The sequence below is a fragment of the Oncorhynchus nerka genome, linkage group LG22 (genome assembly GCF_034236695.1).
Source record: "Oncorhynchus nerka isolate Pitt River linkage group LG22, Oner_Uvic_2.0, whole genome shotgun sequence".
NCBI lineage: Eukaryota > Metazoa > Chordata > Actinopteri > Salmoniformes > Salmonidae > Oncorhynchus > Oncorhynchus nerka.
This window is the reverse complement of record NC_088417.1, coordinates 25,385,582-25,457,670: the sequence shown is the minus strand read 5'-3', so window position 1 is coordinate 25,457,670 and position 72,089 is coordinate 25,385,582. Positions and strand designations below refer to the sequence as shown.

Below are 72,089 nucleotides of genomic sequence, written 5' to 3'. Positions count from 1 at the left end.
ATAATTTTGTTTGGACTGTCTGGGAGTGGTTTGAGTGGGGAGGGGAAAGCTAAAATGAGCTGTTATTGGCAGAGAGATTTGGAACTCGTTTTCTTACAGTGGCATGTATTCATGGATGCCAAACATATAAAATAATTTAGCTTTCATCTCTGTGTTTTATCATTTTCCTTCAATTTGCAAAACTGCAACCCTCTTTTTCTGTATGTGTAGAAACTGTCTGGTCAAAAAGAGTATGACATTGTTGCCGCCCGTAGCATTGAATATAAGGGAAGCCAGCGATCATTTGGCCTCCCTTGATTAAAAAAAGTATAAAATACTAGCCAATAAGAATTGAGCTAAACTGAGTGAGCTCAACTGTGAATGGTCCTGGAAGCCAGTTTGGATCTGGCTTCATTCCAATCACACCCCGAGCATAACGTAATTGACAGAAACAACTTGAAATGTTGCGTCTCGTTGTGTTGTTGCCCTCCAGTGACTAGTTAGCTAGCTAAAATTGTCCGTTTCCTAAATTAGCCATGGATGGAGATAGGGATTTGAACTTGGGGTTTTACTTAATTATCTGTACTGGCCAATGATTATAACGGGGATTCTGATCCAATCATAAATTAAGTAATTGTGCCCCTGGCCTGAGAGGATGGAAGTTCAATATGTAGCTAGATGTAGTAGGCTAATGCTAACTAGCTGGCTTGGCGCATTGTTGCCCATGAAAGGAAGTTAGGCTAGCGAGCAAGCCTTTTAGCCAGGTACTGTAGCCTAGGACAACAAAAAAGTGTGTACTGTATGACAGAGTGATAGACCGTTTCATCAACATGAAAGAGAGGAAGATGGCATTGGTGTTTCTCTACAAGTAGGGTGAGTCAACACGTTTTTTCTACTTGCATGAACGCAGCAGACACGCACACACACACACAAATTAGAACAATGGACAGCCATATCATATTTAGCTTACATTGATTGGACTAAATGGTTTTAGTTGTCACTATTAGACATTTACATTACATTTAAGTCATTTAGCAGACGCTCTTATCCAGAGCGACATACAAATTGGTGCGTTCACCTTATGACATCCAGTGGAACTGCCACTTTACAATAGTGCATCTAAATCTTTTAAGGGGGGAAGGATTACTTTATCCGACTAAGCATTGGTGATTTGATGATATTGAAGTTGAAATGGTGCTGGAATAGCGGAGGAAGCTCTTGTTTTATTTGCGACTTGAGGTAACACTCTGTGGTTTTAAATCAACGATTGTTTAGTAGTATATTTCCGGAAACATGAACTTGCTTGACCATGCTGTAGGTCATGTAACTGTTTGTTACATGCAACATGTTTTGTGGACTTCAATGGACAGAAGTTTCTCTCCAGTTTGTGATGAAACAAAGGTGTGGTTTAATTTATTCTGCCTCTGTGTCTTCTTATTGTCTCGGCCTTAGGCCTATATATCACGGCTGCAAGGCATATGAACTAATAGGTCATAGAGCAGACAACGCAATTATCACCACACTTTTTTGCGTGGGAGCCTGGCTTCCGCTACTGCTTTCTTATTGATCTATTAACTAATTTACCGCATGGTGATGTCACCATGGAAGTCCAAAAACTCCCTGCCACCAAAACAGGCTGAAATTGTAGGCGTTTCTTTTCAAACAACTCTTACACTAAAAGGGCATTATCATAATTTTCACAATTTCACAGTATTATTCCAACCGCATTGTGTGGAAATATATGAAACACAGGAAATGATTTTTTGACTGCACAGGGCCTTTAAAGGTACAGGCCACTTCCCCATTGTTGTGTCAGAGTCATAGCCTGGATCTAAACTCAATTGTCTTGTTTCACTTCACAATTTCAGACTGGCCTTCCCGCCATTTAAATTGTAAAGTGATACAATAGTGAAACAGAGCAATTCAGTTTGGATGCAGGCTATCTGATCCATGCTCCAGCAATAGTACATAGCTGTGACAGTCAGAATAAGGGGAGGTGGGGTGAAGTATTGGTGCTATGGCATTCCTCACGTAAGAGTGAAATGGCAAAGGCTCAAAGGCACAATGTCATGGATATCCAGTTCCTGTTTCCTCCTGCTGTCACAATGAACACTGGGAAGCATCTGTCTCTCTCTCTCTCTCTCTCTCTCTCTCTGTCTCTCTCTCTCTCTCTGTCTCTCTGTCTCTCTCTCTCTCTGTCTCTCTGTCTCTCTGTCTCTCTCTCTGTCTCTCTCTCTGTCTCTCTCTCTGTCTCTCAATTTCAATTTCAATTTAAGGGGCTTCGTTGGCATAGGAAACATATGCTTACATTGCCAAAGCAAGTGAAATAGATAATAAACAAAAGTGAAATAAACAACAACAATGAACAATAAACATCACACTCACAAGTTCCAAAATAATTGTAATGATGTACAAATAGTTAAAATAAATAAACATGAATATAGGTTGTATTTACAATGGTGTTTGTTCTTCACTGGTTGCCCTTTTCTTGTGGAAACAGGTCACCAATCTTGCTGCTGTGATTGCACAAGTGGTATTTCACCCTATAGATATGTGAGTTTATCAAAATTGGATTTGTTTTCAAATTCCTTGTGCATCTATGTAATCTGAGGGAAATATGTGTCTCCAATATGGTCATACATTTGGCAGGAGGTTAGGAAGTGCAGCTCAGTTTCCACCTCATTTTGTGGGTAGTGTGCACATGGTCTGTCTTCTCTTGAGAGCCAGGTCTGCCTTCGGCGGCCTTTCTCAAATAGAATTTTAGTTTGCTCTGTTTTTTAAAATAATTCTTTCCAATGTGTCAAGTAATTATCTTTTTATTTTCTCATGATATGGTTGGGTCTAATTGTGTTTCTGTCGTGCGGCACTGTGGGGTGTGTTTGTGTTTCTGAACAGAACCCCAGGACCAGCTTGCTTAGGGGGCTCTTCTCCAGGTTAATTTCTCTGTAGGTGATGGCTTTGTTTTTTAATTTGTTGTAGAATTTAACAACTCTTTTCTGGATTTCGATAATTAGCGGGTATCGGCCTAATTCTGCTCTGCATGCATTATTTGGTGTTTTACGCTGTACACTGAGGATATTTTTGCAGAGTTCTGCATGCAGAGTGTCAATTTGATGTTTGTTACATTTTGTGAATTCTTGGTTGGTGAGCGGAGCCCAGACCTCACAACGATAAAGGGCAATGGGTTCTATAACTGTGAGGACCCTCCCACTCTGTCTGCCGTATTCTCTCTTTGTTCTTGTTTCCTTATTAGGATGACGGTGGGCGGAGTTGGGAGGGTCGTCAGCTACATGGGAAACACCTGGGCCAGGTGTGTCCCAGGATAAATACACCACTTCCCCATTCATGGAAGAGACACTCTCCATGCAGACACCTTTATAGATTTTGTTGTGTTTCTTGGTGGTTTTTTGCTTTAGCATCTTTCAACACCCTGCATTATCACATTCATGCATGCAAAACACTCACTTACACTACTGATTACTGATTACACACACCATTGTATATTGTACTTAGTTTACTTTATTTAATAAATATATTATCTCCACGTTGTCTCCCTTTTGTTACGGGCTTTGTGCCGGTTTGTGACAACTGATTTAAGTATTTTTAGCCAGATCCTAGTTGGTATGATGAATTTTATGTTCCTTTTGATGGCATAGAATGCCCTTCTTGCCAAGTCTCTCAGATTGTTCACAGCTTTGGGGAAGTTACCTGTGGCGCTGATGTTAAGGCTGAGGTATGTATACTGTTTTTGTGTGCTCTAGGGCAACTGTGTCTCGATGGAATTTGTATTCGTGGTCCTGGCAACTGGAACTTTTTTGAACAACATTATTTTTGCCCTACTGAGATTTAATCTCAGGGTCCAGGTCTGACAGAATCTGTGCAGAAGATCTGGGTGCTGCTGTAGGCCCTCCTTCGTTGGGGACATAAGCACTAGATCATCAGCATACTGTAGACATTTGACTACAGATTCTAGAAGGGTGAGGCTGTTTGCTGCAGACTGTTCTAGTGCCCTCGCCAATTCGTTGATATATATGTTGAAGAGGGTGGGCTTAACTGACATGTCTGCCCCCCTGCCTCCGGCCCTGTGGAAAGAAAGGTGTGTGTTCTTTGCCAATTTTAACCGCACACTTGTTGTTTGTGTACATGGATTTTATAATGTTGTATGTTTTTCCCCCAACACCACTTTCTATCAATTTGTGTAGCAGAACCTCATGCCAAATTGAGTCAAAAAACACAAAGCATGAGAAGACTTTGCCTTTGTTTTGGTTTGTTTGTTTGTTTGTCAATTAGGGTGTGCAGGGTGAATACGTGGTCTGTCATATGATGATTGGGTAAAAATCAAATTTGACATTTGCTCAGTACATTGTTTTCTCTGAGGAAATGTACGAGTTCGCTGTTAATGATAATGCAGAGGATTTTCCCAAGGTTACTGTTGACCCATATACCCTGGTAGGTATTGGGGTGACATTTGTGATCAGTACTTGGTTCCAAATATTGGGGAAGATGCCAGAGCTGAAGAGTATTTTTAAATAGTTTAAGTATAGCCAATTGGAATTTGTAGTCTGTATATTTTATCATTTCTTTTAGGATACCATCAACCCCACAGTTGGAGGGTTTGTATTTTGTCCTGTAGTTCATTCAATGTAATTGGAGAATCCAGTGGGTTCTGGTAGTCTTTAATAGTTGATTCTAAGATTTGTATTTGATCATGTATATGTTTTTGCTGTTTGTGCTTTGTTATAGAGCCAAAAAGATTGGAATAGTGCTTTATCCATACATCTCCGTTCTGGATAGATAACTCTTTGTTTCGAGTTTTCCAATTTTTCCATGAGATTCTATGGATTCTTCAATTACATTGAGCTGATTTCTGACATGATGTTCCTTCTTTTTCAGTAGTGTATTTATGTATTCTTTTTGTGATTCACCATAGTGAAGGCGTAAGCTCAGGTTTTCTGGGTCTCTATGTTTTTGGTTGGATAGGTTTCTCAATTTCTTTCTTAGGTTTTTGCATTCTTCATCAAACCATTTGTTATTGTTGTTAATTTTCTTAGGTTGTCTGCTTGACATTTTTAGATATGGTAAAGTCGCTCTGGATAAGAGCGTCTGCTAAATGACTTAAATGTAAATGTAAATGTATGAAACTGAGAGGTCAAATATACTGTTTAGGTTTTTTTACTGTCACGTTCATCGTATGGAGGAGACTAAGGCGCAGCGTAAGATGAATACATACTTTTAATAAAGACGAAGAACACTTTAACAAACTATACAAAACAACAAACGTGAAGCTATAATAATACTAGTATAGACATAGACAATAACCCACAAAATACCCAAAGAAGATGGCTGCCTAAATATGGTTCCCAATCAGAGACCACGATAAACACCTGCTTCAAATTGAGAACCAATCTAGGGAACCATAGAACTACATAAACACCTAGAATGTAAACAACCCTATAAACCTACAAAACATTAGACTGTACCAAAACTCTAGATACGACAACAACACACATACCACCCTCGTCACAACCTGACCTAACCAAAATATATAAAGAAAACAAAGAATACTCAGGTCAGGGCGTGACATTCACTATTACAGTGAAACCTTTTGTCCAAGAAATTGTCTAGAAGGGATTAAATTTGTTGCTTAATTGGTTTTTGGTAGATTTCCACACTTGTCCTTCCATCTATAACATTTCTTATTATTCAGTTCCTATGGCTTTGATGCCTCATTTATTTATTTATTATTATTATTATTTTTTTCACCTTTATTTAACCAGGTAGGCAAGTTGAGAACAAGTTCTCATTTACAATTGCGACCTGGCCAAGATAAAGCAAAGCAGTTCGACAGATACAACGACACAGAGTTACACATGGAGTAAAACAAACATACAGTATAAACAAGTCTATATACAATGTGAGCAAATGAGGTGAGAAGGGAGGTAAAGGCAAAAAAGGCCATGGTGTCAAAGTAAATACAATATAGCAAGTAAAACACTGGAATGGTAGTTTTGCAATGGAAGAATGTGCAAAGTAGAAATAAAAATAATGGGGTGCAAAGGAGCAAAATAAATTAATTAAATACAGTTGGGAAAGAGGTAGTTGTTTGGGCTAAATTATAGGTGGGCTATGTACAGGTGCAGTAATCTGTGAGCTGCTCTGACAGTTGGTGCTTAAAGCTAGTGAGGGAGATAAGTGTTTCCAGTTTCAGAGATTTTTGTAGTTCGTTTCAGTCATTGGCAGCAGAGAACTGGAAGGAGAGGCGGCCAAAGAAAGAATTGGTTTTGGGGGTGACTAGAGAGATATACCTGCTGGAGCGTGTGCTACAGGTGGGAGATGCTATGGTGACCATCGAGCTGAGATAAGGGGGGACTTTACCTAGCAGGGTCTTGTAGATGACATGGAGCCAGTGGGTTTGGCGACGAGTATGAAGCGAGGGCCAGCCAACGAGAGCGTACAGGTCGCAATGGTGGGTAGTATATGGGGCTTTGGTGACAAAACGGATTGCACTGTGATAGACTGCATCCAATTTGTTGAGTAGGGTATTGGAGGCTATTTTGTAAATGACATCGCCAAAGTCGAGGATTGGTAGGATGGTCAGTTTTACAAGGGTATGTTTGGCAGCATGAGTGAAGGATGCTTTGTTGCGAAATAGGAAGCCAATTCTAGATTTAACTTTGGATTGGATATGTTTGATATGGGTCTGGAAGGAGAGTTTACAGTCTAACCAGACACCTAAGTATTTGTAGTTGTCCACGTATTCTAAGTCAGAGCCGTCCAGAGTAGTGATGTTGGACAGGCGGGTAGGTGCAGGTAGCGATCGGTTGAAGAGCATGCATTTAGTTTTACTTGTATTTAAGAGCAATTGGAGGCCACGGAAGGAGAGTTGTATGGCATTGAAGCTTGCCTGGAGGGTTGCTAACACAGTGTCCAAAGAAGGGCCGGAAGTATACAGAATGGTGTCGTCTGCGTAGAGGTGGATCAGAGACTCACCAGCAGCAAGAGCGACCTCATTCATGTATACAGAGAAGAGAGTCAGTCCAAGAATTGAACCCTGTGGCACCCCCATAGAGACTGCCAGAGGTCCGGACAGCAGACCCTCCGATTTGACACACTGAACTCTATCAGAGAAGTAGTTGGTGAACCAGGCGAGGCAATCATTTGAGAAACCAAGGCTGTCGAGTCTGCCGATGAGGATGTGGTGATTGACAGAGTCGAAAGCCTTGGCCAGATCAATGAATACGGCTGCACAGTAATGTTTCTTATCGATGGCGGTTAAGATATCGTTTAGGACCTTGAGCGTGGCTGAGGTGCACCCATGACCAGCTCTGAAACCAGATTGCATAGCAGAGAAGGTATGGTGAGATTCGAAATGGTCGGTAATCTGTTTGTTGACTTGGCTTTCAAGACCTTAGAAAGGCATGGTAGGATAGATATAGGTCTGTAGCAGTTTGGGTCAAGAGTGTCCCCCCTTTGAAGAGGGATGACCGCAGCTGCTTTCAATCTTTGGGAATCTCAGACGACACGAAAGAGAGGTTGAACAGGCTAGTAATAGGGGTGGCAACAATTTCGGCAGATAATTTTAGAAAGAAAGGGTCCAGATTGTCTAGCCCGGCTGATTTGTAGGGGTCCAGATTTTGCAGCTCTTTCAGAACATCAGCTGAATGGATTTGGGAGAAGGAGAAATGGGGAAGGCTTGGGCGAGTTGCTGTTGGGGGTGCAGTGCTGTTGACCGGGGTAGGAGTAGCCAGGTGGAAAGCATGGCCAGCCGTAGAAAAATGCTTATTGAAATTCTCAATTATGGTGGATTTATCAGTGGTGACAGTGTTTCCTATCTTCAGTGCAGTGGGCAGCTGGGAGGAGGTGTTCTTATTCTCCATGGACTTTACAGTGTCCCAGAACTTTTTTGAGTTAGTGTTGCAGGAAGCAAATTTCTGCTTGAAAAAGCTAGCCTTGGCTTTTCTAACTGCCTGTGTATAATGGTTTCTAGCTTCCCTGAACAGCTGCATATCACGGGGGCTGTTCGATGCTAATGCAGAACGCCATAGGATGTTTTTGTGTTGGTTAAGGGCAGTCAGGTCTGGGGAGAACCAAGGGCTATATCTGTTCCTGGTTCTAAATTTCTTGAATGGGGCATGTTTATTTAAGATGGTTAGGAAGGCATTTAAAAAAATATTCAGGCATCCTCTACTGACGGGATAAGATCAATATCCTTCCAGGATACCCCGGCCAGGTCGATTAGAAAGGCCTGCTCGCTGAAGTGTTTCAGGGAGCGTTTTACAGTGATGAGTGGAGGTCGTTTGACCGCTGACCCATTACGGATGCAGGCAATGAGGCAGTGATCGCTGAGATCTTGGTTGAAGACAGCGGAGGTGTATTTAGAGGGGAAGTTGGTTAGGATGATATCTATGAGGGTGCCCGTGTTTAAGGCTTTGGGGAGGTACCTGGTAGGTTTATTGATAATTTGTGTGAGATTGAGGGCATCAAGTTTAGATTGTAGGATGGCTGGGGTGTTAAGCATGTTCCAGTTTAGGTCGCCTAGCAGCACGAGCTCTGAAGATAGATGGGGGGATTTGTTGTAGATTGCAACACCACCCCCTTTGGCAGTTCTATCTTGTCTGAAAATGTTGTAGTTTGGAATTAAAATTTCTGAATTTTTGGTGGTCTTCCTAAGCCAGGATTCAGACACAGCTAGAACATCCGGGTTTGCAGAGTGTGCTAAAGCAGTGAATAGAACAAACTTAGGGAGGAGGCTTCTAATGTTAACATGCATGAAACCAAGGCTATTACGGTTACAGAAGTCGTCAAAAGAGAGCGCCTGGGGAATAGGAGTGGAGCTAGGCACTGCAGGGCCTGGATTCACCTCTACATCGCCAGAGGAACATAGGAGGAGTAGAATAAGGGTGCGGCTAAAAGCAATAAGAATTGGTCGTCTAGAACGTCTGGAACAGAGAGTAAAAGGAGGTTTCTGGGGGCGATAAAATAGCATCAAGGTATAATGTACAGACAAAGGTATGGTAGGATGTGAATACAGTGGAGGTAAACCTAGGTATTGAGTGATGAAGAGAGAGATATTGTCTCTAGAAACATCATTGAAACCAGGAGATGTCATTGCATGTGTGGGTGGTGGAACTAATAGGTTGGATAAGGTATAGTGAGCAGGACTAGAGGCTCTACAGTGAAATAAGCCAATAAACACTAACCAGAACAGCAATGGACAAGACATATTGACATTAAGGAGAGGCATGCTTAGTCGAGTGATCAAAAGGGTCCAGTGAGTGGAGAGGTTGGTTGGGGGTCACAGCAATTTAGACAGCTAGCCAGGCCATCGGTAGCAAGCTAGCATAGGATGGAGGTCTGTTGTTAGCCACCTCTTGCGTTCCGTCAGTAGATTAGTGGGGTTCCGTGTGGTAGAGGGGATTAATCCAAATCACACAACAACAAAAATAAAAACAATAGATATAGTTATAGAGGCCCAAGAAGAAACATAATAATAATAAAAATAAATAAATTGTCCGATTGTCTATTCAGATAGCAGCCGGTAAGACAGCTAACGGTTAGCAGGCCGCAGATGGGCGTTCAGGTAACGTCGCGACGGAGGAGCCAGCCGGATCTCCTTTGGGTAGATAACGTCGGCAGTCCAGTTGTGAAGGCCCGGTGGGGCTCCCCGTAGGCAGTAAAACGGGTCCGGATAGGTGACTGCAGCCCAGGAGTGATTGATGGAACTCAGGAGTGATTGACGGAGCTGGCTAGCTCCGGAATAATTGATGTTTGCTCCGGAATCGACGAAAGCCGATAGTCACACGGATAGCAGCTAGCTAGCTGTGAGATCCGGGTATGAATGTCCAGAGAGCAGTTGAAATCCAGGGACATGGAGAGAAAAATTGGTCCGGTATGTTCCATTTTGAGCCGCGCTGCGCCGTACAAAACTGGCGATAGATTTTTGAGCTAAAGGATAGCTGATGACCACAAACCGTGGTTAGCTGAATACTAACGATTTGCCAGTAAAGAAGCGAACTAGCTTCTGAACTAGCTTCTGATTAGCTTCTGGATTAGCTTCTGGGATAGCTTCTGGCTAGCTTCTGGCTAGTTTCTGGCTAGCTTCTTGGAGTTTCTGGCTAGCTTCTTGGAGGATTACAGATTTGAGGTAAATAATACTTTTTTATAAATATAAATTGGTGAGGCGGGTTGCAGGAGAGTGTTTTGAAGATGAGTTGATGGAAAATAAAAATAAAATCTATGTGAAAAAAGTTGTAAATATATATATATATACAGACATTTACATTTACATTTAAGTCATTTAGCAGACGCTCTTATCCAGAGCGACTTACAAATTGGTGCGTTCACCTTAAGACATCCACTTTACAATAGTGCATCTAAATCTTTTAAGGGGGGGGTGAGAAGGATTACTTTATCCTATCCTAGGTATTCCTGAAAGAGGTGGGGTTTCAGGTGTCTCCGGAAGGTGGTGATTGACTCCGCTGTCCTGGCGTCGTGAGGGAGTTTGTTCCACCATTGGGGGGCCAGAGCAGCGAACAGTTTTGACTGGGCTGCGCGGGAACTGTACTTCCTCAGTGGTAGGGAGGCGAGCAGGCCAGAGGTGGATGAACGCAGTGCCCTTGTTTGGGTGTAGGGCCTGATCAGAGCCTGGAGGTACTGAGGTGCCGTTCCCCTCACAGCTCCGTAGGCAAGCACCATGGTCTTGTAGCGGATGCGAGCTTCAACTGGAAGCCAGTGGAGAGAGCGGAGGAGCGGGGTGACGTGAGAGAACTTGGGAAGGTTGAACACCAGACGGACAGCGGCGTTCTGGATGAGTTGTAGGGGTTTAATGGCACAGGCAGGGAGCCCAGCCAACAGCGAGTTGCAGTAATCCAGACGGGAGATGACAAGTGCCTGGATTAGGACCTGCGCTGCTTCCTGTGTGAGGCAGGGTCGTACTCTGCGGATGTTGTAGAGCATGAACCTACAAGAACGGGCCACCGCCTTGATGTTAGTTGAGAACGACAGGGTGTTGTCCAGGATCACGCCAAGGTTCTTAGCGCTCTGGGAGGAGGACACAATGGAGTTGTCAACCGTGATGGCGAGATCATGGAACGGGCAGTCCTTCCCCGGGAGGAAGAGCAGCTCCGTCTTGCCGAGGTTCAGCTTGAGGTGGTGATCCGTCATCCACACTGATATGTCTGCCAGACATGCAGAGATGCGATTCGCCACCTGGTCATCAGAAGGGGGAAAGGAGAAGATTAATTGTGTGTCGTCTGCATAGCAATGATAGGAGAGACCATGTGAGGTTATGACAGAGCCAAGTGACTTGGTGTATAGCGAGAATAGGAGAGGGCCTAGAACAGAGCCCTGGGGGACGCCAGTGGTGAGAGCGCGTGGTGAGGAGACAGATTCTCGCCACGCCACCTGGTAGGAGCGACCTGTCAGGTAGGACGCAATCCAAGCGTGGGCCGCGCCGGAGATGCCCAACTCGGAGAGGGTGGAGAGGAGGATCTGATGGTTCACAGTATCGAAGGCAGCCGATAGGTCTAGAAGGATGAGAGCAGAGACACGACAAGACGAGGACAAAAGACGTCTGAACTGCTATGCCATCTTGGTTAATGATTGCTCATGATTGAGCAATCATGATTGAGCATAGCTCTGTTCAAGTAGAGTGTGATATTGCTGTGATCTGATAGGGGTGTCAGTAGACTGTCTGGGAACGCTCTAAGAGACTCTGGTTTGAGGTCAGTGATAAAGTAGTCAACAGTACTACTGCCAAGAGATGAGCTATAGGTGGTGTGGGCGGGGGGTCCGTTAATCTGTTGCTCCTGTGTGAGGTGCTGGGACTACGGTTCAGGGTGATGTCCTTCGGGGTCCTGGCAAAAGTTGGGATTGCTACTTTGTAGAGATGGACCTGGTCATAAAGGCTGTTCAAGACCAGGGTGGAGTGGTGGGCCAGGTATACGTTATGTTTTGAGGCACAGTCTCGTTAAATGCTTGCATTCACCCGTTATATGGTGGCAGGGTGAAAGTCTTTTTGTGGTAGCAGTGTGGAGATAATCACATGTGTGTTGGGGAGAACGGAAGTCTCTCTCTCTCTCTGTCAATTCAATTCGATTTGCAATATTAGCATGACGTAACAATGTACGTATTGTCAAAGCTTACTTTGGAGATTTACACTATATACATCATTAATATTAATAATCAATATTGTCAACAGGACAACAGTAACAACAATAACCAAGTGTCAAAATAACCATACATTGAACAATAACAATAAGCATAGAAGACATGTGCAGGTTGGTTGGTCTGTCAAGCACTGTTCCTCATCTCCTGGTGGGCAGCAATGTAGTGTGCTGCCAACCCACAGCCCTCTGCGTCCTCCCCCAACAGGACGGGTAACCTATCCTCATCAGAGAGGTCTTTGAAACCTTGAATAAGGGGTTCAAATTTGGGGAAATTACACTCTCTAATTGTTTTATATTTTTTACATTTAGTCAGGAAATGCAGCCCTGTCTCGGGTTCTGCTGTGGTGCAGTGGTTGCACAGCCTTTCCTCTACAGGGAGACATGTTTTCCTGTGTCTACCCTTCTCAATGGCAAGGCTGTGCTCACTGAGCCTGTACTTTGTCATGGCTTTAGTACTATATCTCTTGACACAATGATGAAAATATTCATGGCCTCTAAACCTTCAAGCTGCATACTTAAACTACTGAAAGAGCTGCTTCCTGTGCTTGGCCCTCCTATGTTGAACATAATAAACGGCTCTCTATCCACAGGATGTGTACCAAACTCACTAAAAGAAGCAGTAATAAGGCCTCTCTTGAAAAAGCCAAACCATGACCCAGAAAATATAAAAAACTGTCGGCCTATATCTAATCTTCCATTCTTCTCAATTTTTTTAGAAAAAGTGGTTGCGCAGCAACTCACTGCCTTCCTGAAGACAACCAGTGTATACGAAATGCTTCAGTCTAGTTTTAGACCCCATCATAGCACTGAGACTGCACTTGTAAAGGTGGTAAATTACCTTTTAATGGCATCAGACCGAGGCTCTGCATCTGTCCTCGTGCTCCTAGACCTTAGTGCTGCTTTTGATACCATCGATCACCACATTCTTTTGGAGAGATTGGAAACCCAAATTGGTCTACACGGACAAGTTCTGGCCTGGTTTAGATCTTATCTGTCGGAAAGATATCAGTTTGTCTCTGTGAATGGTTTGTCCTCTGACAAATCAACTGTAAATTTCGGTATTCCTCAAGATTCAGTTTTAGGACCACTTGTTTTCACTATATATTTTACCTCTTGGGGATGTCATTCGAAAACATAATGTTAACTTTCACTGCTATGCGGATGACACGCAGCTGTACATTTCAATGAAACTGTCACGTTCTGACATTTATTTCCTTTGTTTTGTCATTATTTAGTATGGTCAGGGCGTGAGTTGGGGAGGGCAGTCTATGTTTGTTTTTCTATGATTTGGGGATTTCTATGTTTCAGTGTCTGTGTTTTCACCACATGGTACTGTTTTGGATTTCGTTCATTCCACGTTTATTGTTTTTGTATTCAGTTGTTCATGTGTACTATTTCGTATTAAAAGAACCATGGACACTTACCATGCCGCATATTGGTCCTCCAATCCTTTTCGACTCTCCTCTTCGGAAGAAGAGGAGGAAATCCCTTACAGAAACACCCACCAACCAAGGACCAAGCGGTGTGGTAAAAGACAGCGACGACAGCAGCAGCAGCAGCAACAACAGCGGCCAGCATCACAGGACTCCTGGACATGGGAGGAGATATTGAACGGAGAGGGACCCTGGGCACAGGCTGGGGAATATCGCCGCCCCAAAGCAGAGCTGGAGGCAGCGAAAGCTGAGCGTCGGCGATATGAGGAGGCAGCACGGCAGCGCGACAGGTACGAGAGGCAGCCCCCCCCCCTATTTTTTGGGGGGGGGGGCACACGAGGTGTGGGGCTAAGCCAGGTAGCAGACCTGAGCTCACTCCTCGTGCTTATTATAAGCAGCGTGTTACTGGTCAGGCACCGTGTTATGCGGTTAAGCGCACGGTGTCGCCAGTACGTGCCCATAGCCCGGTGCGCTATAGGGCAGCCCCGAGAGTGTCATGCGAGTGTGGGCATCCGGCCAGGGCGTATGGTGCCTGCTCAGCGTGTCTGGTCGCCGCTACACCGTTTCGGGCCAGGGTATCCTGCGCCGGCTCTGCGTGCTGTGTCTCCGGGGCGCTGGGAGGGTGCAGTGCGTCCTGGCCTGCGCTCCGCTCGTGCCAGGCAAATGTGGGAGTGGAGCCTAAGCGAGAGGTGCGCGTAGTAGGCACTAGATCTCCCGTGCTTACCCACAGCCCGGTTCAACCTGTGCCTGCACTCTGGAGGGTCCGGGCTAGAGTCGTTATCCAGCCTGGGGAAGTGGTGCCAAGGCTGCGCACCAGAGCTCCAGTGCTCCCCCACAGCCCGGTCCTTCAGGTGCCTCCTCCTACCAAGCATCCTGGAGGTCTCCCCAGCCTGGTGGGCCCTGTGGCAGCCCCACGCACCAGGCTGTCTCTTTGTCTCCTCCCTACAGGTGCTCCCGCCTGTCTGGCGCTGCCGGAGTCTCCCGCCTGTCCGGCGCTGAACAAGGGGACTCTTTTCTTTGCTCAGCTCTTGATATTGCAGAGCTTGGTAATGATATGTATGTATTTCAGATGTTTCCAAAACTTAATTGCTATTTTTTTAGGTTTTATTATTAGTGGATATTGGCCTAATTCTGCCCTGCGTGCATTGTTTGTAGTTTTCCAATGGGGTGTTTGTCACATTGGGTGAAATCTTGTTTTGCAAGTGAACCCCACATCTGCCATAAAGTGCAATTGGTTCAATGACACAATAAATTAGTTTTAGCCAATTTTTTACAGAAATTTGATTTTTTTTTAATGGCGTTTAATTTCTTTCTTAAGTTCATTCACTGCATCCTCAACTTTGGTCTAATTTCCTGCGATCTTGATCTTCTCTGGAAAAACATTATTTTACTATTTTTGGGGTTTACTGCCAGGGCCCAGGTTCTCGCTCTCGCTCTCTCTCTCTTTCTCCCCCCTTTCTCTCTCTCCTGTTCACTGGTCCTCTATGCATTTTGATTGCCAGGGAAATATGAAACAAAGCAGGAAATCCTACATGTTTTTGAAAATAAATTGTTGCATGCTTGGGTATAATGGTACATGTACTGTTGTGACAAGTACAAAAATCACAAATTTCTCCCAAGAACACACCATTTAAAGCTCTGAAAAATAATGGAAATAGGCATTCATATTCGGTGTTTGAATGAGACTTAGGGACCAATGCAAGGGTCCAAAATCCCCAAATAATTCCTGTGTGTGACTTATTCATTACAGGTATTATAAGGCCACAGGGTGAGACCCAGATGCAGACATGGGAGGCAGATGGTTCGAGCCTCTGATATTTATTATAATCCAAGGGTCAGGCAATATAATGGCCCTGGACAGGCAAAAGATCAGTAAGGTCAGAATCCAGGAGGTACAAAGAGGCAGGCAGGCTCGAGGTCAGGGCAGGCAGTATGGTCAGGCAGGGGGGTTCAGAGTCAAGGCAGGCAAGGGTCAAAACCAGGAGGACTAGCAAAAGAGAGATAAGAAAAAGCAGGAGCACGGGAAAAACAAGACAAACTGGCAGCAGACAAACAGGGAACACGGGAATAAATACTCAGGGACTAATGGGGAAAACGGATGACACCTGGAGGTGGGTGGAGACAATCACAAAGACAGGTGAAACAGATCAGGGCGTGACAGGTATAGGCTATGATTCACTGGGGGAATGTGTGTGGGCTAACACAGCTCCCATTTCTGCTAGGTACCCTTTTCTTATGCTATCATTGTATGAGGGGGTTGGACAACCATGGAATTCAGTATAGGCCTCTTCCAGCCGTACTCTTATCACCAACATGTAAAGTTTAGACATCCACTAAACACTGTTCTCTGTGTTATTCAATTCTTTACATTTTCTGCAGAGATATCTCTTTCTGTCGCTCTCTCCATCTCTCTTTCTCTCCCTCTCTCTCTGAGGGATGAAGAGGAGGAGGATGGGGAGTGAAGTGATTGAACAGTTAGCAGCTGGCATGGTGTAGCCTAGCATGGTTGTTTCTGGATGCCAAGGATAGCGCAGCAGAGCATATGACTGGAGAGGTGGCCTATGTCCAGACCAGGCGTGTGCGTCCCAAATGGCACCCTATTCCCTATATAGTGCACTGCCCACCAGGGCCCAAAGTAGTGCACTACATAGGGAATGGGGTGCCATTTGGGACACAACCCTCCTCTGTCCTCTCACCACCACTCAGCTCCTGTTACAGTACAACTATCTATCTCCCAGAGACTCCACATAGCACAGCACAATGTGCAGGACCATCTGACTGTCAGGTAGGTATCATCATTCTTCAGATGAATACATACGGTGCATTCGGAAAGTATTCAGACCTCTTGACTTTCTCCACATTGCATACGTTACTGCCTTATTCTAAAATTTATTAAATAAACAAAAATCCTCATCAGTCTACGCACTATCTCAAAATGAAAAATTAGTTTTTTACAAATGTTTGCAAACGTTGATTTAAAAAAACAGAAATACCTTAATTACATAAGTATTAAGACCCTTCATGTGAGATTCGAAATTGAGCTCAGGTGCATCCTGTTTCCATTGATCATCCTTGAGATGTTTCTTCAACTTGATTGGAGTCCACCTGTGGTAAATTCACTTGATTGGACATGATTTGGAAAGGCACACACCTGTCTATATAAGGTCCCACAGTTGACAGTGCATGTCAAATTAAAAACCAAGCCATGAGGTCGAAGAAATTGTCCGTAGAGCTTCGAGACAGGATTGTGTCGAGGCACAGATCTGTGGAATTGTACCAAAACATTTCTGCAGCACCAAGAACACAGTGGCCTCCATCATTCTTAGATGGAAGAAGTTTGGAACCACCAAGACTCTTCCTAGAGTTGGCCGCCTGGCCAAACTGAGCAATTGGGGGAGAAGGGCCTTGGTCAGGGAGGTGACCAAGAACCCAATGGTCACGCTGACAGAGCTCTATAGTTCCTCTGTGGAGATGGGAGAAACTTCCAGAAGAACAACCATCTCAGCAGCACTACACCAATCCTCACTTAAAGGTACAGTGTCTTGCGAAAGTATTCGGCCCCCTTGAACTTTGCGACCTTTTGCCACATTTCAGGCTTCAAACATAAAGATATAAAACTGTATTTTTTTGTGAAGAATCAACAACAAGTGGGACACAATCATGAAGTGGAACGACATTTATTGGATATTTAAAACTTTTTTAACAAATCAAAAATATGAGATACGAGACACAGTCGATGGAGACCGGCTGAAAAGCACTGACCGTATTTGTACTGTATTTGTATTTTTTTGAACTCATATTTGGATATTGGAAGCCTGACAGGGCAGGGCCAACAGAGGAATGCAGTGGAGGGAGGGAGGGAGGGATAGAGAGAAAGAGATAGAGGGAGAGAGAGAGACAGGGGCACTATGTGTTCAGGCCAGGCTCACTGTCAAGCTATCTCCTCTTCCCTCTCTCAGTCCCTGCCGCTATTTCGGAGGCTTGGCATAGTGGCATACCCCCACTGGGCAGCCAGATGATCAGTCCTCCTGAGCACCCAGGCCCTGTCACATAGCCCACATTCCCACAATCCACTTCTCTCCCGAGCCCGGCATCGTGTTTGTAATATATGGAAACCCTCTCCTCGGCCCTCGCTCACACTGACATTTCATCTGGTGACAATGGATAATATCTTTACACCACAGGGCTCCTTTCACTCCACATCCTGAGATGATGTTGCTGGATTGGTCGGGTGGGCAGGTGTTTTTATTTAAGCTACATCCAGAATGTAACATTAGCCTTTTGCAGGAACAAACACTTCTCATGGTGTGCTATGTTAGATTTGACCTAGGCCTTGTCCCATAGTATAATCCTATGGTATAAACATGATTTATTATAAAGTTATTATATGTGTATTATGGTTAGTATATAAATATAATATTACTGAGCTGAGGTTTACTGTCTTACAGATGAATTGTCAAAACACTGGACAGAGCAGATACGGTCTAAATGGATCTGAGAGCTAGCATTATAGGCCCTAAGTGATAGAAGAGGCACCATAGGTTAGCACAGGGGCAATCATTGTTTTTTTCTCCTGTATTGATCGTCTGAATGATATAACCCTAACACTGTCAGTATGTGGCTGGTCTAAAAGGGCCAGGAGAGACCTGATGAATCAATGGGCTGGGAGACCCAGGAGAGGGTTAGGATGAGGGGGATCAGATCAGACGGCCAGAGGGCATCAGCTGTGTATAACTGATGGACAAAGCAGTGGAGTGGAAAGCATACAAACATGGAAATGGAGGGGGGTCACCCACATGAGTGTCCTGGGAGCAAACACTATATTCAAAAAAAGGTTACCATGGTTTCACTGAGTAACATATTTTATTAAACCATCTTATCTTAAACCTGAGCGATGCAATAACAGATCAGAATATATGACCCCCTACCGGTCTCTCTCAGACCTCTGGCCTTTTTCATGAGTCATCGTTGCAGTGTTATAACCGTCTCAGTATATCTGGGCAGTCCTCCAGCGTCAGATGACACAACGTCAGTCAGGTTTTCAAAACAACATTGGTGTGGTGCTGGGGGGAGAATAAGAAGAAAACGATGGTAAGGAAAGTGTTCATCTTGTGTGCTAATTGACTCATATTGTTTTGAATGTATGATGTACAGTACAGAGGGCGGTATGGTCAACTGTCTGTTACATTTCTTAGTTGATTCATATATTTTGTTTTACAGCCATGTTAAATATTGTTATTTTTCTTGCCAATATACTATCTAGTAATAATGTTTTCAATTTCAATTATTCAAAATTCACATTTTGTCATCCAGTACAATAAAAACAGAGAAAAACTGAAAAGCTGAAGTACATTTCAAGAAAAAGCCATTTTAACCGCTAATTCTGTTCCTGTTGGACTAAATGACACAGATGACTTCAACTGTGGCAGAGAGAGCCATGGGGGCAATCATTGGAGCAGCTGTGGCAGACGCAGCAGGTAATTTCATGGGACTGATATCTTTTCAATAACTGTAATATCCCAATAAGATACTGCAGCACTGGCTCAAACATAGCTCTGATGTAATGTCTTGGTGTTAATCAGTATGAGACAGCTGCACAGCTGCACATCTGCCACGGATGATATTAAGAGTATAAAAGGGTGTTACCCTACTCTGCCTTCTCAACAAAGTTAAACAACAGTGTTATAAAATCAATAGTGTTCCATTAGAATTAAAGTACATACAATCAATGTCATATGGATTGATTGACATTGCGCTCTGGCTTTGTGCAATATTACAAGCCGTACACGTACAGTATGGCAATTCATGATCTGGATTCGTTCTAGATTTGGAAAGTGTTCAATATCATTATGTCTAATAACCACAGTACATAACGCATACTGAAGACTGAATATTATGACAGGGAAGCGAGTTGGATCCAAGCTGATGAAACCCCTATTTCTGATTGTAGATACCTTATACAACATCCACAGGAAATAAGGGTCACAGACTACAACAATGACTCAATACATTAGGTCTATGCCAAAATAAGAGTCAAAATACAACTAAGGCTACACTAATATCAGTCCAGTAACTTTCTCTTTTCTATGTACCCCACCCTAACAGCCCAGCCCATGCATTGGATTTACAACCCAGAGCGACTGAAGGAGGTTCTGTCAGATCTGGAACCATGTCCAGAGTTCCGCCCTCAGTCTGCTAACCCGTTCTACCTCAGAGAGACCGGAGAGCAGACTTGCTACGGAGACCAGGCCTACGTACTGCTAGAGTCACTCAGTCAATGTGGAGGTAGCATACTGACACCCAATAGGACAAACTTCCAATGGCCCAAGGTCTTGCTAAATAAAGAACATTTCATGTCGAGTTTGTTATCGTGTTCACTCCATGAATGACATAATATACTCATATGCTCTATGTTTTTATTGGTAATCACTAGATGTGAACGTGGAGGACTTGACCAAGCGCATCTACAAGTTCTTTGGCCCTGACACTGTGTATGATCTTCCTCTCAATAACCCATACAGACAAAAGAACGGTAGGCAACCAATCAGCAGTCATTTCCTGTATGTGTACAAACTGTTACTTTTCTGTGCCCCATCATCTGACCAATGACAAGAGAAACAGTTTTTTAAAAAAGTGAATAACTGACTAGGCATCTGGTCCCACAGAGGGGTAGAGTGGTTGTGTGCTTTTGTCAGTTTTCTATACCACAGAGTTTTATTTTCCCCTTTGGTAACTTATGGGGAATCCCCTTTTGAAAAAACGATGTTCCGGACAAAAACACTTTCCTATTGGGATATCATGAAGCCAGGGTTTTTAAACTATTCTGCATAGTTATTGAACATGTAAAACTCAGCAAAAAAAGAAACGGCCCTTTTTCAGGACCACATCTTTCAAAGATAATTCGTAAAAATCCAAATAACTTCACAGATCTTCATTGTAAAGGGTTTAAACACTGTTTCTCATGCTTGTTTAATGAACCATAAACAATTCATGAACATGCACCTGTGGAACGGTCATTAAGACACTAACAGCTTACAGACGGTAGGCAATTATGGTCACAGTTATGAAAACCTAGGACACTAAAGAGGCTTTTCTACTGACTCTGAAAAACACCTAAAGAAAGATGGTCATCTGCGTGAACTTGCCTTAGGCATGCTGCAAGGAGGCATGAGGACTGCAGATGTCGCCAGGGCAATAAATTGCAATGTCCGTACTGTGAGACGCCTAAGAATGCGCTACAGGAAGACAGGATGGACAGCTGATCGTCCTCGCAGTGGCAGACCACGTGTAACAACACCTGCACAGGATCGGTACATCAGAACATCACACCTGCGGGACAGGTACAGGATGGCAACAACAACTGCCCGAATTACACCAGGAACGCACAATCCCTCCATCAGTGCTCAGACTGTCCGCAATAGACTGAGAGAGGCCGGACTGAGGGCTTGCAGGCCTGTTGCGGGATCGATTTGGAGTTGGAGGGTCCGTCATGGTCTGGGGCGGTGTGTCACAGCATCATCAGACTGAGCTTGTTGTCATTGCAGGCAATTGCAACGCTGTGCGTTACAGTGAAGACATCCTCCTTCCTCATGTGGTACCCTTCCTGCAGGCTCATCCTGACATGACCCTCCAGCATGACAATGCCACCAGCCATACTGCTTGTTCTGTGCGGGATTTCCTGCAAGACAAGAATGTCAGTGTTCTTCCATGGCCAGCGAAGAGCCCGGATCTCAATCCCATTGAGCATGTCTGGGACATGTTGGATCGGAGGGTGAGGGCTAGGGCCATTCCCCCCAGACATGTCCGAGAACTTGCAGGTGCCTTGGTGGAAGAGTGGGGTAACAAGAACTGGAAAATCGGGTGCAGTCCATGAGGAGGAGATGCACAGCAGTACCTAATGCAGCTGGTGGCCACACCAGATACTGACTGTTACTTTTGATTTTGACTCTCCCTTTGTTCAGGGACACATTATTCAATTTCTGTTAGTCACATGTCTGTGGAACCTGTTCAGTTTATGTCTCAGTTGTTGAATCTTGTTATGTTCATACAAATATTTACACATGTTAAGTTTGCTGAAAATAAACGCTGTTGACAGTGAGAGGACGTTTCTTTTTTCGCTGAGTTTATATTTTTTTCAGTCAGCTAAAGCTGTTCACTCTCAATTGAAATGTAAAGGTCCTAAAGCTGTCCTGCCCATTGATGGCCCTTGGAGAAACGCAAGCCTCAAAGCCTTCATGAGGAACGTGGATGCAGGAAACGAAAAGACAGGTACAGTAACATAAAGATCACCAGCTGAAAGGAAGCACGTCTGTCCTGGGTTCATTTATTATGAGTTACATTTAGACACAACCTGTTTGAAAAAAGTACAAGCTGTCAAATCGCTGATTCCTTCTGTCACTGATTCCTCACCTCCCTCTCAAGGCGCATTGGAGGATAGGCTCCAAGGTCCCTCTCCTTAGACCTCCTCCTCCAATGAGCTTTGAGAGGGACGTGAGGAATTGAGGGAATCAAAGATTTTACTTTTTCACTCTCCATTTCAGGTTGTGATGTGGACTGTCAGATGGACGGGGTCACCAAGATGGCTCCCGTTGTGGCGATGTTTGCTGGGATGCCGGAGATGTTGGAGAAGGTGGAGACGGCCATACGTGTAACCCAGAACAACGATATGTGTGTGGCCATGACACTGGCTGCAGCAAGGTACTGTAGGCCTTTAGAGCAGATAATGGCTCTTAATGCATAAAGGCCTCATAAATTGTGTAATTTATCTCATTACTCACGTCCATTAACATGCTTCATAACACAATCCATGCTTAATGGGCTCCCAAGTGGCGCAGTGGTCTAAGGCACAACATCTCAATGCTAGAGGCGTCAATACAGACACCCTGGTTCGAATACAGGTTGTATCACAACAGGCTGTGATTGGGGATCGCATAGGGTGGCGCACAATTGGTTTGGCTGGTGTAGGCCGTCATTGTAAATAATAATTTGTTCTTAACTGACTTGCCTAGCTAAATAAAGGTAAAATAGTGACTACAGTTGTGGTAGGTACCATATCTAAACTGAACAAAAAATAGAAATGCAACATGTAAAGGTCCCATGTTTCATGAGCTGAAATAAAATATCCCCCAAAAATTCCATAAGTACAAAAAGCTTATTTCTCTAAAATGTTGAACACCAATTCATTTACATTACTGTTAGTGAGCATTTCTCATTTGCCAAGATAATCCATGTAGTATATCAAGAAGGTGATTCAACAACATGATCATTACACAGGTGCTAGGAAAATAAAAGTCCACTCTAAAATTTGCAGTTTTGTCACACAACGCAACGCCACAATTGTCTCAAATTTTGAAGGAGAGTGCAATTGGCATGACTGCAGGAATTTCCACCAGAGCTGTTGCCAGATAATTTATTGTTAATTTCTCTACCATAAGCCGCTTCCAACATCGTTTTCGAGAATTTGACAGTACGTCTAACTCAGAACCACAGACCACGTGTATGGCGTCATGTGGACGAGCGGTTTGCTGATGTCAACATTGTGAACAGAAGGCTGCATTGGTGGCGGTGGGGTTATGGTATGGCAAGGCATAAGCTATGGATAACATTTTGTCAATGTCAATTTGAAAACACAGATATACTGTGACGAGATCCTGAGGCCCATTGTCATGCCATTCATCTGCCATCACCTCATTTTCTCCATGATAATGCACGGCCCCATGTCGCAAGGATCTGTACACAGTTCCTGGCAGCTGAAAATGTCCCAGTTCTTCCATGGCCTGCATACTCACCAGACATGTCACCCATTGAGCATGTTTGGGATGCTCTGGATTGATGTGTACGACAGCATGTTCCAGTTCCTGCCAATATCCAGCAACTTCGGACAGCCATTGAAGGGTAGTGGGACAACATTCCACAGGCCACAATCAACAGCCTGATCAACTCTATGCGAAGGAAATGTGTTGCGCTGCATGAGGCAAATAGTGGTCACACCAGATACTGACTGGTTTTCTGAATGCACCTCCCTACCTTATTTTTTAAGGTATCTGTGACAAACAGATGCATGTCGGTATTCCCAGTCATGTGAATTCCATAGATTAGGGCCTAATTAATTAATTTCAATTGACTGATTTCCTTATATGAACTGTAACTCAGTAAAATCTTTGAAATTGTTGCATGTTGAGTTTATAATTTTGCTCAGAATGCATTTCTTGTCAGGTTCCTGGAGCATTTCATCCTGAATGGTTCTGACCCCAATGCTCTGGACTCAGTGTTGGCCCAGCTCAACGACCCAAACAGAAACAACCCTCAGGACCTGGACAGGGCTGTTATTGGTACGACTCTAATGCCACTCCCGTTTATAAACATTCACAATCTTTCTGCTCATATATTATTAGGGCTTCATCCCAAATGGCACCCTATTCCATATTTTCTGCCCTCCTTTGGATCAGGACCCATACAGCTCTGGTCAAAAGTAGTGCACTATTTAGGGAATAGGGTGCCATTTGATGTGCAGCATAGCTAGAATGTTAAGTAAAGGCCTCCCAGGTGGCGCAATGGTCTAAGGCACTGCATCGCAGTGCTAGCTGTGCCACCAGAGACTCTGGGTTTGAGCCCAGGCTCTGTCGCAGCCGGCCGCGACTGGGAGGTCCATGGGGCGACGTCCGGGTTAGGGAGGGATTGTCCGGTAGGGATATCCTTGTCTCATTGCGCACTAGCGACTCCTGTGGCGGGCCGGGTGCAGTGCGCGTTGAACAGGTTGCTAGGTGTACGGTGTTTCCTCCGAAACATTGGTGCGGCTGGCTTCCGGGTTGGATGCGCACTGTGTTAAGAAGCAGTGCGGCTTGGTTGGGTTGTGTTTCGGGGGACGCATTGCTCTCGACCTTTGTCTCTCCCGAGCCCATACGGGAGTTGTAGCGATGAGACAAGACAGTAACTACTAACAATTGGATACCATGAAAAAGGGGGTAAAATAAATAAATAAATAAATAGAATGTTAAGTAATGATGTTGATCTCAACTGATTTATTTGACTAATCTCCTATGAGCGTTAGATTATACATATTTTATATTAAATATTAATACAATGGTGGGAACAGCCAAATCTCAGCCAGTCAAAACCTAAAACCTAACACAAGACTGTAAAATGTAAATGGACATAGAATATTGAGTGGCAGGTTAATGAAGAAAATATCATTTTCCCCCAAAGTATGGTAATAAAAAATGCATATGGGAAGTGTTAAATGTTGCATTCCACTCTGCCTTTCACCATTGCAGCACAAATCTGTCAGGTGAAGGACAACTTATCCAAGCATTCCCCAGAGCTGATACCTGCTGTGTTCACTAACACATGAGGTAGGTCCCACACACACACACACACACACACACACACTAGGTAGGTGGCGTCGCCAGCACGGCTGTGGTAGCAGCAGGGTCCAGTCTGTCGACTTGGCACTATAACCACACCATCCCAGTCAGCACATCCGTTAGCTAGTTAGTTAGTTAGTTAGCCCTGGTCTAAGAAAGTGCTTTCCTTCTCTCTAGTCTTTGATCCCGTCATTAATGACCTCGTGCTTAAATTTCCCTCCCGTCTGAAGTGGGAGACGGGAGCTCCTGCATCTTTGAACCTAAAACACATGTTAGGATGTGTGGAACTCATGTCAGGATGTGTGTGTAACTCATGTTAGGATGTGTGTAACTCATGTTAGGATGTGTGTAACTCATATTAGGACGTGTGTAACTCATATTAGGATGTGTGTAACTCATGTCAGGATGTGTGTGTAACTCATATTAGGATGTGTGTAACTCATGTCAGGATGTGTATGTAACTCATATTAGGATGTGTGTAACTCATGTTAGGATGTGTATGTAACTCATGTTAGGATGTTGTGTGTAACTCATGTTAGGATGTGTGTGTAACTCATGTTAGGATGTTGTGTGTAACTCATGTTAGGATGTGTGTGTAACTCATGTTAGGATGTTGTGTGTAACTCATGTTAGGATGTTGTGTGTAACTCATGTTAGGATGTTGTGTGTAACTCATGTTAGGATGTTGTGTGTAACTCATGTTGGGATGTTGTGTGTAACTCATGTTAGGATGTTGTGTGTAACTCATGTTAGGATGTTGTGTGTAACTCATGTTAGGATGTTGTGTGTAACTCATGTTAGGATGTTGTGTGTAACTCATGTTAGGATGTTGTGTGTAACTCATGTTAGGATGTTGTGTGTAACTCATGTTAGGATGTGTGTAACTCATGTTAGGAAGTGTGTAACTCATGTTAGGATGTGTGTAACTCATGTTAGGATGTGTATGTAACTCATGTTAGGATGTGTGTAACTCATGTTAGGATGTGTGTAACTCATGTCAGGATGTGTGTGTAACTCATATTAGGATGTGTGTAACTCATGTTAGGATGTTGTGTGTAACTCATGTTAGGATGTTGTGTGTAACTCATGTTAGGATGTGTGTGTAACTCATGTTAGGATGTGTGTGTAACTCATGTTAGGATGTTGTGTGTAACTCATGTTAGGATGTTGTGTGTAACTCATGTTAGGATGTTGTGTGTAACTCATGTTAGGATGTTGTGTGTAACTCATGTTAGGATGTGTGTGTAACTCATGTTAGGATGTGTGTAACTCATATTAGGACGTGTGTAACTCATATTAGGATGTGTGTAACTCATATTAGGATGTGTGTAACTCATGTCAGGATGTGTGTGTAACTCATATTAGGATGTGTGTAACTCATGTCAGGATGTGTATGTAACTCATATTAGGATGTGTGTAACTCATGTTAGGATGTGTATGTAACTCATGTTAGGATGTTGTGTGTAACTCATGTTAGGATGTGTGTGTAACTCATGTTAGGATGTTGTGTGTAACTCATGTTAGGATGTGTGTGTAACTCATGTTAGGATGTTGTGTGTAACTCATGTTAGGATGTTGTGTGTAACTCATGTTAGGATGTTGTGTGTAACTCATGTTAGGATGTTGTGTGTAACTCATGTTGGGATGTTGTGTGTAACTCATGTTAGGATGTTGTGTGTAACTCATGTTAGGATGTTGTGTGTAACTCATGTTAGGATGTTGTGTGTAACTCATGTTAGGATGTTGTGTGTAACTCATGTTAGGATGTTGTGTGTAACTCATGTTAGGATGTGTGTAACTCATGTTAGGATGTGTGTAACTCATGTTAGGATGTGTATGTAACTCATGTTAGGATGTTGTGTGTAACTCATGTTAGGATGTTGTGTGTAACTCATGTTAGGATGTTGTGTGTAACTCATGTTAGGATGTGTGTAACTCATGTTAGGATGTGTGTAACTCATGTTAGGATGTGTATGTAACTCATGTTAGGATGTGTGTAACTCATGTTAGGATGTGTGTAACTCATGTTAGGATGTGTATGTAACTCATGTTAGGATGTGTGTAACTCATGTTAGGATGTGTGTAACTCATGTCAGGATGTGTGTGTAACTCATATTAGGATGTGTGTAACTCATGTTAGGATGTGTGTAACTCATGTCAGGATGTGTGTGTAACTCATATTAGGATGTGTGTAACTCATATTAGGATGTGTGTAACTCATGTTAGGATGTGTGTAACTCATGTTAGGATGTGTGTAACTCATGTTAGGATGTGTATGTAACTCATGTTAGGATGTGTATCTAACTCATGTTAGGATGTGTGTAACTCATGTTAGGATGTGTGTAACTCATGTTAGGATGTGTGTGTAACTCATGTTAGGATGTGTATGTAACTCATGTTAGGATGTGTGTAACTCATGTTAGGATGTGTGTAACTCATGTCAGGATGTGTGTGTAACTCATGTTAGGATGTGTATGTAACTCATGTTAGGATGTTGTGTGTAACTCATGTCAGGATGTGTGTGTAACTCATGTTAGGATGTGTATGTAACTCATGTTAGGATGTTGTGTGTAACTCATGTCAGGATGTTGTGTGTAACTCATGTCAGGATGTTGTGTGTAACTCATGTCAGGATGTGTATGTAACTCATGTTAGGATGTTGTGTGTAACTCATGTTAGGATGTGTGTGTAACTCATGTTAGGATGTTGTGTGTAACTCATGTTAGGATGTTGTGTGTAACTCATGTTAGGATGTTGTGTGTAACTCATGTTAGGATGTTGTGTGTAACTCATGTTAGGATGTGTGTGTAACTCATGTTAGGATGTGTGTGTAACTCATGTTAGGATGTGTGTGTAACTCATGTTAGGATGTGTGTGTAACTCATGTTAGGATGTTGTGTGTAACTCATGTTGGGAAGTGTGTAACTCATGTTGGTGTATTCCTCCCTTCACCTCTCAGTTCAAAAGGATTTATTGACATCGAAAATGTAACCACATACACTGCCCAATAAAACTTAAGAAATATATTGAATGATTGATGACATAAGTAAATAGTATGAAGACAATTACCTCTTGGTCCTTATCTGTGTCTGCGGTTCCTATCCCCAGCCTTGCCAGGTGCATTCCAGGGAGCACTGCACGGGGTCCTGACAATGAGCCAGCTGGAAGAGGCAGTCAGGGGAACCATGCGCTGCGGGGGATGCACCGCCAGTAGGGCCTCATTCATAGGGGCCTGTTTTGGAGCACAGGTAGGGTTGGAGCAAAACCCTACATTTACATTTTGGTCATTTAGCAGGCGTTCTTATCCAGAGCAACTTACAGTCAGTTATACTGTCTGGCCCATGCAAATATGATCAAAATATGGAACTTGTATTCATCAGAAGTAGTTAGCTAGTATTTCAAGTAGCTAGTATTTACATACAGTGAGGGGGAAAAGTATTTGATCCCCTGCTGACTTTGTACGTTTGCCCACTGACAAAGAAATGATCAGTCTGTAATTTTAATGTTAGATTTATTTGAACAGTGAGAGACAGAATAACAACAACAAAATCCAGAAAAACGCATGTCAAACATGTTATAAATTGATTTGCATTTTAATGAGAGAAGTAAGTATTTGACCCCTCTGCAAAACATGACTTAGTACTTGGTGGCAAAACCCTTGTTGGCAATCACAGAGGTCAGACGTTTCTTGTAGTTGGCCACCAGGTTTGCACACATCTCAGGAGGGAATTTGTCCCACTCCTCTTTGCAGATCTTCTCCAAGTCATTAAGGTTTCGAGGCTGACGTTTGGCAACTCAAACCTTCAGCTCCCTCCACAGATTTTCTATGGGATTAAGGTTTGGAGACTGGCTAGGCCACTCCAGGACCTTAATGTGCTTCTTCTTGAGCCACTCCTTTGTTGCCTTGGCCGTGTGTTTGGGGTCATTGTCATGCTGGAATACCCATCCACTACCCATTTTCAATGCCCTGGCTGAGTGAAGGAGGTTCTCACCAAAGATTTGACGGTACATGGCCCTGTCCATCGTCCCGTTGATGCGTTGAAGTTGTCCTGTCCATTTAGCAGAAAAACACCCCCAAAGCATAATGTTTTCACCTCCATGTTTGACGGTGGGGATGGTGGCAGCATTCCTCCTCCTCCAAACACGGCGAGTTGAGTTGATGCGAAAGAGCTCCATTTTGGTCTCATCTGACCAAAACACTTTCACCCAGTTGTCCTGGGAGGGGGACCTTGGGGGCACTGCAGGATTTCAGTCCTTCACGGCGTAGTGTGTTACCAATTGTTTTCTTGTTGACTATGGTCCCAGCTGCCTTGAGATCATTGACAAGATCCTCCCGTGTAGTTCTGGGCTGATTCCTCACCGTTCTCATGATCATTGCAACTCTATGAGGTGAGGTCTTGCATGGAGCCCCAGGCCGAGGGAGATTGATAGTTATTTTGTGTTTCTTCCATTTGCGAATAATCTCACCAACTGTTGTCACCTTCTCACCAAGCTGCTTGGCGATGGTCTTGTAGCCCATTCCAGCCTTGTGTAGGTCTACAATCTTGTCCCTGACATCCTTGGAGAGCTATTTGGTCTTGGCCATGGTGGAGAGTTTGGAATCTGATTGATTGATTGCTTCTGTGGACAGGCATACTGTGCGAAGAGAACATGTTCTATTTAGGCTTGTACCTCGTTTGGGGAGGTATTGTCTGGGATGGGGGGAGGGGGTGGGGGGCAGGTTGAATTGTTCAGTTCTAATGTTGTTATTCTGTCTTTTTAGTTTTTTTATCTGTTTTTTTCTGTACTTTTTCCAAACATTTACCACCGTACATTATTACTCTGAGACAAGTTATTCTGGGGGTTTTGGGCGTTCATTGCTTTTCCATTCTATGCTCTAATGACAGGGTTGAATAACGGGAATGCCCAGAGGGGCCGAAATAATACGATCAAGTACATTTCTTGGAATTCCAAAGGGGTTAACAACCCGGTGAAGCGTAAGACGGTGTTGACACACTTAAAGGGTTTGAATGCAAATATTGCATTTCTACAAGAGACTCACTTGAGGACTGGTGAGCATTTTAGGATGCGTAAAGACTGGGTTGGTCAAGTGTTCCACTCGAACTTTCATAGTAAATCAAGAGGTGCTGCTATTATGGTTGATAAAGCTACTCCCTTTGTAGCTTCTGAGGTTATTGCTGATCCTAAGGGACGATACGTCATAGTAACCGGTGAACTGTTTTCTACCCCTCTTGTTTTGGCTAGTGTTTATGCTCCCAATTGGGATGACACAAGTTTCATTTCTTCCTTTCTGTCTACTATTCCCAATTTAGATTCTCATTTGTTGATTTTAGGGGGGGATTTCAACTGTAAAATGTCCCCAGTTCTTGACAAGTCCTCACAAACAAATACAGGCCCATCTAAATGTGCCCTACTTATTCAATCCTTTCTTCAGAAATATGCTATGTTTGAGGCCTGGCGTTTCCTACATCCTACAGATAGACAATAATCATTTTATTCTCATGTTCATCAAACATACTCCCGGATTGATTACTTCTTTTTGGACAAAAAACTTCTGCCTAACCTTCGGCAGTGTACTTACGAGAGTATTGTTATCTCTGACCATTCACCATTAGTGCTTGAACTAGAGTTTCCCCAGCGACCTCCTATGTGTTATCAATGGCGTCTCAACCCCATTTTACTCTCAGATAAGGAGTTTGTCAATTTCATCTCTTCTGAAATCACCTTATTCCTAGAAACTAATTCAACACCAGGTATGTCCTGCTCTACCATATGGGAGCCTCTCAAATCATACCTACGTGGCCAAATTATTTCTTATACAGCCAACCAAAACAGAGTTCGCTCCCAGCGACTTCGGGACCTGAGCGAGTCCATAGCCACACTGGATGAGAAGTATGCTACGGATCCTTCCTCTGATCTGCATAAAGAGTGCCAACTTCTCCAATCTGAATTTGATGAGCTTTCTACCATGCAAGCTGAACAGTTACTCTTGCGAGCTCGATACAAAGTCTATGAACAAGGCGACAAGGCCAGTAAACTCCTTGCGCATCAGATCCGTAAATCTGAGGCCTCACGTTTAATCCCACAAATAAGGACCCCGTCTGGTGCCACCACAGTTATACATAAAGAGATCAATGATCAATTTAAACAATTTTACTCTGCGCTATACACCTCTGAATCCCCTCAAGACCCTTTGCTGATTGACTCCTTCTTTAATGGCTTGAATATGCCTTCAATTGATACAGACTCCCATGATTATCTAGAAGAAGAATTTACACCTGAGGAGATTGCAACAGCAGTGTCCGCAATGAAAAGTGGTAAATCACCGGGTCCGGGTGGTTTTCCAACCGAATTTTACAGGACGTTTTCTGGTCTGCTTTGCCCATTCTTGTCTCGACTATTTGCAGAGTGCCTCAATACTTCAAAGCTACCGCCTTGTCTTTATCAGGCTTCAATTTCATTACTACTAAAGAAAAACAAAGACCCCCTGGAATGTGGATCCTATCGCCCAATCTCGCTTTTAAACTGTGATTACAAAATCCTAGCTAAGCTTTTAGCCATCCGTATGGAAGGCTTGCTGCACCAAGTAATACACTCTGACCAGACTGGCTTTGTGAGAAATAGGCATTTATTTTTCAATATTAGGCGCCTTATGAATATACTGTACTCCCCAGCGTCGGAGGACCCGGAGGTGGTGGTCTCACTTGATGCCGAAAAAGCGTTTGACCGCGTTGAGTGGGATTACCTAACAGCTGCCCTTTATAGATTTGGCTTTGGCCCCAAATTCATTGAATGGATAAAGATTCTTTATTTTTCCCCCATGGCTTCGGTACGGACTAATAACTTGTCCTCTGACTATTTTCCCTTGCACCGCGGATCCAGACAGGGTTGCCCACTCTCCCCCTTGTTGTTTGCTTTGGCAATCGAGCCTCTCGCCATTGCACTACGCTCTAATGATGCCATTCAAGGCATAATCAGGGCGGGCTGGGAGCAGAAAGTCTCGCTATATGCTGACAACCTCCTTTTGTTTATCTCCAACCCCGATACCTCATTGCCACGTGCCCTATCTGTTCTTAAAAAGTTTGGATCAATCTCAGGGTACAAGCTGAATCTAGGCAAGAGTGAGCTTTTTCCGGTAAACAAGGCTGCTTTAAAGTGCTCTTTTACAAGTTCTCAGTTTAGGATTGTCCGGGATCAATTCACTTACTTGGGAGTAAAAGTGACAAGGAAATATTCAAATTTGTTTCAGGAAAACTTTGTTGCTCTAGCAGACCTTTCTCTTATCGGAAGGATTAATGTCATTAAAATGAATGTGTTGCCCAAATTTTTATATTTATTTCAATGTTTACCCATTTTTATTCCAAAATCTTTTTTTATTTCACTGGATCAAACATTCATGCATTTTATTTGGGATGGCAAGGTACCACGGATTGGTAGAAAACATTTACAGAAGCCTAGGTCATTGGGGGGTTTAGCTCTACCAAATTTTCAGACATACTACTGGGCTGCAAATTTCAGAGCCGTTCTGTACTGGCTGCAGACTGATCCTACTGGCCCTAGACCACTCTGGGTCCAGATGGAGTCTGAATCGTGTAAACCTGCAGCACTTTCCTCTGTGCTGTGCTCGTCTCTCCCAGTGTCCCTAGGCAAAAGGTGTGTCAACCCAATTGTAAAGCAGTCTCTTAAAATTTGGAATCAGTTCTGTTTAAACTTTAACCTCCGAGGCTTTTATCTATCAGGCCCAATCAATCAGAACATTTTAGTTCCTCCATCTTTGAATGATTTGGCATTTGGCACTCACTAGGCCTCTCCTCGCTAGCCCAATTATTATTTGATGATACATTTGCCTCTTTCTCTCAGCTGCAGGAAAAATTCAATTTCCCCCAATCCCACTTTTTCCGCTATCTCCAGACTAGAAACTTTGTCAGGGCTAACACACCTGGATTTCCCAATAGGCCTGCGAATACAGCTATAGAGAGCATCTTGGAGCTGAACAAGCTTCCTAGGGGCGCAATTTCAGATGTATATGCAATCATTCATGACTTATAGAACCCTTCTTTGGTGCCTTTAAATACTCGATGGGAAAATGATTTGGGGGAGGAACTTGGGGAAGACTCCTGGGAATCTGTGCTACACAGGGTGCACTCGTCCTCTTTTAGCACTAGACACAGCCTCATTCAATTCAAGGTGGTTCACCGTATCCACTTGTCGGGGGCCAAACTTGGAAGAATATTCTCTGATTTTGATCCTACCTGTGTCAGATGTAAAGTGGAACCAGCCACACTGTTGCATATGTTTTGGGGCTGTCATAAACTGTCAGTGTCACGGTCTGACCATCGTTCGTATGTGTTTTCCCTGTTTTAGTGTTGGTCAGGACGTGAGCTGGGTGGGCATTCTATGTTGTGTGTCTGGTTTGTCTATTTCTATGTTTGGCCTGATATGGTTCTCAATCAGAGGCAGGTGTTAGTCATTGTCTCTGATTGGGAACCATATTTAGGTAGCCTGTTTTGTGTTGGGTTTTGTGGGTGATTGTCCTTAGTGTCCTGATGTCCTTGTTCTGTGTTAGTTTACACAAGTATAGGCTGTTTTGGTTTTCGTTACGTTTATTGTTTTGTAGTGTTTGTGTTTAGTGTGTTTTTTCATTAAACATGAATCGTAATCTACACGCCGCATTTTGGTCCGACTTTCCTTCACCACAAGAGAACCGTTACAGTCAGGTTTCTGGGAATTAATATTTAAATGTTTCTCTGATATATATGACACTGTTATAGATCCATCTGCGTGGCCATGCACGCCTCCAACTCAATCATCAAGTTTGCGGACGACACAACAGTGGTAGGCTTGATTACCAACAACGACGAGACGGCCTACAGGGAGGAGGTGAGGGCCCTCGGAGTGTGGTGTCAGGAAAATAACCTCACACTCAACGTCAACAAAACTAAGGAGATGATTGTGGACTTCAGGAAACAGCAGAGGGAACACCCCCCTATCCACATCGATGGATCAGTAGTGGAGAGGGTAGCAAGTTTTAAGTTCCTCGGCATACACATCACAGACAAACTGAATTGGTCCACTCACACTGACAGCGTCGTGAAGAAGGCGCAGCAGCGCCTCTTCAACCTCAGGAGGCTGAAGAAATTCGGCTTGTCACCAAAAGCACTCACAAACTTCTACAGATGCACAATCGAGAGCATCCTGGTGGGCTGTATCACCGCCTGGTACGGCAACTGCTCCGCCCTCAACCGTAAGGCTCTCCAGAGGGTAGTGAGGTCTGCACAACGCATCACCGGGGCAAACTACCTGCCCTCCAGGACACCTACACCGCCCGATGTTACAGGAAGGCCATAAAGATCATCAAGGACATCAACCACCCAAACCACTGCCTGTTCACCCCGCTATCATCCAGAAGGCGAGGTCAGTACAGGTGCATCAAAGCTGGGACCGAGAGACTGAAAAACAGCTTCTATCTCAAGGCCATCAGACTGTTAAACAGCAATCACTAACATTGAGTGGCTGCTGCCAACACACTGTCATTGACACTGACCCAACTCCAGCCACTTTAATAATGGGAATTGATGGGAAATTATGTAAATATATCACTAGCCACTTTAAACAATGCTACCTTATATAATGTTACTTACCCTACACTATTCATCTCATATGCATATGTATATACTGTACTCTAGATCATCGACTGCATTCTTATGTCACTAGCCACTTTAACTATGCCACTTTGTTTACTTTGTCTACATACTCATCTCATATGTATATACTGTACTCGATACCATCTACTGTATGCTGCTCTGTACCATCACTCATTCATATATCCTTATGTACATATTCCTTATCCCCTTACACTGTGTATAAGACAGTAGTTTGGAATTGTTAGTTAGATTACTTGTTGGTTATCACTGCATTGTCGGAACTAGAAGCACAAGCATTTCGCTACACTCGCATTAACATCTGCTAACCATGTGTATGTGACAAATAACATTTGATTTGATTTGATTTGTCTCCCCTATCTCCTCCCCCCTATCAAGAATCCAGTCGGACACTGTTGCTTATACAACTCTTTTAGCTAGACGGCTAATACTACAGAACTGGAAGATGGCAGCTCCCCCATCTTATAAGTATTGGGTGAGGGATGTGTTGTGCTCTCTGAAACTAGACCATTTTTAATTAAATTCACGTGGGAACCCCAAACTGTTTGATGAGGCTTGGGCTCCATTCCGGTCTTACTTTAAACAGTCCATCCTCTGATGGCATTCCAATTAATACTAAAATAAGTCTGTGACTTGGGTTGGAGGAGCCTCTCTCTGTGTTTTTGCTGGGGGGGGGGGGGGCATTAAGGTCCATGTGCTTATTGATTGTGATCCGCAGATGCCTTGTTCATCTTGCTCGGGCAGAGACTGAAGTGTGAGCTTGTTTTTCCCAGTTATTTTTACACTTTGTTCACGCCTACATGAATAATCATTTATTTTATTTTATTTTAAAGCATTGTAAAAAAAATGTCCAGTGGATGGTCGGTCTGTGGCCATGACTCTCTGTGAGTGGTTGCATTTCTCCACCCTTATCCCTTGACTGTTTACAGGAACAATGGTGAGGTGTTTGCTCTGTCCCTGTACTATAGATTGCCCTTTAACCTCTGTAGCCTTCTGCCTGGTATGTTTAACTTGTCTAAAGTGTGGTATCTTTAAAGCTATTTTTTTATTTGTATTTTTATTTGTATTTTTTTTTTCTGTGTGTGTGTGTGTAAAACTTAATAAACAGAGTTAAAAAAAATTTTTTAAAGAGTATGCTCCTAATCTCAGTTTGTTACCTGTATAAAAGACACCTGGTAGCCAGATTGAGAGGGGGTCAAATAACTATTTCCCTCATTAAAATGCAAATCAAAATGCAAATCAAATCAAAATGCAAATCAATTGTTTTTCTGGATTTTGTTGTTGTTATTCTGTCTCTCACTGCTCAAATAAACCTACCATTAAAATTACAGACTGATCTTTTCTTTGTCAGTGGGCAAACGTACAAAATCAGCAGGGGATCAAATACTTTTTTTCCCTCACTGTAGTTGTCACATGGTCATTTGATTGTAAGACATTCCACACAGCGGGATATTCAAACCTAATCATTCAAGTTATTTGTTCTATAAGTCAACCTTCATCCAATTTACAAATGTTGACTATAAGGTGTAGCCTATATAACGAGCAAGCAATAAAAACAACTTTTCTGTATCCCGTGTCCATAGTTTCATCCTGGGTAATGAGTTTGACCTCGGATGGATTGCTTTGTGTCTGCTCTGAAGGCTTAGCATTTTATATACTGTATACTGTTATCTGTTCCTCCTCCCTTGTCTTTCCAGACAGGTCTTCAGGGAATCCCAGAGTCTTGGAAGAACAGGACCCTCAAATATCCTGTGCTGCTGGGACTGGCTAAGAAAGTTGTAGGCTCACAGCAAGCCTAGACTTGGCACATCGCGTTAAAGGCAGTTATGCAAATGTATTTACTAAATGAATGTATTGCTAAAGCTGATTAACATAACCAGTCCAACATATTATTTGGGAATATGAATTATGTATTGATGATGTTTTTTGGTAGTTTTTTTTACAACTGCTTTGTAAGTCCATTTTATAACACAGTTGTACTTTGACAAAACAGTTTATGAAAGTTACATTCTAAAGTAACATTTGACGGATGTAACTTGAACCTTGTTGCTCTGTCAAAGCTGCAGTATGTTGCAAAATGATGAGTATATGGAATATTCTTGTCATGTATACATTAGGATTAAAAGAGGAAGGATACGTGTGAACCATTTTTGAGGTAACTGAGTACATCAAATGAATTAACATAGCATCTCAACTAAATGAGGAAGATTACAAATAGCATTTGTGTGTTGTGGTGCTTGCATGTATAGGAAAGTATTAACTTATCACATATTGCAGTTGTTTACTTCACCTTAGCTACAGCTCTGAAATGCTGTCTCTATGGTTTTGGGTGGTTTTTCAGTTGAAATAACCTCTGCTCCGGTTAGAGAAACTGAGGGTTGCAATAATTTAAAGAACAGAAATGTATTTTGCAAAAGAGGAAATGAATTTCAGCAAGTTTCAATACTCTCTATCTCTTTCTCTCTCTGGCATGGGTTCTGTTGAAGTGAAATAACAGAGACACAAAGATTTACCGTGCTGAAACAACTGAAGGGACTGCAACTTATCCCTCCCTCAAAGGAGTTAGTCTGTTTTCTTAAAATTGCTGACTTCCATATTACCATGTTCTCAATGGCTCCTCTGATGATTTTGAATGTACTCTCTGCATAAAATGAAGCCAATATCTTAATATCTTTGACATGGAGTGTGGTTATGAAAACGGGAATATAAGATGTAATGCAGTGTAAAATCTTTCATGGGTTTGCATGGCTCTGGCTATAAGATGTGGTGAAAGATGTTATAACTGAGAGCAGTGTGACTGAATTACATTATATGCACTTGTAAAATCAGAGATAGTGACTTTGCTAACATCGACTACTTATTTATATGGCTGGCATCATTTAAAACAGCTGCGTTGCTCTCTCTCTCTAACAGGAGGCCATGGCTAGTCAGATCAGCATTCAAAACTACAACCTGTTAATGGCTTAAGTTTGCTTAAATTGCATAGGCCTACATTACAAGAGTCCAGCCTTTAAAAATGTGTACATTTCAATCTGTACACGTCGGATAACCATAGGAGACTCAATAACTATGTGTACTGACAGTAGTGACAGCACATTTTATTTTAAGGCTACTTCATCATTACATTTTCCTCTTTCCTTTTGTTTGCTAAATATTTCACTAGGTGTGTTATGGTAAACTCACTGCTAGTCATCAGTGAACTGAGGCAACACAACACAGCCCTTCCAACAGGAGGAACATCGGTGTATCAATGTGTGTCTGTCTATGAGTAATGAGGGGAAGTCATTTGGTCCCTCTCACCCACTTCCTCTTACCCAGCAGGCACCACAGCAGGTAACCGGCTGTATCGGAGATAATTGTATCCAGATCTTCAAGGTGTCTTGTTTTTTTATCTTCAAATCTGGTCCGTGCACTGATTCACAGAATGTCTACATGTGAGAGATAGAGAGAGAGGGGGATAAAGAGAGAGGGAGAAAGAGAGAAAGAGAGAGAGAGAGCGAGATGAAGAGAGGGGGGCAATATAATTTATCTGGTGCATTGTGTTCAGTCAGTCAGCGCAAAGTGTTTAGATTACATCTCAAGCTCTGAGTTCCCCACAAAGTCAACTTATCTCATGTTGTAACATCTGACGGGGAGTTTCCCTTTCCTGTCTCCCTGGCGACGGAAATTCTGTAGTGATGGTCTCCAGGCTTTATCAGCTGTGTGGCAGAAGCCTCTGCTAAGCCAGCTTGTCAGAGAGAGGAGACCCCGCCCATATATAGCAGAGGTGTGTGTGTGTGTGTGTGTGTGTGTGTGTGTGTGTGTGTGTGTGTGTGTGTGTGTGTGTGTGTGTGTGTGTGTGTGTGCTAGGCTTCTGATTCCACCACCAAACACTGTAAAAGATGAAAGGGGAAACAAAACAGCCGACAGACCAGACTCACACTAATGAGAAACAGATCACACGCTGCATTGCATGGCCAACGTGTCATTTTCCCCTGATAAACAAATCTGGCTCACTCTCTGCTTCACAGTGCACGAGATTTGGGCTCCCGAGTGGCACAGTGGTCTAAGGCACTGCATCTAAGTGCTAGATGCGTCACTACAGACCCTGGTTCGATCCCAGGCTTTATCACAACCGGTCGTGATTGGGAATCCCATAGGGAGGCACACAATTGGCCCAGCATCGTTTGGGCTGGGGAGGGTTTGACCGGGTTAGGCCGTCATTGTAAATAAGAATTTGTTCTGGACTGACTAGTTAAATAAAGGTTAAATAAAAAATACAAATTGTAGACTGATATCCTACCTACAGTAACGACCGGTTTTTGAACACTATGAATGAAAGTGACCACGGCAATGTGGTTGAAGTAGTGAGCCGGTGCCGAACAAACGGCCTGGCCCCCTAAGTGTTTAGTAATGGAGTAGCCTACCATCCAGCAGCTGTAAAATATGAACTAGTAAACAAACCACTGGCACCTTTTACGTTTCACTTCAAGCGCTAGTCGTGACAGCACCAAATCTCTGACTGCTCAAATTATACTAATTATACTAACTGCTCAAATTAGTATGGCTAATGCATGTCACTGACTGTATATGAAAAAGTCTTCTAAATGTCTAAAATGTACATGTCTACCCCATGCATTGAACATTGCCTCCACACCATCAAGACCCTCTGAACAATATTATGAAGTAAAATCAGTGCAAAAGCTTAGCCCTGAACACATAGGGCTGGTTTCCAAGAGGTAGAATAAGGCTAGTCCTGGACTAAAAAGAACTTTCAATGTAGATGTTCCAATTAAGCATGTTTTTTAGGTTCAAGTTTAATATGGCCCACAGAAGAGTGAAGGCAACAGCTGAAATGTGAGACTAATCTGACCCCTAGTGGTGACAAAAGGTTTTGGATCAACTCTGACCACTGCCAACCCCGCCTACTCTATCTACGAATGCCACACATCGACAGTCGGAAAACTCCCTAAAACGAAACAGTCAACACTTGGCTGCTTCTTGTCAAAATCTAACCACGGAAAACGTAGCTAGCAAGGAAAATATTAATTTGTTCACCATTCCTCTGTATGGATAAGTAATTTACCAGCTTTTTGAGCACAAAGTGTAATCTATAACTAAACATGGATTTCAACGTCAAAAGGTTAGCAGCAGACGCCGGTACTTTATTCAGTCGTGCGGTTCAAGTAAGTTTACACATTTGTTGTTATTTTCTGAATTCAGATATTTTGCGGTCTTCACAATGTCGCTAGCTAACTAACAATGTTGAGAGCGAGGCATCAACTTCGGAAACTCCGCTGCTGTTTCAGGCCTGCGACTGCTGGCGATATATGCTATTGCTAGACTAGTTAGCTAGCTAGTTTGGAATTTGTCATATTTGGCTAAAGATGTGTGTGTAATAATGTCATTACTTCTACATGACTTACTTTATTTGATACTTTAACAGCCAACTAACAAATACATGTTTTGTTTGACAAAGTTTAGAATAGTAAACTCAGCACATCCGCTCTAGATTGGAACGGGAGTAAATTAGGCAGTGATTGGGTCAACTCTGGTCCAGGGCGTTACGTGCGGCTTGATTCCTGCATCTTTCCGTTTATCCCTCCCTATGTGGTGTGTTTTAGATTTTGTAAAGTATACTTAGTCACTGAGCAAAGTAAAGGTGTTTCTAGAGTGTGGACGTATTTTTCTCTGAATGAGCTGTCCATACTCTGTTCCATGTGCATGCCTCGGAGTATAGATCAGACGCGCGCGCATACTAGTCTGGCAGAAAACAAAGTGAAAGCGTTAGTCTTTTTAAAAATATACTGTATATATATATGTTTTGTTGTTGTTGAGAAACGAGTTTCCACGAAGAGAGAAGCTTATAACTCCAGCAACATTTTTACTTTGGTGACTAACAAAAGTATATTGAAGCCAGTCACTAATCAAAATTGGGGGGTTTCGATGATCTATTCAACAATAACGTTAAATGCACTATGCATTATGTGGGATGACTGCTTTAACAACATTTAATAAAATGCCCATGATGGCAGTGACTGCCCATTACTGCTTATCACTTATTAACTTCAATACAATATTTCAGTCTATTACATTTGTTTTATTTGATGACTTGAATTTCAAGTCATCATCTCATCTCTCATAGAGCCCCACAGTGGAGGTGTCATAATACCCATAAAACCTAGCGGTCAAACAGGGAAATGCTTCAAATCATTTTTTCTACATACATTTTTCCCTGAGGGAATTTTAGAAACAATTAAAATAAGGGCTGTGTCCGGGAGGTCGGTGGGGCGACGCACAATTGGCCTAGCGTCGTCTGGGTTAGGGAGGGCTTGGCCGGTAGGGATATCCTTGTCTCATCGCACACCAGCGACTCCTGTGGCGGGCCGGGCGCAGTGCGCGCTAACCAAGGTTGCCAGGTGCACGGTGTTTCCTCCGACACATTGGTGCGGCTGGCTTCTGGGTTGGATGCCCTGTGTTAAGAAGCAGTGCGGCTTGGTTGTGTATCGGAGGACGCGTGACTTTCAACCTTCGTCTCTCCCGAGCCCGTACGGGAGTTGTAGCTATGAGACAAGATAGTAGCTACTAAAAAAACAATTGGATACCACGAAATTGGGGAGAAAAAGGGGCTTAAAATAAAATGGGGCTGTGTTTCATGTAGGCTTACCCTGGCATGACATTTTGATAGCCATGTAAATCTGACTCGGACAAGTTGGTTTATAATTAAGCAATAAGGCCAGTGGTATATGGCCAATACACCACAAACCCCAGAGGTGCCTTATTGATATTATAAACTGGTTACCAACGTAAGTAGAGCATTAAAAATAAATGTTTTGTCGTACCTGTGGTATACCACGGTTGTCAGCAAATCAGCATTCAGAGCTCGAATCACCCAGTTTATAACTAGGAATAAACCGACAGATAAACAGTAGCAGCAGCGTACAGTGCATTCGGGAAAGTATTCACACCCCTTCACTTTTCCACATTTTGTTACATTACAGCCTTATTCTAGAATTGATTAAATTGTTTTTCACTCATCAACCTACACACAATACCCCATAATGTCAAAGCAAAAACAGATTTTTAGTCATGAAAAACAAAATGAAATCACATATACATAAGTATTCAGACCCTTTACTCAGTACTTTGTTGACACACCTTTGGCAGCGATTACAGCCTCGAGTCTTCTTTGGTATGATGCTTCAAGCTTGGCACACCTGTATTTGGGGGTTTCTCCCATTCTTCTCTGCAGATTCTTTCAAGCTCTGTCAGGTTGGATGGGGAGCGTTGCTACACAGCTATTTCCAGGTCTCTCCTGTTCGATTGGTTCAAGTCTGGGCTCTGCTGCCACCACCGTGCTTCACTGTAGGGATGGTGCCAGGTTTCCCCCAGACGTGACGCTTGGCATTCAGGCCAAAGAGTTCAATCTTGGTTTCATCAGACCAGAGAATCTTGTTTCTCATGGTCTGAGAGTCCTTTAGGTGCCTTTTGGCAAACTCCAAGCGAGCGGCCATGTGCCTTTTACTGAGGACAAGCATCTGTCTGGCCACTCTACCATAAAGGCCTGATTGGTGGAGTGCTGCAGAGATGGTTATTCCATCTCCACAGAGGAGCTCAGTCAGAGTGACCATCGGGTTATTGGTCACCTCCCTGACTAAGGCCCTTCTCCCCAGATTGCTCAGATTGCTCTAGGATGAGTGTAGGTGGTTCCATACTTCTTCCATGTAAGTATGATGGAGGACACTGTGTTCTTGGGGACCTTCAATGCTGCAGAAGGTACCCTTCCCCAGATCTGTACCTTGACACAATCCTGTGTCGGACAATTCCTTCAACCTCATGATTTGGTTTTTGCTCTGACATGGCCTGTCAACATGCAAAGGGTCAATCCAGATAGTCTGGGTAGCTATTTGGGTAACTGTTTAACTAACTATTTAGCAGTCTTATGGCTTGGGGGTAGAAGCTGTTAAGGGTCCTGTTGGTTCCAGACTTGGTTCATCAGTACCGCAAGAAGGCTTCAGCGGCACGTAACGTCCTGGATCAGAGCTGTGATTGGGTTAGCTAGTCAGGCAATCTAAGCCAACTTGGCAGAGGTAAATAGACAGTGCCAAGTACTTATGTCAAATAAAAGCCTCACTTTCATTGAGCTACAGGTAGCCTAGTTTGACAACCATGACCTTTGTCAGTTTGTAGCCACTAGAGACTCACCCTTTCATTTCATCTTCAGTTTACAGAGGAAAAACTTGGGCAAGCTGAGAAGACTGAGTTGGATGCTCACCTGGAGAACCTTCTGTGCAGAGCAGAATGCACCAAGCAAAACACGGAAAGAATCATGAAGCAGACAGAGGTTCTACTACAACCAAACCCAAGTAAGACTGCACTCACTGATGTCAAATCAAATTATATTTGTCACATGCGTCGAGTACAACAGGTGCAGACTTGCCGTGAAATGCTTACTTAAGAACCCTTTCCCAACAATGCTAAGTTAAAAAGTAAGAAAGAAAATATATTAACACAATAAAATGACAATAACGAGGCTATATACAAGGAGTACCGGTACCGTGTCAATGTGCAGGGTTACGAGGTAATGTGGCAGGTAGCCTAGTGGTTTGGGCGTTTGGCCTGTAACCGAAAGGTTGCTGGATCGAATCCAGAGCTGACAAAGTAAAAATATGGCATTCTGCCCCTGAACAAGGCAGTTAACACATTGTTCCCCGGTAGGCTGTCATTGTAAATAAGAATTTGTTCTTAACTGAGTTGTCTAGTTAAATAAAGATTCAAATGTTTTTTTTTTAAATGGAGGTAATATGTACATGCGGGTAGGGGTGAAAGTGACTAGGCAATCAGGGTACGAGTGTGAGTGTGTATAGAACAAGTCCAAGAATGTCAGTGCAAAAATAACAAAAGGGGGGGGGGATTATGAAAATAGTCCAGGTAGCCATTTGATTAACTTCAGCAGTCATATGGTTGCTGTGCGGTTCAGGAGCCTTTTGGTCCCAGACATGGCGCTCCGGTACCGCTTGCCATGCGGTAGCAAAGAGAACAGTCTGACTTGGGTGCCTGGAGTCTTTGAAAATCTTTGAGATGTCAAAAAGGGCCTCCTTCTGACATCGCCTGGTACAGATCTCCTGAATGGCAGCCCCAGTAATGTACTGGGCCATACACACTACCCTCTGTAAGTGCCTTGCGGTTGGATGCCAATCAGTTGCCATACCAAGCGGTGATGCAGCCAGTCAGGATGCTTTCAATGGTGCAGCTGTAGAGCTTTTGAGGATCTGAGGGCCCATGCCAAATCTCAGACTCACGAAGAGGCATTGTCGCGCCCTCTTCATGACTGTGTTGATGTGTTTGGGCCATGATTGGTCCTTAGTGATGTGGACACAGAGGAACTTGAAGCTTTTGACCCGCTCCACTACAGCCGTGTCGATGTGAATGGGGCGTGCTCAGCCTTCCGTTTCCTGTCATCCACAATCAGCTCCTTTCTCTTGCTTACCTTGCGGGGAGAGGTTGTTGCCCGGGCACCACACTGCCAGGTCTCTGATCTCCTCCATGTAGACTGTCTCATTGTCATTGGTGAACAAGCCTACCACCATCGTGTTGTTGGCAAACTGTAACATCAGTATCCAATGTTAGGATTTTTCACATATGAACCAACCGGAATTGAATGTCCCCTAGTTAGTACTTAGACACCAGTCAGGATATAAGAATAACGGTTGGTTTTTGGGCCTAGTTCCCCCTTCGGTAAAGATGCAGTAACTGGTTAGCCACTTTCCCTTCATAGCCAATAGGCTACATTTTATCCAGCTTTTGTGCCACAATTGGATGGTCATAATCCTTTACATTCTAAGCCTAGGCTACATAGGCAGTGTTTACAGCCCAATTCTGATGTGTAAATGCAGTCATATTGCCAATTTTTCAACGAACCACACTATGTGTACTTATGAGTATTGACTGTTAAACCACAGTTGGGTGTCTATGCGACTGCAAGCTCAGCTGTCGACCCTCTGAGTTTACACCATGGTGCTGCATAGCTCAGTCTGCTGCTAGGGCCACACACACACATCTTATCTCCAGGCACACTCACAACCAAAGCACACCTACTTCTGCTTGCTGTTAGGCATAGTTATTATGATTGTACTCAGCAGCTTAGTAGATAAAGCAGGTGGCTCCATCAAAGGTGGTTAGTTAGCCTAGTGCCAGAATTGACTTGTGTAGTCAGTGTACGGTCTTATGTAGGTCTGTGCTAGCTCAATTAGCCTACTATAAGGCTCTTTGAACCCCAGTAATGTTGTGGAAGATTTACTAGACTAGATCGCAGACTGGATTTTCCTGGATAGCCTGTGTGTTATCCCTGTTAACTGGCTCGGGTCATGCAGCACAAGGTTGCTCCTTAGTCTTGTTTCCTCGTGACTCTCCTTTCTCTCTAATTGAGTTTATCGTACAATTTTCAGATGTCAGAATAGAGGAATTTCTGTACGAGAAACTGGAGAAGAAAGTCCCCACGCGGATGAACAACCACGAGGTGCTTGGCCAGTCCATGATCGAGTCGGGGAGTGAGTTTGGCCCTGGAACGGCCTATGGTGAGTGAGTTGTACCTGGGGTGCATTAATAAGTGCAACTGAAAATCAAAACAGGTATTTCTTATTTGCGTTTCATTCCACAAAGCTGTTCACCTCCCCTGTCAGATCTGTCAAGGGGAGTGAACAAAGGCCGATAGGAGGGAACACTGTCATAACCCCTCCCCCAATTAACTCAATGTCATCTCTTAGAAATGGCACTGTTGAAAACTGCTCATTCTTGTGTGTATGTACTGACATGTATGTGTAACTGGTAGATGTACACACACACACACACAGATTCCTTTGTATTATTGTTTGTCTTTAAAAATATATATACACAGTACCAGTCAAGAGTTTGGACACCTACTCATTCCAGGGTTTTTTAAATTCATTTTTTTTTTTTAACTATTTTCTACATTGTAGAATAATAGTGAATACATCAATACTATGAAATAACACATGCAATCATGTAGTAACCAAGAAAGTGTTAAACAAATCAAAATATTTAATATTTGAGATTCTAAAAAGTAGCCACCCTTTGCATTGATGACAGTTTTGCACACTTTTGGCGTTGTGTATGATAATGTTTTAAATGTATGTAAATTGTAAAGTATTTTTGTCTGTCTTTTTCGTTATGTGTCGGACGCCAGGAAGACTGGTATGTTAAATGGGGGAGTAGCATAGATTTGAAGTACAGTTTGGCTGCCTCTATAGTCAAACAATTTTGTAAGAATCGTAAATGAGCTAGGTTGAATTTGAGTTTCCTTTTAAAAGAGAGGTTGGAATCAAGTATGGTGCCACGGTACTTAAAATCAGATACCACCTACTTCTCCCCTGACTCATAGACATCTGGCTCAGTAGCATCCGTTGCCCTCTTTGAAGAACATGCAGACTGTTATGTCGATTACTTGTCACACGTGCGCTGCAAACATCTAACCCAATAGGCTACTTGCTCAGTGCGCAAACTCCATTACAGGTGCTCTACAGAAACGCCACTAGCCAAACACAACCTGGCTGGTGCACACACACACAAAATATCAGATTTTTCCCAGACCTCAAATGGTCCCCTGACGTGGTTTAAGCATTGTTGTAGACTTGGAACATCCAAATTGGGTTTTTCTATTAAGTGTTTTGAGAGTGAAACCCTGATGAAACTAGAGGAAATCAGTCCTCCCCATTTCATTTTTTCATTTTTTTTTTCAAACATTTTGCAATTCATTTTAACAGTCTCTTTTCTGTTACAGTAAATCGATCCAAATCAATGTAAAAACACAAGGGCATTTAAAAGATGGCTAGTCGTTATTAGCCTGGTTCTGTATGGAATGCAGGAACGTTATTGGACACAGGCCAGGCCATTATAAATTATTTTATTTAAAAAAACATTGGTGTGACCTTATCATGTACTGGTGCCACCAACTGGGGGGAAAATGGTGTAGAACCCTGTATAGGCTATGCCTTATCAACAATGCAGTTGCTAAAATAAAAAGAGCAATGAGCGTTTATGATGTTAATGTAGCCTGTGACTGAATCAATTTTTATTGGACATATTTCAAATCCATATAGAGTTGTCTCATTCAGCTGAGCACAACATTCACATTGGCCAGGTGCCAAGGAATTCCTATGTGTTATCACTAAATAAAAGCAAAGCTGAAATATCCAGCGTCTGTGTCCTCCTGGACGTCTCTATAGTTAAACCTTTCATTTCTACTTCCTGGTTAAACCTTGTCTACTCCCTGTCCCTACAGGAAACGCACTTATTAAATGTGGCGAGACGGAGAAGCAGATTGGAGGAGCGGAGAGAGAGTTCATCCAGAGCTCAGCCATCAACTTCCTCACGCCATTCAGGAACTTTCTAGAAGGAGATTTCAAAACCATCCTGGTGAGTATCAACGGGATGATCCGTTCAGCGTCCTAAATGTCACCCTAATCCTTATGTAGTACAGAATTACTTTGGCCCAGTCCCCATTCATTCCCCTGAGGGTCATGACCTTTTTGGATTGAAACTAGGTGGTTGGAAGTAATTGAATCTAAAAGAGTTAAGGTCCCTTTTCTCTGCCAGTGCCCACCACGTGAAAGCTAATTGGCCTAATAGATGTAATAGTCAGTCCAGTCATATTTGTGGCATGATGTTATGTTGCCGTTTCTCTGCAGGCCCTCATACACTCTATCCTGGTTTCATAGTCATTACTCTGTAATGACGAGCCGCAGACAGTCCTATTAACATCAACCGTTTGATTCCAAATGTGATAATGCAGCTGATTTGATAGTAATCTGCCATTGTTTGTTGTGTTGTGTGCAGAAAGAACGGAAGCTTTTGCAGGTGAAGCGTTTGGATCTGGACGCGGCAAAAACCAGGCTAAAGAAAGCCAGAGTTCCTGACGCTAGAGCAGTGGTGAGTGCGCTGTTTACTGTCCCTTTAGTTTCAAAATGCGCACAAACACACACGCGTCTGAAGTGGGTGGTAATGTAGGACAGTGTTCATTTGTAGATAACTAAATTGCTAAGAAGAACAACAAAAAACCTTGTAGAGGGAGACATTGTCGGACGGGTGAAAGTTATCTGGGCGTAGTCTGTTAAGTCTCCAGACACAAGTCACTAGACTGACCTACAACGCTGTGGCCTTGGTTACACAACATTGGCTGAATCGTTCCCCCTCCCTGACCAACACACATGGCTCGTTATGAGAAGGGCCAGTTCCTCATTTCAATTTCTCTGGAGCTCCTCTCTGGAGCTCTTCCACCATCCTATTTTCCTGTAGCACTCCTCCTCCGAACTCCCATTCTACTCCGTCCTTTCCTCTGTGTCTTCTCTTTCTAGCTACATGTTCAGTCTCCTGCACGTCACATGGGTGGCTGAAGGTTGGTTGCCTTTTCATTCATGTGAATGTATGGCCTGTGTCATTGAAGCTATAGTGGAATAGTTTCTAGGCTAGTTTCTATGCTAACTAGCCTCTCCCCGGCCAGGTACATGCACACGCTAATTCAGGGATGATCAACTAGATTCAGCCGCGGCCCCATTTATTTTCTTGAGCGGATGGTCAGGGGGCCGGAACATAATTACAAATCATTTGTAGACTGCAAATTAACCGCGTGAAGCCCGAACAAATATATTCGACTGAAACATAATAATTTCGAACTTACCTTACATTTTCTATATGATCACATATCTCCATTATGCGTGGGAATAGTTTGGAATCCTGCTCTAATAATTGACTTACAGCACTTAACCTATTATACAAGAGAACTGGATGTCACATACTGTACTACATAACCGCCTGAAACAGGCGTATTCCACTATAGTATCTAAGGTCAAAGGCTGATGTAAAGTGGTGTTCCCTCATCAGATGGGGACTGTGTAGGTTGGCCATCTTTTGTGGTCCCACCCTTCATTATCTAGCTAGCACTAGACCTTAGCTGTGGCCTGGGTTCCCCTGCAAGCCATGTTGTTACCAGTCTGACTGATATGATCGGATGTGTCATCATGACTGACTGACTGACCATGTCCTTCAGAGGATTGAGCTGTTGACTGTTACAACAGGCACAGCAAATGACCAAACCAGGAAGGGGGACGTTGTGAAACGCGTAGCAGTGATGGTTAAAAAGCATATCCTCGTTCTGGGATTGAAACAACAAAAGATGAGGGATGGGGTTAGAGAAATGTAACCAATGCTGTACGAATCCCAGATTGCCTCTTAAGGGAGCCAGCGAAACTAGTTACATTTAGCTTAGCTGTGTATCTTTGTACTGTACTGTAGGAGGCCCCAGTCAATTTGTTGGTACAGCCGTCAGCTGTTTCCCTGAAGGATGTTGACAACAGCAAGAGAAGGCCGCTTGGCGTTTGTTGAGAAACTGTCATGTGGTTGTAGTGCAGCTTGTGTATCAGTCTGTGGATCTGTGAATACTAGTAAACTGACATGCACTATCGTGTGTTGTAGTCAGACAGTTGTACTGTAAACACACACACACACACACAGGATAGTAGGCTGTGTTGTGTTGGCTGTGGTGTTGCAGCAGCTGTAGCTCTAATAGAATGACTCTGTCACGGTTTCACACCGCGCTAACAAACAGATGTGACCATAGGAAGTGACCGAGGTGAGTAGAATGTTCAGCAGCCATGTTGGAACTGAGGACCGGAACACCTCCTGCTGGCGTCATGGTTAGCAGCTGTTTGTGTGTCTCTTGTGCTCTGTCTCTGTCTGTCTCTTATCTCCCTTTTGCTCTTTCCGTATCTCTCTCGACTCTGATCTTTCTCTCGCTCACTCTATCTCCCATCTTCTCTTTCCGTATCTCTACTCTCGGTCTCCTTCTCTCTCTGCCATCTCGCGCGGTCTCTCTATCTCCCATCTTCTCTTTCCGTATCTCTACTCTCGGTCTCCTTCTCTATCTGCCATCTCGCGCTGTCTCTCTGGAATAATAGTCTAAAGCTGGAAGGAACAGAGGGGTCCAACACCATTGTCAATGTCACAGTGGCCATCAGTCAATGTTTATGGGTCTTTTTCTTCTGCATGCAACTACTAGAGTCAAATGAGTCAGAAGAATATGCCATTGTCCTCACTCTGCCTGATAACTCCTGTTCCTGAACCACAGAGCACACAGCCTAATGAAAAACAAAGGTTGTCCTGATTTCTCTTAGGGTTGAAACAAATGCCCTGAAATGTTCACAAATGTTCACAAACGGGTTCATTATGCACAATAAATTGCTCCAAAACATACCTACAGTTGAAGTCGGAAGTTTACATACACTTAGGTTGGAGTCATTAACCTCTTACCTCTACCTGGGACGCTTGCGTCCCAACTAGAGCTCTGGAAATGCAAATGCGCTACGCTAATAGTATTAGTTAAAACTCAAAAGTTCATTAAAATACACATGCAGGGTATCAAATTAAAGCTACACTCGTTGTGAATCCAGGCAACAAGTCAGATTTTTAAAATGCTTTTCGGCGACAGCATGAGAAGCTATTATCTGATAGCATGCACCAATACACTACAACACAAAAGCACAGCAGGGGACGTAAACAAAATAATTAGCATTTCGGCGTTACACAAACCGCACAATAAAATAGAAAACAGTCATTACCTTTCACCATCTTCTTTGTTGGCACTCCTAGATGTCCCATAAACACTATTGGGTCTTTATTTCGATTAAATCGGGCCATATAAAGCCAAGATATCGTTATATGTAGACTGTGTGATAAACGAAAAAAACAGCGATTTCACAACGTAACGTCATTTTTAAAATTCAAAAAGTAGACGATAAACTTTCACAAAACACTTCAAATACGTTTGTAATGCTACTTTAGGTATTAGTAAACGTTAATAAGCGATAAAAATCATCCGTAGGCGATGTACATATCATTAGCTGTCGTCTTGGAAAAAATTTCAGGAGAGAGCTCTTCCGGAATGATCTGGGCGGAGACCGGAGGTACGTCGTGCCCCTCTTTCGGTTCAACCAAGAATCAAAGAGGATTAAATTCACAAGATACTCGACTACATGGGGATGCTGTGGGAGTTGAATGCTCGGTCTTATCTAATTCGGCTCACTGTTAACAATTGCTGGAAGTGGCGCAAGGATATTTATTTCCATTTTCTGTGATCAGGTTTTCCTGCGCTTTCCGATGTAACGCACGTTATGTAATAGCCACAGTCGTGATTTAACCAGTTTTAAAAACGTCCGAGGGTTTCCTATACACACATTCTAACCATATGAACGTACTATATTCCTGGCATGAGTAGCAGGGCGCTGAAATGTTGCGCGATTTTTAACAAAATGTTCCAAAAAGTAGAGGGTAGGAGCAACTAGTTAAAACTCGTTTTTCAACCACTCCACAATTGTCTTGATACAAACTATAGTTTTGGCAAGTCGGTTAGGACATCTACTTTGTGCATGACAAAAGTAATTTTTCCAACAATTGTTTACAGACAGATTATTTCACTGTATCACAATTCCAGTGGGTCAGAAGTTTACATACACTAAGTTGACTGTGCCTTTCAACAGCTTGGAAAAAGACAGATAATGATGTCATGGCTTTAGAAGCTTCTGATAGGGTTATTTAGATGCTAATTGACATCATTTGAGTTAATTGGAGGTGTACCTGTGGATGTATTTCAAGGCCTACATTCTGGTGTCCAGAGTAAACTACCTGCTACTCAGTCCCAGAAGCTAAGATATGCATAGTATTAGTATATTTGGATAGAAAACACTGACGTTTCTAAAACGGTTTGATTGATGTCTGTGAGTATAACAGAACTCATATGGCAGGCAAAAACCTGAGAAAAAATCCAACCCGGAGGTGTGAAATCTGAGGTTTGTAGGTTTTCAACTCATTGCCTATCAAAGATAGTGGGATATTGGCTTCCATCTAGACCAGGGGTCCCCAAACTTTTTCCTGTGAGGGCCACATAACTTTTCCCTTCTCTGATGGGGGGCCGGTGTCAGTTTGTAACAGAAAAAGTGTGACGATCGTAGGGGAGCTTAAAAATGTATTGTTTTCCAGAAAGCCACACATAACCAAATAACCCTTTACAGGTTCTTTACAGAAAAAAAGTCAGGAAACAAATAATAACACTATTAATGAAATAAATAATAACTAAATAACCCTCTCTGAGTTCTTCACAGAAAAAACAGGAAATAAATAATAACTAAATAACTCTCTCTGGGTTCTTCATAGAAAAAAAAGCCATGGAACATTAACTTTCTGTCGTGCCATGCACAATCTTAACAGATAAAAGTTCAGCTCAGTTGTCAGAGCAGAATCTCTCTGACACATATGAGCAGTCTCTTAAAGTTCTTGTGTTCCTTCCTTATAATCCTTTTGTAGGTTCCAGTAGGCTTGTAGACACCGCTGTTTGCAGCTCTCTCTCATCAACTTCCCTGTGAAAACCACAAAAGAAGCAGGTTGAGAAACTGAACTAAGTGATACAGCACCTACACAGCACAATACATTTCACTACCAGTATGGTTGTAAAGATGGATTTTATCCCAGTAGATTTTATTATGATTATATTTGTTTATGCTCAGAATGACTCATTCAAGTCAGAAAAGTGAGCTTACCTATGTATGTTCATCAGTGTGAACTGTGGGCCTGCATCTGGCTGGTGAGAAGTTGAATATCAGGTTCCATTCTAGTTACAGCCAGTCTCAAGCACTGATGCAAATGTTCATCTGTCAATCTTGATCTCATCGGGGTTTTCAGCAGTTTCATGCGAAAAGGTTTTCTCGCAGATATACGTGCTGCCAAAAACTGTGGACATTTTCATTGCGTGTTTTTGATGTTTGGATATGTGTCGTTTGGGAGGGCGGCATAGAAGTCAATGAGACTGTTGGGCTTGAATGCGTCTTTCAGAACATCACAGTTCTGTAACTCAGCCAACTCAAACTGATATGAAGGCTGGGCTTCATCAATGTCGGCAACAAAGGGGTTCTGAAAAAAAGACGGATTTCTTTTGCATGAACATGTAGTTCACTGAATCGCACACCGAACTCCGCCTTCAGCATTTCCAGTGCTTCCACGCACTTTTCAGCTGGGAACGGGACCGCTGGGTTCGCTGTCGACAGGTTTTGGGTAGCAGGAAGATGGACGAAGTTGCGCTTTTCACTTGTTCCAAAAGCAGCGCTAATTTCACCTCAAATGCTTTTATGTGTGAATACATGTCGCAAATGAGTTTCCCCTCGCCTTGTAGCTGCAAGTTAAGGCTGTTAAGTATTTCTGTCACGTCTGTTAAAAATGCGAGGTGCCATTTCCATTCTGGGTCGATCAGCTCTGGGACCGTTTTGTCTTTTAAATGAAGAAATGCGTTAATTTCGGGTAGCAGCTCGTAAAAACGCCTCAAAACTCTGCCCGGCTCAGCCATCGGACCTCTGTGTAGTACAGCACATCTCCGTGCGTAGACTCCAGTTCAGACAGGAATTCTTGGAACTGCCTGTGTTTAAGTCCTTTGCTCTGATGAAGTTTATGCACGACACCACAACATTCATTACAGAATCCCACTTCAACACTTTGCAGCACAGTGCTTGCTGGTGAATTAGGCAGTGGACTCGTAGCGGGGCGGTGAGACCCCTTTTTTCCAACTCCCGGTTCATGCGTCCTATTAGACCGCGAGTTTCGCCCACCATGCTAGGAGCCCCGTCAGTCGTGATGCTAGCTAGCTTTGACCAGTCCAGGTCCAACTTCTCCATGGTTTGGCACACTTTGTCAAAAATATCTTCTCCCGTTGTAGTCCCTTTGAGACTTTGGAGGGCTGCCAGCTCCTCGCATATCTCAAAGTTTGCGCTAACTCCACGAATAAAAATGAGCAGTTGCGCTGTGTCTTGCACGTCCGTGCTCTCATCCAGTGCTAATGAAAAACAGTCAAATTCTTTCGTCTTCTGCTGCAGCTGGGCATATACATTACTCCCGATTTCTTCAACGCGTCTGGTGATTGTACTCGCCGACAGACTTACGGCATTAAATGCATCTTTCTTCTCGGGACACACCTCCTCCGCGACAGCATCCATACATTTCTTAACAAACTCTCCGTCAGTGAAAGGCTTACCGCTTCTTGCTATCAGTTTAGCAACCCGAAAGCTGGCCCGAACGGATGCCTGGTTCAGCTGAGCTTGGCGTACAAATGTATTCTGCTGAGATAGTAGTCCACTTTTTAGCTTTGAGAGTTTGTCTGCTCGTATTTGGCCTTGCAAGCTATCGTACTTGTCTTTGTGACGGGATTCATAGTGTCGGCGAAGATTGTATTCTTTGAATACCGCCACCGTCTCTTGACAGATGAGACAAACAGCCTTTTCTTTGCATTGAACAAAAAAAAAATTGTTTGTCCACTGCAGGTTAAATACCCTGCATTCTGAATCAATTTTTCTCTTACCTAACCTTTTCGCCATTATTCCGTTCTCTCTTTGACAGGGCCGGGCCTAGGATTTTTTTTCTGGAGGCCAAATAGGAAAAAAATTCGATAGCGTCTCTGGTATTGTTCAGAGGGCCGGGCCAAATGTGCTGACGGGCCGTATCCGGCCCGCGGGCCGTAGTTTGGTGACCACTGATCTAGACTTCCACTAGAAGTCAACAGTCTTTAGAACCTTGTTTGATGCTTCTACTGTGAAGTGGGGCGAATGAGAGGGGAATGAGTCAGAGGTCTGCCAGAGAGCCACGAGCTGGCCACGCTCGTTCACGTGAGAACGAGCTCTTGTTCCATTGCATTTCTACAGACACAGGAATTCTCCGGTTGGAACATTATTGAAGACTTATGTTAAAAACATCCTAAAGATTGATTCTATACATCGTTTGCCATGTTTCTACGGACTGTAACGGAACTTTTACTTTGTCTGCTCCTAGTGATTGCGCGTCATGAATTTGGATTTGTGAACTGAACGCGCTAACAAAAGGAGGTATTTGGACAAATGATGGACATTATTGAACAAAACAAACATTTATTGTGGAACTGGGATTCCTGGTAGTGGCGGATATCTGTTGGTGTTGTTTTGGTCTCTGAGAGCCGTGCTCAGATTATAGCATGGTGTGCTTTTTCCGTAAAGTTTTTTTGAAATCTCACACAGTGGTTGCATTAAGGAGAAGTGTATCTATAATTCCGTGTGTAATAGTTGTATCTTTTATCAATGTTTATTATGAGTATTTCTGTAAATTGATGTGGCTCTCTGCAAAATCACCGGATGTTTTGGAACTACTGAACGTAAGGCACCAATGTAAACTGAGATTTTTTTTATATAAATATGAACCTTATCAAACAAAACATGTATTGTGTAACATTAAGTCCTATGAGTGTCATCTGATGAAGATCATCAAAGGTTAATGATTCATTTGATCTATATTTCTGCTTTTTGTGACTCCTCTCTGACTGGAAAAATTGCTGTTTTTCTGTGACTTGGCTCTGACCTAACATAATCGTTTGGTTTGCTTTCGCTGTAAAGCCTTTTTGAAATCGGACACTGTGGTGGGATTAACAAGAAGTGTATCTTTAAAATGGTGTAAAATGTTTGAGGAATGTTAATTATGGGATTTCTGTTGATATGAATTTGGCACCCTGCACTTTCACTGGCTGTTGTCATATCGATCTCAGCCCAAAGGGGTTTTCAAGGACAACAAAGTCAAGGTATTGGAGTGGCAATCACAAAGCCCTGACCTCAATTCTACAGAAAATTTGTGGGCAGAACTGAAAAGGCGTGTGTAAGCAAGGAGGCCTACAAACCTGACTCCGTTACACCAGCTCTGTCAGAAGGAATGGGCCAAAATTCACCCAATATATTGTGGGAAGCTTGTGGAAGGCTACATGAAACGTTTGACCCAAGTTAAACAATTTAAAGGCAATGCTACCAAATACTAATTGAGTGTACAGTCGTGGCCAAAAGTTTTGAATGACACAAATATTAATTTTCACAAAGTTTACTGCTTCAGTGTCTTTAGATATTTTTGTCAGATGTTACTATGGAATACTGAAGTATAATTACAAGCATTTCACAAGTGTCAAAGGCTTTTATTGACAATTACACAAAGTTGATGCAAGGAGTCAATATTTGCAGTGTTGACCCTTCTTTTTCAAGACCTCGCAATCCGACCTGGCATGCTTTCAATTAACTTCTGGGCCACATCCCGACTGATGGCAGCCCATTCTTACATCATCAATGGTTGGAGTTTGTCAGAATTTGTGGGGTTTTGTTTGTCTACCGCTTCTTGAGGATTGACCACAAGTTCAATGGGATTAAGGTCTGGAGAGTTTCCTGGCCATGGACCCAAAGTATCGATGTTTTGTTCCCTCGAGCCACTTTATCACTTTTGCCTTATGGCAAGGTGATCCATCATGCTGAAAAAGGCATTGTTCGTCACCAAACTGTTCCTGGATGTTTGGAAGAAGTTGCTTTCGGGGGATGTGTTGGTACCATTCCTTATTCATGGCTGTGTTCTTAGGCAAAATTGTGAGTGAGCCCACTCCCTTGGCTGAGAAGCAACCCCACACAAGAATGGTCTCAGGATGCTTTACTGTTGGCATGACACAGGACTGATGGTAGCGCTCACCTTGTCTTCTCCGGACAAGCTTTTTTTCAGATGCCCCAAACAATCGGGAAAGGGGATTCATCAGAGAAAATGACTTTACCACAGTCCTCAGCATTCCAATCCCTGTACCTTTTGCAGAATATCAGTCTGTCCCTAATGTTTTTCCTGGATAGAAGTGGCTTCTTTGCTGCCCTTCTTGACACCAGGCCATCATCCAAAAGTCTTCGCCTCAATGTACGTGCATGTGCCTGCTGCCATTCCTGAGCAAGCTCTGTACTGGTGGTGCCCCGATCCCGCAGCTGAATCAATTTTAGGAGACGCTCCTGGCGCTTGCTGGACTTTCTTGGGCGCCCTGAAGCCTTCTTCACAACAATTGAACCGCTCTCCTTGAAGTTCTTGATGATCCGATAAATGGTTGATTTAGGTGCAATCTTACTGGCAGCAATATCCTTGCCTGTGAAGCCCTTTTTGTGCAAAGCAATGATGACGGCACGTGTTTCCTTGCAGGTAACCATGGCTGACAGAGGAAGAACAATGATTCCAAGCACCACCCTCCTTTTGAAGCTTCACTGACATGTCAGTTGATCCATTTGTGGCAGGGCTGAAATGAGGTGGATTTTTTTGGAGGGGGGGGGGGGGGGTTCAGTTCGTTTGCATGGCAAAGAGACTTTGCAATTAATCTGATCACTCTTCATAACATTCTGGAGTATATACAAATTGCCATCATACAAACTGAGGCAGCAGACTTTGTGAATATTAATATTTGTGTCATTCTCAAAACTTTTGGCCACAGCTGTATGTAAACTTCTGACCCACTAGGAATGTGATGAAATAAATAAAAGCTGAAATAAATCATTCTCTCTACTATTTGACATTTCACATTCTTAAAATAAAGTGGTGATCCTAACTGACCTAAGACAGGGAATTTTTACTTGGATTCAATGTGTGTGAAACTGAGTTTAAATGTTTTTGCTAAGGTGTATGTTAACTTCTGACTTCAACTGTATATTAAGCTGATTTATCATATTTTCATCCCTGAAAAGTGTTGTTTCTGTGTGTCTGTGATGACTGTATGTTGTGTTCCCCCCTCCCCACCAGGCAGAGCAGGACCTGAGGATGACCCAGAGTGAGTTTGATCGACAGGCTGAGATCACCAGGCTGCTCCTGGAGGGGGTCAGCAGCACCCATGTACGTACCCTGACCTCTGACCCCACGACTCGCATGACCTCGATCAGCGTTTGTCTGAAATGGCCCCCTATTGCCTTTTTTTATAGTGCACTACTTTTGACCAGATCCTAGCGGAATAGGGTGCCCTGCCTGTCCCTACCCACCACAACCCTCCATGACGCCCGCATGACCTAGACTCTGTCTAACCCAAAGGGTCTATTACTGTACCAGCGTGCATCTTTGGTTTAATTCATAAATACCTGTTTGTAGAGGAGTTTTCCTGTTAGTAGACATGCCTCTCTTTCTCCCCTTATCCCCAATCCCTGTACTATCTTTACAATAGGCACACCACCTCCGCTGTCTGACTGACTTTGTGGAGGCCCAGACTACATACTATGCCCAGTCTTACCAGTACATGGTTGACCTCCAGAAGCAACTGGGGAGGTATGTTTACCTACTCTGACAACTCACCTCCATCTAAGTGTGTGAGGTTTATTCTACTACAGTTTTGTTGGCACAGCATGACATCTATTTGTAAAGTGTGAGGATCTGCTCTTAAATGTGGTTAGCCTTCCTTTTTTTAAAATTGTTTTACCAGTGGTGGTCTTCTCTTTCCAGCTTCCCGTCTACGTTCTCCTCCAACAACAACCAGTCGTCTAGTAGTTCCGGTGGGGCCAGTATCTCAGTACCCACCATCCCCTTGTCTGCCTCCATGCTCAGCCCCTCTCCCGGCCTGGGCTTGTCAGGCTTCCATGAGCTCCGGAACTCCAGCGGCAGCCGTAAAGCCCGCGTTCTCTATGACTACGATGCTGCTGGCAGCAGTGAACTCTCCCTGCTCGCTGATGAGGTAACATGGGACTGGGGTTGAGCACTTCTCAAAGCTTTAATGGGCTCTGGTTTTGGGCATGCTCTTCCGTCTCTCTGTTTTTTCTTGCTCGCTCTTTGCCTTTTAGCTTTCTCTTCCTCCATCTTTCCTTCTTTCCTTCCCACCGTATCTCTTCATCTTTTTCTCTCTCTTTCCCTCTTGTTTGTTCCGACAGCAACATCTGAGGTTCTTGGTGATGAGATTTGTTTATTGCATGACTGACAAGGGGTGTGTAATGTCTTGTTTACTTCCAGGTCATCATGGTGAGCAGTGTCCCAGGCATGGACTCTGATTGGCTGATGGGTGAGCGGGGTACCCAGAAGGGTAAAGTGCCCATCACCTATCTGGAGCTGTTGAACTGATCGGAGCGGAGTGATGCCTGTATGTGGAGAGACTCAAGAGAGTCCAGACGGCTGGGCCCGTATTCATAATGCATCTCAGAGTAGGTCCTAGGATCAGGTTTACAGTTTAGATTATAACTATATGGACATGCGGGATCTGATTACCTGATCCTAGTTCAGCAGTCATACTCTGAGACGCTTTGTTGATACAGGCACCAGGATCCAGAGGAAAGCAACAAGCAAGCCCAGTGTAGTAGAGCAAGGTTTCCCTATTTATACTGTCTACCACGGGATATGGTCTGCTCCATGCTAATTCTGTCAATTCATCAGGAGAATTGTAAGTCGATAGGAAACAGTGACAATGACATTGTGAATTGAAATTTGTCAAATGGATTGAATTGGAACTGACCCTATCCCTGCCGTGCCATGTATTCAACTATGTTTATACAAGCCGCTTCAATGTTTTTCGCTCAATGCAAATCTTAATTCAATATGTGCCAGACTTTCTCCACAACCTTCCATTTGTACAACCAAACCTTTTGTTTAAAGTACAATTCAGATGTTGATCTTAAAGTGCTTTTTGATGTGATGTTTTTCTTTTTCTACTCACTGCCAATTATAGTCCAGTTTGTAATATGGTTGAAATGCTAGGCATGTCTTTTTTTTGTATTGTCAACAAGACAAAAAAGCACTTTAATTTGCATAGGACGACTTAAAAATAAACCAATCTTAACTTTTAAGTATTATTTTGTAGATCATAATCAGGGGCGGCAGGTAGCCTAGTGGTTAGAACGTTGGGCGAGTAACCGAAAGGTTGCTAGATCGAATCCCAGAGCTGACAAGGTAAAAATCTGTTGTTCTGCCCCTGAACAAGGCAGTTAACCTACTGTTCCTAGGCCATCATTGTAAATAAGAATTTGTTCTTAACTGACTTGCCTAGTTAAATAAAGGTTAAATAAAAATAAATATTAGCTACTGGTTGCCTTTTGACAATTGCACAGTGCCTTTTGTGGAACCTTAACCATGACAACGGTCTAGGAAAATTCCATTAGATTAGAATGCAGTTAGAATGGGTAAGGTCTTACTGTAAATTACATTAAGGATTGTCTGGCACGGCTAGGAGAGACATGTGCCTCTGATTTACGTTCTCAATCTGACGGAGGTGTCTGGAGAGCTGTATCTCTGATGTAAGGGTGGGTTAAACATTAGTTAACCCTTTTAAGACCCTGTTTTTATATATATATATGCCATAACTGTAGCTACCCAGTAAAGTATTTGTTAATAAGAAATCATTTCAAATAATCTTTCTTAATATTGACTCCTATATTTTATTTACATTGTCTAAGAATTAGGGACCAACATTTTCACCGTCGGCAACATAATTTTAGGAAAGCATATTTTGACTTTTAGGTAAGCCTTTTTATTTCATTCATTCAGTAGTAGCAACTCTCAAGCAGCTTCAGGTATTCTCTTACTGCTTCTGATTTGATTATACAATATGGTTAAATAGTCCGTGTTAATATGGGCTGTCCTCAGTGCTCAGCGGTGTGTGGCTAGGCTTTATGTTTACTTTGATGGGCAACAGTGGCTTAATGGAAAGCAAGAGGTGGTCTTCATTTTTTCAGTACTAACATGTAGTGTGTAACCAAGCAGACCCCCCCCCATGCGAGCACACACACCAATGGAGGCTGCTGAGGGGAGAATGACTCTTAATAATGGCCGGAAGGGAGCAAATGGAATGGCATCAAACACACAGAAACCATGGGTTTGATACGATTCCGCTCCAGCTATTACCACAAACCCGTCCTCCCCAATTAAGGTGCCACCAACCCCAAACACACTAGTTCATTAGGGGAGTTAAATTATATAATGGCTTATTGCTGCTCTTTAAAAAAAAAACGTAATCATAGAATTGTAAAGGACGTATGCAGTTTGGTATTAAAGTAATAACGCATTGCTTGACTGTCTCTTGTTTTTCTTCATATTAACATGCAGTATGTCACAGTCATTTATTCCTTTTTGTAACCACTAGAGGACAGGCTTGTGACTGCTCTGTGAGGACCAAGAGTCAATCCCAATTGTGATCCTCATGTCCTCTCCTTGCCTCTTCAAAACGCACTGGAGGAGAAGGTTAGAGGTTCCTCCCCTCAGGCCTTCTCCGATGCTCTTGGAGGAGGAAGCGAGGAGATGGGACCACGGAGTCAAGGAAATTCAAATGAGACTCATAACAAAACTGTCAAGAACTTGTTCTCCATGGATATTCATTAGCATTCTGCACAACTTATTACAAAGCATCCAACTGGACACAAAATAAATAGGGACAAATTATCCTCTGTCCCAGTGGCAGAAAGGCTTCTGAATGTTTACATCTACAAGTGGGAACAGCAGGTTGGACTATGGCTGACATTGTAGTTTATATAGTGTTCTGTTGTGTACAGATTAAACATTGATCGCTCATGAATTGTACTTTTTCTACCTGTATTTATTGTCCGTATATGTCCTTAGTCTATCTTCGATTGTGTTATGTATGCACAGAGCTGCAACCAAATGTCTATCCCCATGGGGAAATGTATCTGAATTTAAGATTATATGCATCGTTAGGCACTGTATAAAGGCTGGTACATAATCAAGGTTCATCCTGCTTGGCCTTGACACATGATTATGAACTTTAAAAATAGGTCAGGATTCATTTCATTTGTTTAACTTTAAGGCCCACTTACACTAATACAATTTGGGAGGCAAACATTGTATCCTACCCCCTATAAAGTGCCCTACTTTTGACCAGAGCCCTATGGGCCCTGAACAAAAGTAGTTCACGTCATAGGGAATTAGGTTCCATTTGGGACAGAGCCTATTAAACCCCATGGTTGAAGTAAACACTATTGTACACGAGTAGGCCTTTTCTCTTTGGTTGCAATCCACCAGCCTGTGATTGAGGTCAGAGGAGAGGGTTAAGAGGAAGTGGAGCTCAGAAACCTTCCAGTGTTGCTGCCTGTTACTCATGCTCACATGACTGGGGCAGAGGCCCAGAGCAGTTCCTTCCCAAAAACATGAGCGTGTAACCATGTAATGCAAACCCGGGCCCCACGCACACAGCTTCCGCCACATAGCAATTTCCCAAATGCATCGCAGCACTAAGATCAGGGATCATCAACTACACTGAACAAAAATATAAACACAAATGTAAGGTGTTGGTCCCATGTTTCACGAGCTTAAATAAAGATCCCATACATTTTCCTTACGTACCAAAAGCTTATTTTTCTCATTTTGTGCACAAATTTGTTTACATCCCTGTTAGTGAGCATTTCTCCTTTGCCAAAATGATCTACCTGACAGGTGTGGCATATCAATAAGTTGAATAAACAGCATGATCATTACACAGGTGCACTATGTGCTGGGGACAATAAAAGGCCACTCAAATGTGCAGTTTTGTCACACAACACAATGCCACATGTTTTGAGGGAGCGTGCCATTGGCATGCTGACTGCAGGAATGTCCACCAGAGTTGATGCCAGAGAATTTAATGTTAATTTCTCTACCATAAGCCACCTCCAATGTCATTTTAGAGAATTTGTCAGTACACCCAAAGGGTATCACATGTAACCACGCCCGCCCAGAACCTCCACATCCGGCTTCTTCACCTGCGGGATTGTCTGAGACCAGTTGGCACAACCGAAGAATTTCTGCACAAACAGTCAGGAACCGTCTTAGTGGAAGCTCATCTGTGTGCTCGTTGTCCTCACCAGGGTCTTGACCTCGATTAATCCCTTTTTTCAGGACCCTGTCTTTCAAAGATATTTCTTAAAAATCCAAATAACTTCACAGATCTTCATTGTAAAGGGTTTAATTAAACACTGTTTCCCATGCTTGTTCAATGAACCATAAAACATGTACCTGTGGAACGGTCGTTAAGACACTAACAGCTTACAGACAATAGGCAATTAAGGTCACAGTTATGAAACTTAGGATGCTAAAGAGGCCTTTCTACTGACTTTTTGCTATGTTGTTTGCTATGTTGTTGTCTTAGGTCTCTCTTTATGCAAAAAGTCAGTAGAAAAACAAAACAAAAATATGCCCAGGGTTCCTGCTCATCTGCATGAACGTGCCTTAGGCATGCTGCAAGGAGACATGAGGACTGCAGATGTGGCCAGGGCAATAAATTGCAATGTCCGTACTGTGAGACGCCTAAGACAGCGCTACAGGGAGACAGGACAGACAGCTGATCGCCCTCGCAGTGGCAGACCACGTGTAACAACACCTGCACAGGATTGGCACATCAGAACATCACACCTTCGGGACAGGTACAGGATGGCAACAACAAGTGCCCAAGTTACAACAGGAACTCACAATCCCTCCATCAGTGCTGACTGTCCGCAATAGGCTGAGAGAGGCTGGACTGAGGGCTTGCAGGCTTGTTGTAAGGCAGGTCCTCACCAGACATCATCGGCCTATGGGCACAAACCCACTGTCGCTGGACCAGACAGGACTGGCAAAAAGTGCTCTTCGCTGACGAGTCGCGGTTTTGTCTCGCCAGGGGTGATGGTCGGATTAGCGTTTATCGTCGATGGAATGAGCGTTACACCGAGGCCTGTACTCTGGAGCAGGATCGATTTGGAGGTGGAGGGTCCGTCATGGTCTGGGGCGATGTGTCACACCATCATCAGACTGAGCTTGTTGTCATTGCAGGCAATCTCAATGCTGTGTGTTACAGGGAAGACATCCTCCTCCCTCATGTGATACCCTTCCTACAGGCTCATCCTGACATGACCCTCCAGCATGACAATGCCACCAACCATACTGCTCGTTCTGTGCGTGATTTCCTGCAAGACAGGAATGTCAGTGTTCTGCCATGGCCAGCGAAGAGCCCGGATCTCAATCCCATTGAGCACGTCTGGGACCTGTTGGATCGGAGGGTGAGGGTTAGGGCCCTTCCCCCCAGAAATGTCCGGGAACTTGCAAGTGCCTTGGTGGAAGAGTGGGGTAACATCTCACAGCAAGAACGGGCAAATCTGGTGCAGTCCATGAGGAGGGGATGCACAGCAGTACCTAATGCAGCTGGTTGCCACACCACACCAGATCCCAGCCCCGGAAACCCAGCCCCGGACTCTCACTTAGACATCACTATCTATGACTAGGTGTATAGAGAAAATACCTTAATACTTAAGTCCTTTTCTGAGTTCTGTACTTTTCTATTTATATTTTTTACAACTTTATATTTAATTCACTACATTCCTAAACAAATTATGTACTTTTTACTCCATTCATTTTCCTTGACACCCAAAAGTACTCATTGCATTTTGAATGTTTAGCAGGACAGGAAATTCACACGCATATTAAGAGAACATCCCTGGTCATCCCTACTGCCTCTGATCTGGCAGACTCACTAAACAGACATGCTTAATTTGTAAATGATGTCTGAGTGTTGGAGTGTGCTGCTGGCTATCCGCAAATACATTTAAAAAACAAGAACATGGTGCCGTCTGGTTTACTTAATATAAGGAATTTGAAATGATTTATGCTTTTACTTTCACTTTTGATACTTAAGTATATTTTAGGAATTAAATTTACCTTTGATTCCTAAGTATATTTAAACCCACATAATTTTACCTTTTTACTCGTGTAATATTTTACTGGGTGACTTTCACTTTTACTTGTCATTTAAGGTTAAGGTATCTTAAGGTATCTTTATTTTCAGTGAAGTATGACAATTGGTTACCTTTTTCCACAACAGGAGATGGCACACTACATTACCAAAAGTATGTGGACACCTGCTTGTCGAACATCTCATTCCAAATTCATGGGCATTAATATGGAATTGGTGCTATAACAGCCTCCACTGTTCTGGAAAGGCTTTCCACTAGCTGTTGGAACATTGCTGCAGGGACTTGCTTCCATTCAGCCACAAGAGCATTAGTGAGGTCAGGCTCTGATGTTGGGCGATTAGGCCTGGCTTGGAATCGGCATTCCAATTCATCCCAAAGGTGTTCGATGGGGTTGAGGTCAGGGCTCTGTGCAGGCCAGTCAAGTTCTCCCACACCAATCTCGAAAAACCATTTCTGAATGGACCTCGCTTGGTGCACAGGGGCATTGCCATGCTGAAAACAAAAGGGCCTTCCCCAAACTGTTGCCACAAAGTTGGACGTACAGAATCGTCTATAATGTCATGGTATGTTGTAGAGTTAAGATTTCCCTTCACTGGAACTAAAGGGCCAGCCTGAACCATGAAAATCAGCCCGAGACCATTATTCTTCCTCCACCAAACTTTACAGTTGGCACTATGCATTGGGGCAGGTAGCGTTCTCCTGGCACCCGGCAAACCCAGATTAGTCTGTTGGACTGCCAGATGGTGAAGCGTGATTAATCACTCTAGAGAAAGCGTTTCCAGTGCTCTAGAGTCCAATTGCAGCAAGCTTTCCCCCAATCCAGCTGACGCTTGGCATTTTGCATGGTGATCTTAGGCTTGTGGTTGGCTGCTAGGCCATGGAAACCCATTTCATGAAGCTCCCAACAAACAGTTCTTGTGATGACGTTTTCTTCCCAAGGAGTGTTAAAACCGAGGACAGGCGAGTTTTAAGCGCTAAGCACTTCAGCACTCGGCAGTCCCGTTCTGAGAGCTTGTTTGGCCTACCACTTCGCGGCTGAGCTGTTGTTGCTCCTAGACGTTTCCACTTCACAATAACAGCACTTAGAGTTAACCGAGCAGCTTTAGCAGGGCAGAAATTTGACGAATTGACTTGTTGGAAAGGTGGCATCCTATGACGGTGTCACATTGAAAGTCACTGAGCTCTTCAGTAAGGCCATTCTACTGCCAATGGTTGTCTATGGAGATTGCATGGCTATGTGCTCGATTTTATACACCTGTCAGCAACGGGTGTTCCTGAAATAGCCAAATCCACTAATATGAAGGGTTGTTGACATACTTTTGTATGTATAGTGTACTTGTACTGTAGCTTTGTTGGTCTCAGGACAAAGCCCCTTGTGGCTGGGCTGTTACCCAGTATCTGTATTGGGCCTGATACTTTTCACAACTTGATTGAATAAAGTGGCATTGAGGAATGTCTAAGCTTCCACATAGGCCTATATTAATAAACATAGTTTTCTGTTGTTTTGAGTTTGATTTCCGTGGCATTGCATCATTACTTGTTCACAATGAGACTGGGTGCAGTGGTGTGTACGTAGAGGCTACATCATAGATTACTTTAGAATTCACCCTGAGTTGTGAAAGCGCACTTTCCTCTTTCATCAGGAGATGGCCGTTTTACATGTATTTTTAATGAACAAACCAATACACAAACCTATTCTCAGTCAGTTTAGTAGATAACCCCTGGGGTGGAGAGCAGCCCGAAGTGTGCAGAGAGAGTGAACCCTCATAAAGGCCACTGCAGCCTGAGCTTCAGGCTTCTCAAAGGCCTTCCCTCCCTGCCAGCTGCGTTTCTCTTTCTCTTTTTGTTTCAACCATAGGCATTGCATTATTGTATCTGTCCCATTATTGTGTCTGTGTGAGCAGGGGCAAGGCACTGAGGTATATATGAACTACAGACAGACAGCATCCAAGACGGACGCCCGTTGTTTTCAACAAAAACCTACTCACGTTCCCATACGCTGTTATGTGGTTTCTGACATATTTTTATATCCGCCTTTACTGGGATTAATACGCCTGCGCACTAGAGGGACAGATCTGGATAGCTATATCACACGAACCTGCTCCATGAACTCTGCCAGAGTGTGCCAAGCACGTGGACAGTTAAACAAACCAACCAGCACTTGGCCCCTGGCCAGCTGGGCTCATGATGTCAGAGACGTTAAAATGTTAATATCTTCGGCTGTAAGTGATGGAAAATATGTTTGTGAATGTTTTTTCACAAAGGTGATGACTAAAGTGTCTAATTAGGAATGTTCTAATTTGACTTCTCTATGGGGCTGTCTATGGGAATTGTTTTTCTGGGCTGTACTGCAATACTGATGATGTCCTCTGGGCACAGTGGAAAGTGTGCTCCAGAACAGAACCCTGGGGCCTTGAGGCAGCGCCATTGAGGCCGCGCCATTGAGGCCATCTCCATTTTGAAGTAGTCAACATTCCTCTTCTACTACATCTATGAGTTGGTAAACAAATGGAAAGGGTGCATACTGCCACCTGTAGTGTGTTGTTTGAACAGGTATAATTTTAATTTTAATATTTTATTTAACCTTTATTTAACTAGGCAAGTCAGTTAAGAACAAATTCTTATTTACAATGACGGCCTACCAATAGGCAAAAGGCCTCCTGCGAGGACGGGGGCCTGGGATTAAAAATTTAATTTAACTTAAAATAAAATATAAATATAGGACAAAACACACATCACAACAATAGAGAGAACAGTACATAAAGATAGACCTAAGACAACAACATAGCAAAGCAGCAACACATGACAACACAGCACGGTAGCAACAACATGGTAGCAACACAACATGGTAGCAGAACAAAACATGGTACAAACATTACACAGTCAACAACACAAAGGTCAAGAAGGTAGAGACAACAATACATCACACAAAGCAGCCACAACTGTCAATAATAGTGTCCATGATTGAGTCTTTGAATGAAGAGATTGAGATAAACTGTCCAGTTTGAGTGTTTGTTGTAGCTCGTTCCAGTCGCTAGCTGCAGTGAACTGAGAAGAGGAGCGACCCAGGGATATGTGTGCTTTGGGGCCCTTTAACATAATGTGACTGGCAGAACGGGTGTTGTATGTGGAGGATGAGGGCTGCAGTAGATATCTCAGATAGGGGGAGTGAGGCCTAAGAGGGTTTTATAAATAAGCATCAACCAGTGGGTCTTGCGACGGGTATACAGAGATGACCAGTTTACAGAGGAGTATAGAGTACAGTGATGTGTCCTATAAGGAGCATTGGTGGAAAATCTGATGGCCAAATGGTAAAGAACATCTAGCCACACGAGAGCACCCTTACCTGCCGATCTATAAATTATGTCTCCGTAATCTAGCATTGGCAGGATGGTCATCTGAATCAGGGTTAGTTTGATAACTGCGGTGATAGAGGAGCGATTATGATGGAGGAAACCATGTCTAGATTTACCTTTAGCCTGCAGGTTTTATATGTGCTGAGAGAAGGACAGTGCACCTTCTAGCCTTACTCCCAAGTACTTGTATGAGGTGACTACCTCAATCTCTAAACACTCAGAGGTAATAATAACACCTGTGGGAAGAGGAGCATTCTTTTATTTATTTATTTATTTATTTTTATTTTACCTTTATTTAACCAGGCAAGTCAGTTAAGAACAAATTCTTATTTTCAATGACAGCCTAGGAACAGTGGGTTAACTGCCTGTTCAGGGGCAGAACGACAGATTTGTACCTTGTCAGCTCAGGGGTTTGAACTTGCAACCTTCCGGTTACTAGTCCAACGCTCTAACCACTAGGCTACCCTGCAAAACCTGTCTTCTTGCCAAACCATATTACCTTTGTTTTGGAGGTGTTCAGAACAAGGTTAAGGGTAGAGAAAGCTTGTTGGACACTAAGAACGATTTGTTGTAAAGCATTTAGCACACAATCTGGGGAGGGGCCAGCTGAGTATAAGACTGTATCATCTGCATATAAATGGATGAGAGAGCTTCCTACTGCCTGAGATATGTTGTTGATGTAAATTGAGAAGAGCGTAGGGCCTAGGATTGAGCCTTGGGGTACTCCCTTGGTGACAGGCAGTGGCTGAGACAGCAGATTTTCTGACTTTATCCCCTGCACTCTTTGAGATAGGTAGTTTTCAAACCAGGCCAAAGACCCCTCAGAGACACCAATACTCCTTAGCCGGAACCACAAGAATGGAATGGTTTACCGTATCAAAAGCTTTGGCCAAGTCAATAAAAATAGCAGCACAATATTGCTTAGAATCAAGGGCAATGGTGACATCAATGAGGATCTTTAAGGTTGCAGTGAGACATACAGAACCTGAGCGGAAACCAGATTGCATACCCGAGAGATTACTGTAGACATCAAGAAAGCCAGTCAGTTATTGACACGTTTTTCCAACACTTTTGATAAACAGGGCAAAAAAGAAATAGGCTTATAACAGTTAGGATCAGCTTGGTCTCCCCCTTTAAATAAAGGTCGAACTGTTGCTGCCTTCCAAGCAATATGAACCTCCCCAGAAAGGAGAGAGAGGTTAAAAAGGCTGGAGATAGGCTTGGCGACGATAGGGGTAGCAACCTTAAAGAAGAAAGGGTCTAAACCATTTGACCCATATGTTTTTTGGAGGTTAAATTTTAGGAGCTCCTTTAGCACCTCGGACTCAGTGACTGCCTGGAGGGAGAAGATTTGTAGCGGGGCAGGGGGAAAAGAGGGAGCTGCATTGGGGATAGTCGCATTAGAAGGGGTGGGAGGTGAGGAAATGTTGGACGGGCAAGGAGGCATGGCTGAGTCAAATAGGAATCCTGACTTAATGAAGTGGTGATTAAAGAGCTCAGCCATGTGCTTCTTGTCAGTAACAACCACATCATCAACATCAACTGTCTCAGCCTCCAGTATTTATGCTGCAGTAGTTTATGTGTCGGGGGGCTAGGGTCAGTTTGTTATATCTGGAGTACTTCTCCTGTCCTATTCGGTGTCCTGTGTGAATTTAAGTGTGCTCTCTCTAATTCTCTCTTTCTCTCTTTCTTTCTCTCTCTCGGAGGACCTGAGCCCTAGGACCATGCCTCAGGACTACCTGACATGATGACTCCTTGCTGTCCCCAGTCCACCTGGCCGTGCTGCTGCTCCAGTTTCAACTGTTCTGCCTTATTATTATTGGACCATGCTGGTCATTTGTGAACATTTGAACATCATGGCCATGTTCTGTTATAATCTCCACCCGGCACAGCCAGAAGAGGACTGGCCACCCCACATAGCCTGGTTCCTCTCTAGGTTTCTTCCTAGGTTTTGGCCTTTCTAGGGAGTTTTTCCTAGCCACCGTGCTTCTACACCTGCATTGCTTGCTGTTTGGGGTTTTAGGCTGGGTTTCTGTACAGCACTTTGAGATATCAGCTGATGTACGAAGGGCTATATAAATACGTTTGATTTGATTTGATTGATTTGATGGGCAGCTGTGAGGAGGAGGGTTTATTATCAGTTTTCCCTACTTCTTGGGGTTGGAGCCACAGAGAGAGAACTGCTCCATAAAATAACAAACTTTGGCCTTCCGGGTAGCCTGAGTGCACTTATTTCTCATTTCCCTGAACGATAGCCAGTCAGCTTGAGTATGCGTGTGCCGAGCATTTCACCAAATGCAATTCTTGAGGTGGAGTAACTCTGCAAGATCATGGTCGAACCAGGGGCTGAACCTGTTTTTAACTCTTATTTTCTTTATGGGGACATGTTTGTTAACAATACCACTGACAATTTCAAAAAAGAAGGTCCAAGCGTCTTTGACAAAGGGGATCAATCTGATTCTATACCATTTTACAAAGGCCAGTTCATGAAGGAAGGCTTGCTCATTAAAGTTTTTTAGCAAGACTATATGACAAATCAGGACAGGTCGTTTCACTGTGCAGCCATTACGAACACAGGCTGTAAAACAGTGATCACTAAGGTTATTACAGAAAACACCAGACTGGTACCTGTCAGGATTATTTGTGAGGATAACATAGAGGAGAGTGGTTGGAGTCAAAACTTGTGGGATTGGTGATAATCTGAGAAAGATTTAGGGAGTCCCATTGCTTTAGGACTTGGTCAAGTTGTTTAAGCATGTCCCAGTTTAGGTCACCTAGCAGGACAAATTCAGAATTAGTGTAAGGGGCCAGGAGAGAGCTTAGGGCAGGTAGGGTACAGGCCGGTGCTGATGGAAGACGATAGCACCCAGCAACAGTCAACAAAGAGCTATTTGAAAGTTTAATGCCTAAAACCAGCGAATCAAATTGTTTGGGGACAGACTTGGTGGAGACAACCAAGCACTGAAGGTGATCCTTGGTAAAGATGGCCACTCCCCCACCTTTGGAAGATCTGTTTTGCCGAAAAAGGTTATAACCAGAAAGGTGAACATCAGTATTCAAAACACTTTTTCTGAACCACGTTTCAGTAATGACCAACACATCTGGATTGGAGCGGTGAATCCACACTTTCAATTGAACCATTTTAGGTAATAAGCTTCTAGTGTTAATGTGCAGAAAACCCAGGCTTTTACGAGAGCAGAAATCAGTGAAGCAGATATCAGAGAACAAGTCAGAATTGGGGCTAGCAACTGTAGATGGGCCAGGTTGTACATGCACATTTCCAGATATCATCAACAGTAGATGGGCCAGGATGTACATGCACATTTCCAGATATCATCAACAGTAGATGGGCCAGGATGTACATGCACATTTCCAGATATCATCAACTGTAGATGGGCCAGGTTGTACATGCACATTTCCAGATATCATCAACAGTAATACAATCAAGACACGGCGTAGGACAGGGACAGCTCTGCAGTGCTGATTTATGACATCTGAATGTGCATCAGACGGCAACAAGATCATATTGTACAGCAATTTGATCAGGTAACATGAATACAAAAAGGTGGTTAGAATAAGATGGGAGGCCAAAAGTCAGTGTAACCAATAGAGAGTCATAGTCCCGAGTGTGGGAACAAACATAGTCTGTCCCACGGTTGGGTAAAGAAAGTTTGTAGTCATCGAAGTATGCAGGAGTCATGAGGCAAATAGCAAAATGCACAATAAAAAATATATATATACAGTGGGGCAAAAAAGTATTTAGTCAGCCACCAATTGTGCAAGTTCTCCCACTTAAAAAGATGAGAGAGGCCTGTAATTTTCATCATAGGTACACTTCAACTATGACAGACAAAATTAGAAAAAAAATCCAGAAAATCACATTGTAGGATTTTTAATGAATTTATTTGCAAAATATGGGGGAAAATAAGTATTTTGTCAATAACAAAGGTTTATCTCAATACTTTGTTATATACCCTTTGTTGGCAATGACAGAGGTCAAACGTTTTCTGTAAGTCTTCACAAGGTTTTCACACACTGGTATTGCTGGTTGCTGGTATTTTGGCCCATTCCTCCATGCAGATCTCCGTTCCAGGTTGGAATGGTGTCCTCAGTTCTCTGCTGTTTGTTGGCTAGAGCACCCTCTGTATAGCTTGGAAAAATAAAAACCTTGAAAGGAGTAATCTCTCTGGTTAAAATTAGGTTGCAGGTTTGGAGTTTTGATCTGTAGCGAAGGCCATGCTGTGGAGCGTAGCGTCCTGCATATGTACCTGCCGAAAAATTCAAGTTTGTCTAACTCCAAATCTATCCTTTTGTAGAAAACATGTTGAAAAATATGAGAGCTCACATTAAGCTGTGTATTAACCTTGAGTATAACCCCAAAGTTGGCAATTTACTGCCACCTGCACTTATGGAATGTTTGCTCACGAGTATAATTCATTGTCTGATTCCTCCTGGTGACCTGGATGGAATTATGTGATCCTTCTCTAACCCATAGGAAGTACCACCCAGTTGACTACTTAAACATTGTGAAAGTTCTCAATAGCACTGCCAATGCTAAAATGGGATTTTGGACACTAGAGTCCTCTATCTATCTCTATGGTTCCAACCACCATGACCACCAT

At 43.3% G+C, this 72,089-nt stretch overlaps 1 protein-coding gene, 1 long non-coding RNA gene and 1 pseudogene across 3 annotated transcripts; 2 read left to right on the top strand and 1 right to left on the bottom strand.

Annotated features, from left to right (window-relative positions):
- Nucleotides 1–17,240: 17,240 nt before the first annotated feature.
- LOC115105042 (uncharacterized) lies at nt 17,241–38,114 on the bottom strand. Its single transcript, XR_003859829.2, has 3 exons — nt 37,919–38,114; nt 28,012–28,209; nt 17,241–18,642 (listed from the first exon to the last, which is right to left on the bottom strand). It is a non-coding gene; the product is annotated as an uncharacterized LOC115105042 (long non-coding RNA).
- LOC115105041 (crystallin J1B-like) lies at nt 18,565–37,272 on the top strand (annotated as a pseudogene). The gene is made up of 10 exons (XR_003859828.2): nt 18,565–18,670; nt 18,990–19,056; nt 19,685–19,864; nt 20,013–20,111; nt 21,755–21,847; nt 22,120–22,276; nt 23,795–23,910; nt 24,853–24,930; nt 28,051–28,190; nt 36,302–37,272. The product of XR_003859828.2 is annotated as a crystallin J1B-like (transcript).
- A 1,408-nt stretch (nt 38,115–39,522) lies between the features above and the next one.
- On the top strand, nt 39,523–60,465 carry sh3glb1a (SH3-domain GRB2-like endophilin B1a). The gene is made up of 9 exons (XM_029626577.2): nt 39,523–39,769; nt 42,808–42,949; nt 45,032–45,160; nt 46,885–47,018; nt 47,439–47,531; nt 57,234–57,323; nt 57,646–57,746; nt 57,921–58,149; nt 58,422–60,465. Exons 1-9 carry the CDS (start codon nt 39,707–39,709, stop codon nt 58,527–58,529), a joined length of 1,089 nt encoding a protein of 362 aa, XP_029482437.1. The 5' UTR covers nt 39,523–39,706; the 3' UTR covers nt 58,530–60,465.
- The last annotated feature ends 11,624 nt before the right edge of the window (nt 60,466–72,089 follow it).

Coding starts and splice junctions, on each gene's coding strand:
- sh3glb1a (XM_029626577.2), top strand. CDS start 39,707: ATGGATTTCAACGTCAAAAGGTTAGCAGCAGACGCCGGTACTTTATTC. Junction 42,950..45,031: donor TCTACTACAACCAAACCCAA/GTAAGACTGCAC, acceptor TACAATTTTCAG/ATGTCAGAATAGAGGAATTT. Junction 57,747..57,920: donor CTCCAGAAGCAACTGGGGAG/GTATGTTTACCT, acceptor TTCTCTTTCCAG/CTTCCCGTCTACGTTCTCCT.